General features: G+C 42.1%; 2 protein-coding genes and 2 long non-coding RNA genes across 10 annotated transcripts; 1 reads left to right on the top strand and 3 right to left on the bottom strand.

Moving 5' to 3' along the window:
• Window positions 1-5,458: 5,458 nt before the first annotated feature.
• Window positions 5,459-7,145, bottom strand: LOC134462422 (uncharacterized). Of its 2 annotated transcripts, none has more exons than XR_010037521.1 (3): window positions 7,115-7,145; window positions 6,454-6,570; window positions 5,459-5,893 (listed from the first exon to the last, which is right to left on the bottom strand). It is a non-coding gene; the product is annotated as an uncharacterized LOC134462422 (long non-coding RNA). The 2 variants fall into 2 exon arrangements; XR_010037520.1 differs by lacking the exon at window positions 7,115-7,145 and adding an exon at window positions 6,807-6,900.
• A 9,928-nt stretch (window positions 7,146-17,073) lies between these two features.
• LOC134438647 (corticotropin-releasing factor receptor 1) lies at window positions 17,074-60,730 on the top strand. 2 transcript variants are annotated; one of them, XM_063188262.1, is made up of 14 exons: window positions 17,074-17,615; window positions 25,559-25,637; window positions 27,570-27,614; window positions 30,087-30,227; window positions 31,131-31,216; window positions 32,537-32,643; window positions 34,897-35,017; window positions 36,416-36,569; window positions 37,446-37,506; window positions 38,528-38,600; window positions 40,137-40,222; window positions 40,487-40,622; window positions 58,920-58,961; window positions 59,155-60,730. In XM_063188262.1, the coding sequence occupies exons 1-14, from the start codon at window positions 17,565-17,567 to the stop codon at window positions 59,299-59,301; spliced, it is 1,329 nt and encodes a 442-aa protein (XP_063044332.1). In that variant the 5' UTR covers window positions 17,074-17,564; the 3' UTR covers window positions 59,302-60,730. The 2 variants fall into 2 exon arrangements, with proteins under 2 accessions (XP_063044332.1, XP_063044338.1); XM_063188268.1 differs by lacking the exons at window positions 17,074-17,615; window positions 25,559-25,637; window positions 27,570-27,614; window positions 30,087-30,227; window positions 32,537-32,643 and having other exon boundaries at window positions 31,189-31,216.
• On the bottom strand, window positions 44,638-49,348 carry LOC134438661 (ADP-ribosylation factor-like protein 6-interacting protein 4). Of its 5 annotated transcripts, XM_063188277.1 has the most exons (9): window positions 49,242-49,348; window positions 48,508-48,556; window positions 47,771-47,840; window positions 47,478-47,582; window positions 46,950-47,028; window positions 46,736-46,845; window positions 46,377-46,481; window positions 45,489-45,783; window positions 44,638-45,058 (listed from the first exon to the last, which is right to left on the bottom strand). In XM_063188277.1, the coding sequence occupies exons 6-9, from the start codon at window positions 46,737-46,739 to the stop codon at window positions 44,998-45,000; spliced, it is 465 nt and encodes a 154-aa protein (XP_063044347.1). In that variant the 5' UTR covers window positions 46,740-46,845; window positions 46,950-47,028; window positions 47,478-47,582; window positions 47,771-47,840; window positions 48,508-48,556; window positions 49,242-49,348; the 3' UTR covers window positions 44,638-44,997. The 5 variants fall into 5 exon arrangements, 4 of the variants coding, with proteins under 4 accessions (XP_063044347.1, XP_063044352.1, XP_063044360.1 ...); XR_010032633.1 differs by lacking the exon at window positions 45,489-45,783; XM_063188282.1 differs by lacking the exon at window positions 48,508-48,556.
• Window positions 50,460-52,508, bottom strand: LOC134462428 (uncharacterized). The gene is made up of 3 exons (XR_010037522.1): window positions 52,431-52,508; window positions 51,353-51,433; window positions 50,460-51,148 (listed from the first exon to the last, which is right to left on the bottom strand). It is a non-coding gene; the product is annotated as an uncharacterized LOC134462428 (long non-coding RNA).
• Window positions 60,731-71,027: the final 10,297 nt, after the last annotated feature.

Genomic DNA, 71,027 nt, shown 5'->3' on the forward strand with positions numbered 1-71,027 from the left:
ACAAAAAATTATAAAAAATCAGAAAAAATATAATGGTAAAAAACTCCATTGACACCCATTCATTTTGCACTGTCCCGTGGTTAGGGTTAGCCAATTGTGGCTAATAGGAAGTTCCGTGAGTGAACAGCCCCTGGAAGAACCCAGAAATGTTCTAAGCTATGAGATAGCCGTCTCTCATTGGCTCCCATTATAGCCCCGCTGGCGCACGCAGCCAAGTAAAAGATGAATGGGAGCCTATTGGGCTAAATGGCTCAGCAGGGATTTGTGACGATTCTGTTCTCTGGTTTGTAAAGATGTGTGCACATTCTGTACCTTATCATGGAAGTTGTATTAGAAGTGAAGTTAAAGGTTCCTGACATGGCTTTGTTCTCCCAAAGACGTGTTAGTTTTGTCCTGCAACACGCTAGCATTCGGCTAATACCTGCTGGCTGAGGAATCTCTGCGACTATTCGCGACCAGAGCTGACGAGAGACGTACTCTGACTGATCCTCCTAGCAGAGACATCTACGGTCACACACCTCAACCCCCACCACCGTCCAACATGTTAATTGAAGGTGCCCAAATTCTTAAGGATGAGCGCAGTCATTTCCTTTACCCCATGTACACATGCCGCTTTTCCACCACCTTAAATGCAATAAATAACAGGTGTCCGCAACAATCCTAACATAACTTTAAACACATCGACATCTGAAGTCAGACTTAAAACTACAAAACAAATGGCGTATGCCGTAAAGTCGATTGTCACGTGTTATGTCATTGCTATAGTTGAAATAAGGGTCATTTTCACGAATCTAACACTTGACAAGATGCAAACGTGTCGGCAAATGCTTTCACTTACTCATATCTATCGAACGCGACTTCATTGTTTCCAGGGAAAAAATCACACGGGCAGATAGTTCTAAGAGAAGCGTACAGCCCCATTGGCACCCATTCATTATTTACTTGGCTGCGATAACATAGCTGCAGTGCCACTCCTGGCCACACCAGCTAGTTGTCGTTCTTGTACAAGATTCCATTTTCTTTGAAGAACCCAATGTTTACATCCCACGGTCCGTCTTTAAAATCCTTCCCCCTTGTAAAGCAAATGTCCAACAATGATTTCTTCCCCCACGAATTCCAAGTCACCCCTGTGACATAATGGAATGTAATGTTAAAAATGGCGCCCCTTTGTGGTTGATGGCCTATATTACAGTTTAAACATGCAGTATGTGATCCATGTACAATATGTCATTTATTACATGGAGAAGATCCATGTACTCATGAAGCGTGTGAAAAGTTACATTTCCAAACCATAGTGCTTAGAAATTGATTATGGTGGAAAATATTCACCCAAGACAATAACATTTGTGAAATATAACTGCAAGCAGCAATGCGGGTCCAAGCAGTAAACTTGCCTAAGTCGCCACGGCAACAGAAAGTACTGACTAGGCAGATGGTCAGAGGCACGCATGGTATGTCTTTACAAGCAGAAATGTAGTACCAACTTTGATATGTGAGCTTTTTTTGCTTATTGCAGACACCCTATGCGAGAAATCTGCTGGTGGCATTAGAGCGTTGGGGGTGGGGAACTAAAGATTTTTTGTGAGTAGTCCTGATTATGTGTAGAAGGTGAGCGCCAAATTTAATCATTTTCCTACATTAGATTCTATGGGTTCAGTGGTTCCCAAAGTTTTTTCCTTGCGCACCCCCTTGTACATTTCAATGTGGTTCGCGCACCCCCTACGTGAATGTTTTGGAGTGCTGATGGCCACTCAAATATGGCTTCACGGCAAAAATCATTGCACACTATTTAGAGTAATTTGGGAAATCGTCATTTCCAATAGACTTGATGTTTATTCAAGCATACAATTCACCATAAAATGAAAAAGTAGGCCTACTTCATTTTCATTAAAGGAGAACTCCACTTTTTTTAACAGTAGCCTCTTACTGCAGCAGGGGTCACCGGCGACCCTATTCACTTGCTGAAAATGCTTAACTAGATCATAATAATATTGCTATGACATTACAGAGAGCCATAGTGCTGCGCTAAGGGGTTAAGGCCATTTTCTGAGTAGTCTGCAATGTTTTAGAGTCCCCCTCACCGTTTATTTCATGTTTGCTGCAGTCTCTGTTATTTGGCTGATTTGGATTGTATCTCAACCAGCTTTAGAATGGCCGTCTATGGGCACCTGCAACTCTGTTCTTAAAATCACCTTAAACATTTGTTTACATGCAGCAACATGATGGAGTGCAGTTGTCTTTTTTTTTGTTCCGAAGAGCTGTTGTCGTGTCCAAAAGGTTGGTTGTTTCGGGGCAAAAAAAGAACTCTGGGTTTGTAAGACTTGCCTTTTGGAATTTCGCAGACACAAATTTGCAAAACCTATTAATCTGAAGTCGGGTCCCGCCTCTTCTCCATTTTGCACAGTAGGCCTATTTCTTATTCAATCCATCATTGAAATGACTATTCCTCCACTGCCGGTTCCACGGAGACAACCCAACTCAGGGGCTGTTTCAGGGCTGAGTCTGTCACAACAGAACGCTGCTGGAAGGTAAACAGACTCATATGCCTACCCACTAACAATTCCTTGTTGACAAATGGATTTATGTACGGTAGTTATAATGGCAATAGCAGTCAATTAAATCTTCCCGTTTCACACCTATCCAAGATTTGAATGCAGGACTGAAGTGATGAACGCAGGCAGTATGAAAATGATATACTACACTGAAAGAAAAGTTATTTCAGATTTACATGATAATATCATGGACATCGGTTGCACATGTTATTTTCATGTTTCCTAAAAATAATGTATTCATGTCATTCAAACATGATATTGGCTTATAGAACAAACATGATATTTTCATGTTAATATTTTATGTATTATTTCAGTTCTTATTTCATGTATAATACATGTTTCTGCTTTGCAAGAAACATGTTTTTTTCATGTTTCATTTACATGATAATATCATGGACATCGGTTGCACATGTTATTATCCTGTTTCCTGAAAATAATGTTTTCATGTCATTTGAACATGATATCAGTTTACAGTATATGACAGTATATGAATGTCTGATAAGTAGCAATATATATGGCACATAAAAACATGATTTTATAAAATATATAAAACATTTACATAAAAACACAATTTCTGTGCTAACTTTACACAGAAATTGTTTTGATGTAAATATTTTATTTTATGTATAAAACCATGTTTTTATGTCCTATATATATTGCTACTTGATCAGACGCTCATATACGGTCATACACTGTAAACAGATATATCATGTTTATTGTTATATATTGCTACTTGGTCAACCAATATTTACATGCTTTTATACTTGAGAATGAAGAGACTTAAACTGACTTAAAACTTCAGTTTTTTTTATTATGATTATTTCATCAAATACACTTTCCAAAGGTACGCAACAGCTTAACTCATTCAGTTAAAAGTGACCGACACCCCCAATATGCCAAGTCATTTTGGAGAGAGAGAGAGAGAGAGAGAGAGAGAGAGAGAGAGAGAGAGAGAGAGAGAGAGAGAGAGAGAGAGAGAGAGCGCATTAAATGCACACACAAAACTACATCCAAGAAGATAAAAGGCACCTTCATTTCAAAACATTCATTATGATTGTACCAAAACATACAAGCACTTGCCAACAGCTTTGAGAGAACAAAAGGAAATGTCAATGGGGAGCTGCATAGATAGATAGATAGATAGATAGATAGATAGATAGATAGATAGATAGATAGATAGATAGATAGATAGATAGATAGATAGATAGATAGATAGATAGATACACAAATTCTGTAGACAATAGTAAAGTTTTAGTTCAGGGACATAACTTTAGGCTACTTCACAATGAAAACTCCAATGTATTTCCAATTCATTTTGAACAGCCAGATCATGAAAGACCCTTCAGGTACATTACGTAGACACATGTTGAAAATGAACTCTTGGCAAAGTATCTAAAAAGCAATGACCTCCTAAATGCACACAAATTCTGTAGACCTTAGTCAAATTTTAGTCCAGGGACATGACTTCAAGTGAGACCCAATATGCAAATTGAACTTTTCCAACAGAACACTTAGCCAAGTCATTCATTTCGTTCGGGCTTGCTCTGCTCTCTCAGTCTCTTCCAGTATGATTGTGTGTGTGTGTTTTGAATGCTTGCTCTGAGGCTCAGTCTCGTCCAGTGTGAGTGTGTGTGTGTGTGTGTGTGTTTTGAATGCTTGCTCTGAGCTGAGGCTCAGTCTCTTCCAGTACGAGTGTGTGTGTGTGTGTGTGTGTGTGTGTGTGTGTGTGTGTGTGTTTTGAATGCTTGCTCTGAGCTGAGGCTCAGTCTCTTCCAGTACGAGTGTGTGTGTGTGTGTTTTGAATGCTTGCTCCGAGGCTCAGTCTCTTCCAGTACGAGTGTGTGTGTGTGTGTGTGTGTGTGTGTGTGTGTGTGTGTGTGTGTGTGTGTGTGTGTGTTTTGAATGCTTGCTCCGAGGCTCAGTCTCTTCCAGTACGATTGTGTGTGTGTGTGTGTGTGTGTGTGTGTGTGTGTGTGTGTGTGTGTGTGTGGTGAATGAGTTGGTTTTTCAGTACCTGAACCTTTTTGGACAGCATGGTGCCTTCCACCTCCATGATAATTTTCTGCAGGACTTCAAAAGCGCGCTTGAGGCCGCGACAACAACAACGCGACAGCCAATGGCACATTATCCACATCCTGCAACACCTGCTGGCCTTCCAAAATGATGCCAATGTCATCTGCTTTGCTGGTGGCATCTGCTTTGACGATGTAGATCCCTACAGTCGTTTCCTCCATTCCCTCTTGCACTTGGATTTCGTCTTGTGCCTGCAGAGGGAACAGTCAAACGAAAAAGATGATCAAACAAAAGAACAGTTGTTCAGTTGGAGTTTGTTGGGAAAATGGGTTAGTGTTTGGAGTTGGTGGTTTATAGAAGGAACTCCCAACATCCCTTTCATGGAAAACTCTACTTCTACGCCGTACCCTGTTTTTGGGCAAAAGGGAACGTAGCCCCTGCGGATGGGGTAGGCTGCAGGCCTGCTCACTTTTTGCTGAAAGTACTCAACTACCATAACATTGCAATGACAGTAGCGAGAGCCATAAGTAACAGATTCAGACAGAACCATTACAATTTCAGTGACAGTAAGGTTAAAACATAGGCTCTGCACTATGGAGGTTAGAGAGAGAGAGGGCACAGAGAGAGACAGTGTGGCAGAAGAGAGACAGAAATAGTGAAGTGTGAGAGAGGGGAGAGAGAGTGAAAGAGCGAGAGAGAGGACAGAAAGACAGAGAAAGGGGAAAAAGACTGAGACGGAGAAGGGGCACAGAGAACATCATCACCTTGCGACATGCACAGCACACTGCTTGTACTCACCACAAACGCGCGAAGTAGACATTTGGGGTCTTCATTGAGGTACACACACAACGCCTTCAGGATGCATTCACGTCCTCCATCAACATCATCCTGCATCAAGGAAGGATAAATTATTTTATGGAATTTTAACAAAGAACACACACAATGCCTTCAGGATGCATTCACGTCCTCCATCAATGTCATCATCATCCTGCATGATGGAAGGATAAATTATTTTATGGAATTTTAACAAGGAACACATACAATGCCTTCAGGATGCATTCACATCCCCCATCAACATCATCATCCTGCATCAAGGAAGGATAAATTATTATTTCATGGAATTCTATGTCAACACTAATCAGCACTATCCCAAAATTCTCAAATTCTCTAATCTCAGTCATGCAAGCCAAAATGTTCTCTAGGCGTTTGTCAATCTGTCCTCCTCTGTTTTTGAACAGCTTCAGCAGCTTGTCAGACAATATGTCTAGCTGGGACAGGAATCTCGACTGCAAGGGCATTGTAGTTATTCTCTTGAATTCAGCATTTATCTGAAGACACAAAAGAGACAAATCACATACAACTTATAATGCCAAACTCTATGCTAACTTCATATAGGACAGTGGTTCTCAAGCTTTTTTTGAACAAACGCCCCCTTGACCTCATCATAAGCCTGACAACACCCCCCTTAGTATTAAAAAAGAATGCCCCCCTATAGAAACTAAGCACCTCTCCCTATCGGCTGTATCCTTCCCACCGCCCCCCTAGAGCTCCCTACCGCCCCCGTTGAGAAACACTAATATAGGGCATACCTCGTCTACTTCAAAAAGCGTGAGAGAGCGCGAGCGAGAGCGCGCGCGCGAGAGAGAGAGAGAGAGAGAGAGAGAGAGAAAGAAAGAAAGAAAGAAAGAAAGAGAGAGAGAGAGAGAGAGAGAGAGAGAGAGAGAGAGAGAGAGAGAGAGAGAGCAAGAGAGAGAGAGCAAGAGAGATAGATAAAAACAGTCAGTCAAGTCTCTGTTTTTGACCAACTGTTGCATGCGCACAGTGATGCAAAATTAAAGCATTCCATGTCTTAAATGTGCATGGACATTCTGAAAACATGCATGAATACCTTGCAGGGCGACCAAAGTCCCGAGTTTGCGCTTCTAATGGGTCAGCAAATCGCCTTGCTGTCAGCAAAATGCCTTGTTGGAACGACTATGAGCGCCCCTTACAACGCCACATTCACCTGAGAGAGAGAGAGAGAGACAGAGAGAGAGAGAGACAGAGAGCGACAGAGAGACACAGACAGAGAGAGGGAGAGAGAGACACAGACAGAGAGAGAGAGGGAGAGAGACACAGACAGAGAGATGAAAACAGTCAAATCTTTTTGTTTCTGACCAACTGTTGCATGCACTGTGATGCAAAATTAAAGCATTCCATGTCTTAAATGTGCATGGACATTCTGAAAACATGCATGAATACCTTGCAGGGCAACGGAAGTCCTGAGTTTGCGCTTATAATCGGTCAGCAAATCGTGTCTTGTTGGAACGACTATGAGCGCCCCTTACAACGCCACATTCACCTGAGAGAGAGAGAGAGAGAGAGAGAGAGAGAGAGAGAGAGAGAGAGAGAGAGAGAGAGAGAGAGAGAGAGAGAGAGAGAGAGAGAACAACAGTCAAGTTTTTCCGTTTTTTGAATTTTTTCACCAACTGTTTCATGCACCGTGATGCAAAATTAAAGCATTCCATGTCTTAAATGTGCATGAACATTCTGAAAACATGCATGAATACCTTGCAGGGCGACCAAAGTCCCGAGTTTGCGCTTATAATGGGTCAGCAAATCGTGTCTTGTTGGAACGACTATGAGCGCCCCTTACAACGCCACATTCACCTGAGAGAGAGAGAGAGAGAGAGAGAGAGAGAGAGAGAGAGAGAGAGAGAGAACAACAGTCAAGTTTTTCCGTTTTTTGAATTTTTTCACCAACTGTTTCATGCACCGTGATGCAAAATTAAAGCATTCCATGTCTTAAATGTGCATGAACATTCTGAAAACATGCATGAATACCTTGCAGGGCGACCAAAGTCCCGAGTTTGCGCTTATAATGGGTCAGCAAATCGTGCCTTGTTGGAACGACTATGAGCGCCCCTTACAACGCCACATTCACCTGAGAGAGAGAGAGAGAGAGAGAGAGAGAGAGAGAGAGAGAGAGAGAGACAGACAGACAGACAGAGAGAGAGAGAGAGACAGACAGACAGACAGACAGACAGACAGACAGAGAGAGAGAGAGAGAGAGAGAGAGAGAGAGAGAGAGAGAGATGAAAACAGTCAAATCTTTTTGTTTCTGACCAACTGTTGCATGCACTGTGATGCAAAATTAAAGCATTCCATGTCTTAAATGTGCATGGACATTCTGAAAACATGCATGAATACCTTGCAGGGCGACCGAAGTCCTGAGTTTGCGCTTATAATGGGTCAGCAAATCGTGTCTTGTTGGAACGACTATGAGCGCCCCTTACAACGCCACATTCACCTGAGAGAGAGAGAGAGAGAGAGAGAGAGAGAGAGAGAGAGAGAGAGAGAGACGAAAACAGTCATATCTTTTTTTTTCTGACCAACTGTTGCATGCGCACAGTGATGCAAAATTAAAGCATTACATGTGTTAAATGTGCATGGAACATTCTGAAAATGTGCATGAATACCATCTACTTGCTGCACCCCAGTACCATAATCAAGCAAGACTAACTTACCAAGCAAGACCAAGTTTAGTACATTCACACCATACATAAAAAATAACTGAAAGATAATGACATTAAGTAATGTGCATTTAGCTGCTACAAGACAGAACTACCGTTATGACATGCATGTCCTTGGCAATTACGCGCCATTTAGCTAGCCATGCTAACACTGGTGAATGTTAATTTTAGCCAGCCTTCGCTGCTAACACTGTATTACACAATATGGGGCACTGAACCTAATGTTCCCTCGAACTCAACATTTCGGAAAAAAATGTAACTTTACCTTGCAAATAAGTATTTCACTCGTCTTTTAATCTCCGAAGTGAAAAAAAGTTCTTCACGATGCTAACAGACATAACTACCGTGTACCGGTATGTCCTTGGCAATGATGAGCCAGATGAGTCTCAATGGCCAGTTAGCTAGCCACGCTAACACTGCGAACGTTATTTTTTAGCCAGCCTTCCTACTGACACCGTGTTACACAATATGGGGAACTGAACCTAATGTTCCATCGAACTCAACTCAAACTCAACATTTCGGAAAGATATTAGTAATTTTACCTTGCCAATAAATCCTTCCGTCGTCAAATAATCTCCGAAGTGTAAACGTTGTTCCCTCCACAGCCGATTCAGTAGTTCCTCTTGTCGAGGCAGATGAGAAAGGAAAGTTGGTGGGTGTGCACTCACGGGATAAGTGTGCTTAGAATCATCTTTTTTCTTCCAACTGTCAACATTCTTCCCACAAATGATCTCTTGTACAAGCAGGAGAGAAACAGAAAAATTGTGGATCTACTTCTCCTGATTGCCGACCACAGACTTATACAAGTCAGTGTTGCCGACCATAGCTGAGGCAAAAGCGTTGCGTGACGTCACCGCTAGAACAGGGCCCAGGCAGCATCTCAACCTCGTTTGAGTTTTTAATGACGTGTTTAGAATCAGATTGGGCGGAGATTAAAAAAAAACCTAACAATTTCATGTTTTCTCAGCATGAATTTATCTAACAAATTGTTCACCGTCCTGAATATAATAGTTCTACATGATTTATACATGTTTGGAGAAGGAACATGAAACAATCATTTTCAATATACTAAATAATTACTTAAACATTCAACAACCCCTGATTTCCATTCTTTTCAGTGTAGGCCTATAAGCAAATAGCCGTGCTATCGTGCAAATTAATTCATTCTATCATGGCTAGGCTAATGGGCAAAAGGAGGAACTGCAGTTTTATTTTCACACAAACAAGTTGGCCTGACGTTTCCACTTTATCTCTTCTAGAGGTCATCTAATATCTAAAAAGGAAGGATGTCTGCGCTTCAGCCCTTGTGGTGCTCACAGTCCAGAGTCAGACCGTAGAATGAAGACAGACTGGGCTACTTCTCAGTGACTAGACCCAGGGATGACCGGAGCACACAGCATACTATTCAAGGTTTTTTATTTTTTGGTGCACAAAGTGATTGACGTTTCGACGCACCTGCGTCTTCTTCAGAGTCAAACCATACTGGAGATACTACAGACATAATAAAGACATCATCCATCCCTTGTGCATAGTCATTGGTTGTTCATGGGGGGTGGGGATATGCAGTGATTAATCAGTGAGGGCACTTACATTTTTTGTTGTCAGTAAAAGACTTTTAAAGTGAAATAAAAGTGAAATACATTTTCAGAGCAAAAGACCCCAAAAAAAATCAAACAACCAGGGGGACAGTGTTTCAATAGACATAATTACAGAAAACATGATAAAGAAAGTTCCTCCTTTAGTCCATGGGTTTCCACTGTGTTCAGTGTGTGGATCCAAAAGGCTTCTTTATCATCTTTAGCATTTTTATCATGTCACCCCCGCGTTGTGGGGGTGAAATAGTTTCGATTCCCCAGAATTTTAGAGATGCACATGAACCATTGTTTTGTTTGCTGTGAGATAGTGGCGCGCTGGTGTGACATGACAAAAATGCTTTAGCGAAGAGAAGCCTTTTGGCGTGACCGGGGGGTCTTGGCTGGAATCGACAAGTATATGCCTCGTCATGGTCTGAGTTTGGGAACCCCTGGCTCAGGGAGCATAAGACGTCATTTTCAGAAATAGAATGTCCACCACAGAGTCCAGACCATAACCCCATGGACAGTCTTTACAATGCGCTGCACAGTGGCGTGCACAGACATTTTGGGGGGCAGGTGCTGAAGGGAGGTGAGGGGCGGCTGCCTTACTTGGCTATAAGCTACATATTATACCGGGGCATTACTGTCACATGCTTTTGATCATGAAGCATTTGTTGATTATCATGTCAACATGGACCAAAGTACATTGTGACAAAAAAAAACTTTCAAAAGAAAACTTTCAAAGGGCACTTTTGTCAAGTAGGGCAAAGGGGCAGGTGCTTTAGCACCACCTCGTCCCTATCTGTGCAAACTTATGGTGCTGCACAGTACTCAGACTCCACCATCATCAGTGCACCATCTTGGTGAAACATTAATGCAACACTGGATTGTAAGAACCCAAAACGTAGTAACTGCCCATATTGTAATAAATGTAAATGCTAAACTGGATGGACAACATTAAAGAAGCTGATCAAACCAATGCTACAGTGAGCATGTGCCGTTATCAAAGCTAAAGGTGCTCCAACGAAATATGAGTGTGTCTGACCTTTTTTGAAGTGGTGACTTTTTTTTGATCAGGCAGTGTTGCGTGTGGTGGATGACCATAACACACAACATCCTTTTATGACACTGCCATTGCTGCCGTTGGCAAAAAAAAGCACATTTACAACAGATCACGGCTTTTGATTTGTGTTGCTGCTTTGTCATGGCAGCTGTGGGTGATCATAAATAAACACCAGTCCTTTCAAGTCGCCTGTCATAATGGGCTGAATTTACAGCCTTGTTGTTATTCGCCACACAGACGCATTGTCAGGCCTCTATATAGGCTAGCTACCGGAGCACGATCAGCCCAGGCAGCAGCAATTCACATCACAACAATGGCGGAACAATTGCACAGGGCAAAACACTTATAGGGCCCCCACACAGCCTGCCAAGGTCCCAATAGGGCCCCCACCACCAATACAAGAGTGCCCTAGGCCCAGGGGCAAATGCCCTGCTTGCCCTCCATATAACTCCGCCACTGTATCGCAACACTAGAGCACAAAAGAAAAAAGAAACATACCCACCACACTAGCCCATAAATTCATACAAAAAAACAAACGTACTAGTGAGTCATACAGGCTATACAATCCTTACATGGCACATCCTTAAATGGATGTGGATTTTGGATGTGCGCACCCTATCCAAATCTACCCCATTCCTCATTTTCCTATGGCCGGTTTTACCAATAAGTGAATGAAGCAGTTTCCTAGGGCCCCATCCAATCTGCCCATTGTAGTGGGCCCCCAACAGTCAGCCCCGCCGAGTTAAATAGCAATAAAAGTAAGTCTAAAGGGCCCCGTGTCTATATTTTGCCAAGGGGCGGCTAACGGGTAGACTTACGCTGCTGTAGTAAGGCACATATACATATACAACATGTACCGGACAATACAGTATCCCTCTATTTACCGGTATTCAGTCCAGTCCAGCCGGCAACAAGTCACAAGAGCAGATCACCAAAAACAGACCGATGCCCACACTACACGAGCTCATAAACACTAACCAGGAAATGTTGTTGATCCAACACTGAACTTGAGGGAGGACAAGGGGTGGACAGGAAATCATGCGGAGAGACTTAGGCAGTCATGGGTAAGCGGTTAGGGCGTTAAGGACTTGTAGCCTAAAGGTTGCAGATTCGACTCCCGACCCACCGGGTGGGGGGAGTAATTAATCAGTGCTCTCCCCCATCCTCCTCCATGACTGAGGTACCCTGAGCATGGTACCTTCGCGCCGCACTGCTCCCTTGGGGCGCCATTGAGGGCTGCCCGCTTGCAGGGGCGAGGCATAAATACAATTTCGTTGTGTGCAGTGTTCACTTGTGTGCTGTTTAGTGCTGTGTCACAATGACAATGAGAGTTGGAGTTTGGAGTTTCCCCAATTGTTCTTTCACTTAATCTATCGAATGGGACCGTACAGTATGCTCTAAAATGAGCCCTACATTTGACACAGTGTTAAATTAACACTACAAAATCAAACTAATTAATGTCATAGTGCTAACGCAACAGCATTAGAGAGTACTAGAGTATACACTATTTACTAGAGTATACACTATTTGGTCCCATTGTTTCCATAAAGCGTTGAACACTACACTACACTAAGGTCAGGGACATGCTTGCTGTGTACCTAAAGCTACATGCAACCGAGTGCACATAATTGCAAAAACAAAGGAGATACGCACTCCGCGCTTCTAAATTGACAATCCGGTGCAACCAGAGCAGGACTAAATAATAAGTGCAAATGGGGAAAAAATCTGGTGCCACACGGATGTCTATTTTTTGTTATTTATTTTTTCAGTGCAGTAAGACTAACGTTTCGACATGCGTCTTCATCAGAGTCCTAGAACACTAGCACATACTTGCTTCAGGACAACTGGAGCACTTTGCACGATACTGGAGGTATCATCTATAGTGTTTCTCAACGGGGGCGGTGCAGCCCCCCAGGGGGGCGTTGAGGAGCCCTGGGGGGCGTTGAGAAGAATGCAGCTGAGTGGGGGCGGGGCTTCGTTCCCATCAGGGGGCATTAGTCTACTTCATATTTCATTACTAAGGGGGGGCGTTGGCAGGCAGGATTATGATGAGGTCTAGGGGGCGTTGGGAGGTATATGACGAGGTAAGGGGGCGTTTGTTCAAGAAAGGTTGCAAACTGCTGATCTAGCAGACAGATAGCCAGCTGGGCTTTCATTGGGTAATGTTTTCCACAACTTTTTGACTCTACTACGAACTAAACATGGAAGTTTGGAAGATTGCCCCTCACGGTTTTGTCAATATAATATATCATATGTGCGCATCTGCGTAGGCCTACATTGTGACAGGTGCTCTACCGTGCCCAGCATTGACATAAAATTCGCATGGCAACGCGTTCATGCAAAAAAGTGCATGCGCTCACGTATCCTGCAACAACAGAGATCATCATTGGTGTGTGTGTGTGTGTGTGTGTGTGTGTGTGTGTGTGTGTGTGTGTGTGTGTGTGTGTGTGTGTGTGTGTGTGTGTGTGTGTGTGTGTGTGTGTGTGTGTGTGTGTGTGTGTGTGTGTGTGTATGTGTTTGTGTGTATGTATGAGTAAGAGAGAGAGCGTGGGTGTGTCAACTGATAAGGCATTTTGCTATACTCAAATGTTTGCTGTATGTTTACTGCAATGTGCAATTATGTGTCTATTAGGTCTTTGTGTATGTCTTTGATCTATGCATCTATGTAAACAGTAAGACACCTTAATTCCCCTCGGGATTAATAAAAGTACTCTACTCCACAAGCATACCCCCGGCCTTACACAGCAAAATGTATGTGTGACTTGTGACACACCCAGCCTTTGACTGACCCGGGGCTGTTGAGAGGTCAATGGAGCTGAAGCTGTTATCCACCTCCCTTAAATTAATGCCAGAGAAGACAATAGACGGCAAGATTAGTCACAGAAGAAAACAAACGCAGCCCCAAGTACAAGGTCAGTTTATTTTTAGAGGGGGAAGAGTGTACGCTTTCCCAACACTTCCCTTGTCTTTGAAGTGTTGTTCAAACAAACAGCTCTATAACAAAGCATTGCATGGACTCAATACTACAGGGAGAAGTGTATTCCACAGAGCCCAATATCTAGGCCTATTTAAGTTTTAAGCACTCCAGGTTGTGTTTTTTTTCTAGTAGAGATACATAATGAACTCGTGTTTTATGTTTATATGTCTACACTGTCCCTGTATTAGGCCTATATATTTTTGTGTATAGCCTATAGGTACTCTTTAGATTCCATGTTTGTATGTGTCATATGTCTTGTACCCTATATGTAAGGACACCCATCTTTCTTTTAACCCCTTAGCGCAGCACTATGGCTCTCTGTAATGTCATAGCAATGTTGTTATGATGTTGTTGTTATGCATTTTCAGCAAGTGAATAGGGTCGCCGGCGACCCCTGCTGCAGTAAGAGGCTACACTGCAAAACTAGTTTACCTAGGTCCTAGGACAAGGGGTACGGGTACAAATAAAGTAAACTGAACTGAACTGATCTTGTAATTAAGTCCTCAAAGAATTTGTGTGGTCGAGGTGTCCTTGTTTCACACTTATTTCGTCCTGAATCATAGTTGTACTAATGCTTGAAACACTAATCAGAACAGAGGGGATGAGCTGGCCAAGTATGATTCAGACTTCAGACTTACATATACCAGTAAGCAAAAATAAGCACCATGCTGATCTGAAAAAGAAAAAAACAGCATCTAAGCTACATGGCACAAAATTGGAAAATGGCTTAAGAGATTGTTAATGTAATGTTAATCTTACCTCTCTTAAACACACACACACACACACACACACACACACACACACACACACACACACACACACACACACACACACACACACACACACACACACACACACACACACACACACACACACACACACACGCACGCACACGCACTCTCTCTCTCTCTCTCTCTCTCTCTCTCTCTCTCTCTCTCTCTCTCTCTCTCTCTCTCTCTCTCTCTGAGTATAAACCTGTGTTGCCTCTCTGTCTCTGTCTCTCCTGGCAAACCAAGCCATGTTGGTGATGGGACTTTACAGAAAACACACAACGGTTTGTTATTGTGAGATTTAAATGTTTGTATTTGATACTGTCTGCACACACAGGTAGGTCATGTAAATGAAACGTGCAGTGCTCAGAAAGGCACAATAGTGGTCGGAATGTGTCTGTGAAAGTCCTGCGTCTGTGCCTGTGTGCGTTTGTGAAATAGAAAGTAAATATTTTAACCATATAAGAAAATGTATAGGCCCTGTATAGGCCTACATATTTTTCAGATATTATCATATAGGCCTATTCAGATATACTACTTCATGTCATATTTTTTTCCTTTGGGTATGTTTCAGATAGATAGATAGATAGATAGATAGATAGATAGATAGATAGATAGATAGATAGATAGATAGATAGATAGATAGATAGATAGATAGATAGATAGATAGATAGATAGATAAATAGATAGATAGATAGATAGATTCTGGGTGAAAGGTCATCAATATTGAGCCCGTAAAATGATACTCGATGTTGTCCTCTCCAAATGTGTTTTCCAGCTGTGCTTGGATTTCAGACAGATTACACTAGTGTTTCTCAACGGGGGTGCTACTGCCCCCCTGGGGGCGTTGGGAAGGCCTGGGGGGGCATTGAGAAGGATACAGCTGAGTGGGGGCGTTTTTTAGTTCCCATTGGGGGGCATTAGTCTATTTTATTTTTCAATACTAAGTGGGCAGTGGCAGGTTTATGATTAGGTCAAGGGGGCGTTGGGAGGCTTATGATGAGGTCAAGGGGGCATTTGTTCAAAAAAGGTTGAGAAACACTGGATTACACAGACTGCGTGTGGAGGTTAAACTAGGTCAGTTGTTTCCCAACTTTCTTTCTGCTGGGACCTCCTTTTGGACTTCAAAATGTTTTCACATGATTGCCCATTGAAGTGAATATTACTAACAATGTAGTAACTAACTGTGTAGATGTACTGTAGTCCCTTCTGTCACCCCGCCACCCCTTCCCTTTGCAGCACCTCTGCGACCCCCTAAGGGGTCCCCGACCCCCAGTTTGGGAACCACTGCCCTAAAATTAGGTCAAGGGACAGTGTTAGTAAAAACATAATAAGACAGAACAGCAGACCACTACAGAACAGCTGCATCCATGTGATATCAGGCTTTAATAAACAATAATAAACTTGCAAAGTCTATAACAAAGTCTGCATTCTTCCATTTGAAAAACATGGCTAGAGTTGCTAACTTCATATCAGGGGTGCTGTGGAGCAGCGTGAAGAATGAAGAAAACAAAAAAGCAACACCACTTCAAAACTCGTTCCGGCGCCATTGACCCTGGCCTAGCCAGGCCGTGCCTGCCTATGACGCAACACCTCAGCAATACAAGTATCGTTTCTGAGCTCCCAAAAAATTGGGCACTCCTCCCATTTTGTCAGGAAGAAAACAACCATTAGCAAACCAAGGGAGGCGGGTCAACCATGCAGTTTGGGAAATTATCATTGTAATGCTGAATCATGATAATCAGGCTAACCCTGGTCTACTACACTATTTTGCAGTAGGCCTATAGCGCTGTCCATTTCTGCATCAACTGCTCACTGTAACTGAGCTGCTTATTGTCAAAGTTGCTCAAATTTGGCAGGGCTCTAAATTAACACCAGCCACCCAGCCAAAAGCTGGTGAAATTTCACTTTGGTAGAAAAGGCAAGTGAGTGTGTCTGGCTAGTGAGATTAACATCTTCTAGTCATTTTGGCTGGTGGTGAAAAAAGTTAATTTAGGGCCCTGTTTATTAGTATGACAAAAGTAGACTACAGTAGTCAAAGTAGGCCTATTGCTAAAAATGTCTATTTCTGGAAATTCTAAATGACAGACATGAGAAGAGAAGATCCTTTTCATGTGTGAAAAGTTAAAATTTGCCAGTCATAATGAATACTTAATGTGAATGTGGTTGTAAGTATTTGTGAAAAAGGTATATTTGTGAATGGGTAGTAGCCTATGAATTCTGGAAATAAAGTAGGGCCTACTAAACCTATTACACAGTTCACCTCTAATATGGCCAGCTTGTGACTGCAGCTCATAGTGCCACAGATTGTAGATCATTTCTGGATTAAAACAGCCTCTGACGCTGAGTATTCGACAACAAAACACATCCATCTCTCACACCGAACTGTGAGCAAGAAAGTGGACTTGAGTCTTGTGCTCTTGTCAAATACGGCGTGGAAAACGCTGATTTAAAACGCGGACTAAAATATTTTGATGTTTCTTTTCTTTTTTTTCTGGCTGTAGTACAGATAACTGCGTGCGTGCACCGTGCGTGCGCACAGCTCGAGCTCCATGACGCAACCTGCTAGTCGCAACTTTTCTTGATGCTTCCGCAGGACACGTTATTCCCACGCCACTGAGTACTGACAGCAGGAGACGAACAGCAGATGACCGCTGGATCTGACTTTGGACAGTTAGAAACAACACTCCGGCAAGTGGACATAGCCTATGTTGTGGCATGTATCCCGTCTGGACATGATGAACAATCGGGTACTTGGGTAGCCTAATACCTCACGCAGTATAATAACGAGGAGCATACAGGATAAGTTCCTTTCTGAAAAAAATGTGAGGCAAAGCTTAGCCTATACGTGCGCACTGCTGCCTAGTTTCGGGAAAAGGGGGGTGACGTGCCCGCGCAAATATAAGGCGGGGTTCAGTTGTCTATTAAGCTCTATATGTTTTATAAAGACTGAAGCAACTATAACCCTCTCCGAAGAGCAAGACGCCAACCCCACTGAGTAGGAGTAGGACTATGAGGAGCATGGAGTTAAACACGCGTTGATGGAAGGGTCGGAGTCACGCTGGTTTTTCACTCTAACAAATGTTCCACAGGAGTGGGGAGTATGTTACTCACTCATGACTCTACGAGGATGAGGTACATGTTAACCCTGCAGGTGAGATAAAAGCATATCTATCTATCTATCTATCTATCTATCTATCTATCTATCTATCTATCTATCTATCTATCTATCTATCTATCTATCTATCTATCTATCTATCTATCTATCTATCATATGTATATTATATGAATATGATTATGATTATGATGGTTATTATTATTATTATTATTATTATTATTATTATTATTATTATTGTTGTTGTTGTTATTAATAAAGCCCTGTTGTGCTGTTGTGGTTTGTTCTACTTCTTGGTCCATCTGTACCAGAATGTTAGAAACACAGTGCACTAAATATAGGACTACTGTTGGTAGTAATCCTGGGATTAATTTTTGCTGATGCTTCTTTGGGTAATTGTTTCTCCATTAATGTGTCACTATTTTTGGTCTGTATTTTTTTTCAGTGGTGGTGGGGGAATTTGCCTGTATTACGGCAGGATAGTTGAACAGGTGTACAGGGAATGATGGGGAGAGAGAAATGGCCTGTAGGGGTTGGAAAATGACCCAGGGCCAGACTTCAACGTCGGTCCCCATGGACATATGCAAGCCCGTTTGTGCACTGTGCCCCAACACGCTAGCCCAGGGGGGTTCCCAACTCTTTCCAAGTTGGGGCCCACTTGACATTTTCACAAATATTGATGGGAGGAGTGAACTCTGTTGAAGTCTGAAATGTGCAACTGATTTACCCAACCACTAACGTTTGAACGCGGCATGTAATCTGCTTGGGTGTAATGTGTCATCATCATTCACCCTCCATCATGTCCTTCCTGCATTTGCTGATTGGTCATGTTGTCTGGCGACTTGAGTAATCTCCTCCTAGAAGACTGGACCCTGACGTGGCGTGGGAGGAAATGGGTATCTGTTTACTGTAAAGGCAAATGGAATACAAATAAGGGCCTCCACACACCAGTTCCGACAAAGTGCGGAGCACTGCTTTCTTTCTTTCTTTTTTTTCCGGGCCAGAAACTAACCTGGTTTGCCTCGTTTGCTATCAAATACACCACTTTGCCTGATGAAGACCTGAAGGTCGAGACGTTGCTCTATTAAATACACAGTAGACAAGCAGTGTCGCGGACTTCTTTTTCACTTGGATTTACTCTCATTGTCCTGCACCTGGCCCATCGGGTGGGATGTGCACACATCTACTCCTCTGAACTTGCTATCAATACAACCCCGCACACTGGCGCTGATGTCCGCGGATGTCGGCCGCCCAAGTGCCGGCAGAGTTATATTCTGTTGGAGTTGCCCATTGACTATCCATGCTCTGCTGTGACGATGATATTGCCCATTCATTACACTATATAGCACGCCTGCGCCAGTGTACAGAGGAAACCGAAATGGTCAGAACTGATAATGCTTCACAGTGCTGTCCGAACTGGTGTGCGGAGGCCTTGACCCCTTAGCGCAGCGCCTATGTTATAAACTTACTGTCACCAAAATTGTAATGGCTGTCTGAATCTGTTACTTCAGGCTCTCGGTACTGTCATAGCAATGTTGTTATGATTTAGTTAAGTATTTTCAGTCAATAGTGAATAGGCCCGCCGGCGACCCCATCTGCAGTAAGATGCTACGAAGGGAGTGTCAATAATGGGCACACCCTATATAGACCTATAGTCTATCAAGACAAAATTACCTAAATCTATTCAGACATCAACACTGTTCTTGTGCTATACTGATATACGGTATGTTAGTCTGTGGCATGTTCACACACATATTTCTAGAATGGTAAAGAGAAAATCTAAACTGTTGGCAAGGATTCAGCAAAAGCCTACTTCAGGGATGGGCAACTTTTTAATGATAAGGAGGGCCACAGTTTTTCATTGCCACAATCGGAGGACCACATGGCCGGGGATCTGACGGCAACTCACAGACTTCGAGGTAGGGGTGGGCGATATGGCAAAAATGTTGTATCACGATTTTTTAACATGAAATCACGATTTCGATATTTTATCACGATCTTCCATCCAAAAAAATAAAAACAAAAAACAACTTTCATATACTTGCAATTTGTAATTTGCAGTCAATAAAATGTTAACACACTGATGATACTCTCATAAACTGTACAATTGGAATACAATAATGTAAAGAATAAAGTGAAGACAACAACACAAGTGAGAAAACGTCACTCTGAAACTGATAATAAACATCCTCACTGCAAGACGATCTATACGATTTCTCCACTTTGGCAGATTCGAGACGATATTTTACTCAATATCGCGATTCACGATATAATATCGTCATATCGCCCACCCCTACTTCGAGGTGCAGTTGGTTGTTCACTGACTGCCCATATTGTTTAGAAGAAATAGGAGTATTCTCTACTGGCCAGCAGTATAATTATAACGTCATTATTTTTTTTTTAGTTACCTTTTTATAAAAGGGCTGCATTGAGTGAGAAAGCGGGTCGCATGTGGCCCCCGGGCCTCCAGTTGCCCATCCCTGGCCTACTTGATGTGCGGTTAAATAACCCAAAGCCCAATTTTACAGAACATAGATTCAGAGTAACAGAGTTTAGGTGCATTGTCAATTGTTCGACATAAGAAATGAAGGACTACCAGATAATACAGAAAATGTGTCTGTCGACGCATTCAATGTACAGTCGACATAAAAAGTCACACACCCCGCTTCAAATGTCAGATTCTCATGATGTACAAAAATATGACAGCAATTAATTTCCCAACTTTTTCCACCATGAATGCAAATAACCAGTGCAATGAAATTGAAAAACAAACTAAAATCTTTTAAGTAAAAATATAAAATAAAAAACGTAGATGAACACACCCTTAAACTCTGTAAATCACCTCCCAGATGTGTCCTGGGATTCAGGTTTGGGCCATTCCTCAATCTTATTCTGATCCATTCCATTCGTTCCTTTGTTGGAAGTGCATGAAAGTCCTTGTGCACAACCCTTCAGCTGTCCAGGTGCAGGTGTAAGGCAGGAAAACGTGATCAATATGAAAAGTTCATTAAACATTGCACACTGGACATTGTTCTTTTTTTGTCTTTATTTTCCAAAAAATAAAGAGAAAAAAAGAACAGTATCCAGTGTGCGGTGTATAATGAACTTTTCATACCATTCCTTTGTTGATTTAGGCGTGTGCATAAAGATAAAGTTCCTCTTCATCTTCATCTTTCTAACAGGAGGCCAAAGGTCTCCTCATCTTTCCTCCCTCCTCCTCCCTGGCATAGGTCCCAGTTCTAGCTGAAGAAAAACAGCCCCAAAGCATTAGCCAGGCTGCGCCCTCCTAGTGACGCAACACCTTCAGCGGCGTTGCTTCTAATCACGATAGCAAGTCTATGATAATCAGGCAACCAAAGCATGATGCTGCTAGCCTGGCTTTACCAGGCCACGTTAATTACTACGTAATTCATTTTTTAGGTCTGGATGTTCGCTGCCCTGGATCACTTGGGTGGGTAGGAGTGAACTCAGCAATACAGACAGCTCTGGGGTGCATTTCTGGAAAGCGTAGTTGTTAGCAGATAGCAACTTCGGTAGTTGCCAATGGGAAATTGCATTGCAACCAACGAAGTAGCTAACATACTGTAGTTAGCAACTACGCTTTCCAGAAATTTGAAATGAGCTCTGACCAGTCGCTGACAGTTGACATTCATGAAGTATGTTATTATGCTACCAAATGTGTTCACTTGTTGGCCGATAACACAGGTCGTCTGAAAACCGACTGAAACCCCTCCCCAGAGAAGCGTAATCAGACCATTTGTGGGTTACGAAGTAATTCAAAAGGAATGGGCTGGCCTGTCAGGCTATGATGCCACACCATGCTTTTTAATGTATTTTTTGGGGCTTTTTGGCCTTTATTATATGACAGGACAGTATGAGAGGAGACAGGAAACGGTTGTGAGAGAGAGATGGGGTAGAGCTGACCCCGGCCGGACTCGAACCGGGATCCCAATGGGCAATGTAAGCCCAAATGTGGGGGGCTTAGCGTGTTGCGCCACAGCCCCCCCCCCACCATTCTCTAGGTCGTTCTCAGACGAGCCTTCCATCGTTGCTTCCAGTCATCCCGATTCTCCATGCCCACACCATGCTTTTATGTAGATGCAGTTATTTGGATGGTGTTCAGTCTTATGGTATGCTTATTATGTTGTATGCCATGGGGCTTTTTTTCTTCAGCTGGAACTGGGGCCTTAGCAAATCAAATTTACATACAACCTAGATAGTAACTCTAACCCTTGGCTGTATCTCTAAAATAGCATCCAAAGATGATGTCTGCAGTAGTGAGAAGAATTGGGTAAAATGACACAAAATGTACAAAATGTCTTAAATTAATTTACACTTGTGCTTGGCACTTGCCTATGTACATTATGCTCCATACACAATTTTGATGCCTTTAATGACAATGACATTAAACTCTTGATCTTGAACAAAGAACTTTCAAAACAGTCACTTTTTGTCCAGGAGGACAAATTGGCAGGTGCTTCAGCACCACCTCCTTCCTAGCCTATCTGTGCACACGCCTATGAAACCAATACAATATGCACTTTTAAAATCGGTACAGTACATTTACTGTTAACTTCCCTTGATGTCCTCTTGTGTTATAGGGTAGGGAATGAAACTGAGTCACTTATCATTTGCATACTGGACAGGCGGCAACTCTGGTTCTCCAGCATTCTCCAACACCGTCTTCGAGCTTGTCAAAGTTGCTTCCTAATGCTGCGATGCTGTCTCGCAAAGACTGCCATGACAATCAAGTTTTAGCTATGTATGCACATACTGTCAATCAGGCTCCTGCTTGTACTATATATATATATATATATATATATATATATATATATATATAGTACAAGCAGGAGCCTGATTGACAGTATGTATATATACAGTATATATATATATATATATATAGTACAAGCAGGAGCCTGATTGACAGTATGTATATATACAGTATATATATATATATATATATATATATATATATATAGTAGCCTATATACTGTACGTATGCACCAATGTACTCTACAGGGGTTTCAAAAAGGACCCACACAGTGTCTGATTTATGTAGGTAGATATATGGCTGGGGGTCCATTAGAGCTGATTGTACATAGGGCCCACAATTTGCCAATATGCCCCTGTGAGTATACACTGCTCAAACAATAAAGGGAGCATCAAAACAAAGAAATGCAACTCCAAGTCATCTTCTACATCCGTCCAGATAGGAAGCAACACTGATTGTGAATCAATTTTGCCTACTGTTGTGGAAATTTAAGAAGCAATGGGTAGAGTGTGTAGAGGTAGCCTAATAACGACCTAAAAAAAAGTTACTCTGCTGGCGGTGTCCATAGACCATTAATCTGATCCCATTTTAGCCTGAGGCACCTTCAAAAAATGCCTGCTAAATGCCTAATCCCTTTTTGGGAAAAGGTGCCCACAGCCTATAAAAACCTAAATATCTCTAATAGCCTCCGAAGCATATAAAACATTAAATGAGGTGCATTTAAAAGCTAAGACCCTCATCTTGCATTAGAATATGTTCATGCAGCTCTACCCACATATTTAATGAAAAAAAAATCACTCAAATCTCATGAGCCTGAATGCTGTGTACATGCAGACACCTGAGTTAATGCTGCTCTAGACACCTGAGTTAATACACAGCATCCCGTATGAATGGGTTATTTCATCATTTCAGTCTGATTCACGTCGTTATAAGTGACTTTTGACCTGGAGGTAGGCCTACCATGAAGTGGTGTTGCATTGTGTTGTTTTGGTGCTCGATATTTTTTTAAAGAAAAAAAGAGGGCCGCCCTCAATTGTATTGTCGTGAATGTAAAGGTTTCCATTCCACTGTACTTGCTGTCTGCACATTGGCAATGACCTAGATCAGGGGTTCCAACCTTTTCCAACTTGGGGCCCACTTGAAATGTTCACAATCTTTCGGGGCTCACCTGAGACACAATAAAGCATAAAACTCAAATATATCAGCCACGACACATCATAAAAATATGATTTTGATTTTTAGAAAATGATTTCAAGGCCCACTAGGAATACCTTCAGGGACCTCAGTTTGAGAATCACTGACCTAGATATCGCTGGAGTGCTGCGAGTAGTGCCACCACAATTCACTCAACAGTGGTTTCAATTACCAGGAAATACAGTAGGCTAGGTGGGCCAGCGGGGGTGTGCTGCCTACCGTCTTTCTTTTATTGGCATGAATAGGCCTAATAGAAGACTAGCCTGGGAACTCCCATACTGCCTTTAGTTCTACACAATCGTTTCGATCTGAAAGACAGTATGGCGAGGATGACTCATAACGTACAAGATCATGGGATCTGTGTCATAATGGCCAAGCATTCCGACCTTAACAGTTTCTCTGCCCAATCAGAGAGCAGGGCAGTGTGTCATAATAGCCAAGTATTCCGGCCCCATACGGAATTTACAATAGGCAACTCCCCAGACCTAATCTCACTTGTGATTAGGTCTGGTGTTAACCAGGCAACTAGAAGACAACAAATCCCACCATTTCTCATTTTACCGCTCCTACAGACAGAATGGTCCCATTCTTACATGTCTCTCGAAACAGTAGTACTACTGGTATATGTGAAAGACCGCATATGTGTCTAGCCACAAGGAAACAAGCCACACATAGGCCATTAGAAAACCTTTAGAAACCACCTCTCTAAATGTTTCTCTTGCCCATTGAAAAAAAGAAAACATGAAGTTAGCCCTTTTTAAGGACAACATGTTAGCTTTTTGGTAACTGTTTTCGGAAGCAGTGAGTGGATTCTTCAATTCCTCATGCACATTCTGCAAAAAAAAATGAAAATCACAACAAAAAAAGAAAAATATATTTCATGATGGCGACTTTCTCAGTTTCGCTCGACGTATCACTCTGGGTTTGAAACCCAGTCACATGTACCTAACAAAACACAACCAGGGAGGAGGATCATCTCTAACACAGATTTTCACACATTTTCTAGAATTCGGTGTCTAGTAGGCTTGTATAAACAAAACATAGTCATATGCAGTGACTCTATACAAGGCCCTATGATGGCCAGTCTGTCTGTATGTCATGAACTGGTTCGCTTCTTGGAGGGCGTGCAACATGACGTATAGGGGAAAAGAGTTAGTGAATCGTGCAGAGATATTGCAAAACTGTCATGTGTTTACATAACAGTAGATTAGTTGTGGACCATAAATAATAATAAAATGCGGGCAGAATGGTGAGGCACACAGTCAATAAAGGGTGTCCCAAAAACACATACAGACTTTAAGTCATTATACCATATACAATATGCAGTCCATATTAATTTTCAACAAAAAATAAATTCTAATTGGTGAATGGGTAGCATAAGTTTTTAAATACACTACTCGAATTATACACTGGACCTTTAATCCTCAATTTTCATGTTACATTACATTACATCACACTTAGCGGACACATTTATCCAAAGCGACTTACAGGTATTTTCAGTACAGGATATTGGTTACAGTCCCTGGAGCAGTGTGGGTGCCTTGCTCAAAGGCACTGCTGACATGGAGTGAGATAGGGAGTGGAAGGGTGGGATTTGAATCTGCAACCCTCTGATCTAAAGTCCATCTCTGTCCATCTCTCCAAACCACTAGGCACAGCTGCCCCTTCATGTATTATCTATGTCAGAGTTTCCCCCAGCACTTGTTTGCTAAGGCGGCCACTTTGACAAGAAACACCTACCACCTCGACTAGGTCCCCTGAAAAGATTTCATGTTGTAAATTACAGAAGATGCTTAGCCAAAAATATATATACTTTTAAGAGTTTTAAGATCACATTTCAAATGAAACTGCACAGCACAGCATGTCCACTGATGATGGTGACTTGTCTCCGATGCTGACTAATGCCCTTGTACCGTGACTTGACTAATGTACCTTGACTAACGACAATTCTGCGGGAAACACTGTATGTACTCATGTATTACGTAACTGCTCTGTTTCTTCTTGTCTACCTTCTCAGGTATCCACTGTGCTGTTTGTTTGCTCATCTGCAGAGAACGCCTGTGAAAACCTCACAGTGATGGCAGGGAATCTCACTTGTGAGTCATATGGACACACACACACACACACACACACACACACACACACACACACACACACACACACACACACACACACACACACACACACACACACACACACACACACACGCACACACACACACACTTGAGGAACATGGTTGTATCTGTGTGTATTGCCGCACAACAAGCACATTCTAGCTAAAAGCTGCATATCTGGTCTAAAAATTTTTTTAGGTCTGAGGTTGCGCCTTACAAGCTAGAATGCAACAAGTCACATTACGTTAATACCAAACAAGAACACAGTGTCTACATTTTTGTGTTGAAAAGATATATGAATGTTGTTGTTTATTTTATGTGGGCGTACATTTCCTAGCCAGGCCGTGCCCTCCTAGTGACGCAACACCTTTAGCGTTGCAAGATTTGAACGTCGACATTTCCATCCTGAAATATGAACGACATTTCCATCCTGAAAAAGTATTATAGGCTACAGAAGTGTCACCATACAACACAGTTGTCTGGCCAGAGAGGAAACTTTAAAGCCTTTTTCCTGTTTTCCAGGAAACGTAGTTACTGCGTTTTTGTTTAGTACGGCAGAATTAGCCTAACTCTTATTTCCATGGCTCTGCGGTTACTCACGTTGCCAGGCAACATGATCAATCAGAAGAACGGGGGTATGGTAAGACTAGGCTAGTGCTGTCATTTTCCCCAAAAATAGCACAATAACCAAGACTCAAGTGAACAGAACACCATGCCTGGTTTACGATAGCCTCTGGTGGAATATCGTGGAGTTACGTTAACTTGAGATCACATGACAACACATCTGTGTAGCCTACATCAGCTTGTTGAAACATGGGATGCGCTCTTGAATTTGATGCTCTGACAATAGTATATCACACCAGTTTTTAAGAAGAGCATCCCGTTGAACTAAATTAACGAGAAGTCCATACATGTGTGGACTTAACGAACAAATGAATCCGAGCTCCGAGCACTTGGAGGTGTTGTCACATAATCACCCCCAGTTAAACTGACTCCCAAGATGATCTGACACACCTACCTGATGGGCACTGCCTGTTTCTCTGAAGCTCACATCAGACCTCTCGATAATTTGACCCTTATCTCTTTGAAGCCTATTTGCTGGATCACTGATTCAATTCTTCTGGGCTTAATCCTAGTTCAAAGAGTGCCGTCAGTTTTGCACAGGACACTTGATGTCGCTTTCATTTAATGAGTGCCCTTTGATGAAATACATGGAAACGTGACCATAAATTACAAGTAAATCACATCACTGACAGCAATATGTCAGTGATGTGATTTACTTCTGATGTGATTTACAACTATTCACATAAAATTGGAATTGCCTCTGGCAACGATTGTGTATAAATGTTGCCTAGGCTGCTGTTTCAGCCTTAGAATTTGACCTAGATGAACAGTCATTTGGGGAGCTGTGGTGCTGCGTGCTGAGACTCCCATATATGGGCTTGCATGCCCATGTGGACTAAGGTTCGTTTTTTTAAATTGTGTTTTTTTGTGTCTTCAGCACACCTTTGAATTTTGAAACAGAGTCTTGTGATCGTACCAGGTGGCATGACATCCCATAGTTTAGGAGCAACATATGAGAAATATTGGCTCCCATTGGGGTCAGTAAGGTCTTTGGATGGACCAATAATCCTGAATTTGATGAGAGAGAGTGTGATGGTGTGTAACTCTGTAATAGGCCTGTGATGTATGCAGGGGCAAGGTCGTTGAGAGCTTTAAAAGTTTGATTGCAAAGTATAGAACTCCGGTCTTGCATAAACTAAAAAAAGGAGACTTCAACTTGTATGGTTTTCTCCTTCTCCCACCCTGTGTGTGTGTGTGTGTGTGTGTGTGTGTGTGTGTGTGTGTGTGTGTGTGTGTGTGTGTGTGTGTGTGTGTGTGTGTGTGTGTGTGTGTGTGTGTGTGTTTGTTCAGTGTATTCACAGTCCTATGGAAACCAGACTGATCACAATACCTCAGGTACAGAAACTCTCTTAAAACATCTATACTGTATAATAATAATAATAATAATAATAATAATAATAATAATAATAATAATAATAATAATAATAATAATAGTTATTATTATTAATAACAATAATAACTATTATTATTATTATTATTATTATTATTATTATTATTATTATTATTAGCCTATATACAATGTGTACAATGCAATAAAGTGGCTCCCATCGAAATGTTGATGCTTAGTTTTCTCAGCCTTCTGCAGAATGGCTACCAATTTAGAGATATCATTTGCATAATAATTTGGGACACAGTGTAATCCCTTGCCGCATAAGAAATGTTCTCTATCCCCGGCTTCACAGTATTCTATATAACCTAGGCGTGAAAAGTAAATAATTACATTTACTCAAGTGTACTTGAGTAGCTTTTATGAGTGCTTTTATGAGAAATTAGTACTTAAACTTGCACTTGAGTGCATTTTGACCAAAGTACTTTACTCAATTACACTGGAATCTGGCGTACACTGGAGTACTGAGCAAGAAAATAGACTGATTGGGACAAAATTACTTGCACAATAGTCAAAACAATCTGCCGAAAATGAATTATGCAGAATTACACACAACATCCACTATTTTATCTTGGATAAATGTATTGTAACAAAATATACTAATTTCCCACCTACCTCCCATCGAGTGCAATAATTGAGGTTTACCTCTCACCTGTACCTCAAAACTGATCCCACCCGGGTCAACAATGATACATGCTAACTTGTTAAGGTGCCATGTCATTTCTCCGAATCCCCGTTGGTCCGAAAATATTCAGAGTATTTCCCTTTGATCCTACAACCCAATAGTTTGACATCTCTTTCTTCTGACAGCTTAATGTTCCGACGAAATATTATTTATGTCACCTTCTGCAGGCTAAATGTCCGAATCAGCAATGACTGACTTTGTTTTTCTAATTCTTTTGAGCTCTTTGATTTTTATCACCTTTTTGAAAATGTATTTTCTCTTTTTCCTCTTTTTTCTATTTAATTCTATTTATTTATTGACTCAGAGGACCTGCACACGATTTCCTATGTGCTTGGACTACTTGTCCATGCACAAATGGCAAATAAAGAACTTTGAACTTTTGAACCATGACATTAAATTAAGCAGCAGGGTCACATTGTTGCCGCAAGTAATGTACCCGCTGCCGAATTTAATAAAGCATCTTCTTGTTGTTCTTGTCCCCCTTGTTATTATTAGTAGGCTACCATTATTAAAAATAGTACTGTAATAGTTCATGCAGAACTGAGCAACAAGTTATCCATATTTTAACAGAGCTGACTCACTTTTGTGGCTATTTTTGTCTGAAAAGACGTGTGTGTACACATTGGCATTAAGTAAAAAGGATACCTGACTTGCCGTTATATGCATCTCATGGTTTCGCAAGAGGTGAAGGAGATCTGGTAAAAGCCTTGGGTTGAAATATTGACCTATCGGAAGAATGGGTTTCATTTTATCGGAACAAAGAGATGTCGAACTAATGGCCTGAAGGATCAATGGAACATTTTCGGAATATTGATGGGTTGGACCTCAGAGAAACGGGCAGACCCCACTTGATCCTCGCGGTAATATCACCATGGGCGCGGTAGACCAATATGCTAAGACCCGGGTTCGATTCCGGTCCAGGGTTCCTTGCTGATCCTTCCCCTCTCTTGCTCTCACACTGTAAATGAAAGCACAAAAAATATAATAAAAAGGAGTAATAAACTAAATGGTGGCTTGAAGAAAGGTGAAACTCAATTATTTCACTGGAGGGAATATGGAACCCTTATAAAAATGAACCATGGTTATTCATGGTTTTCATGTTTTTTGGGCATGGTTCGTGACTGTGGTTCAACCAAGGTTTGACTGGTTCAACCAAGGTTTGTCTATCAAAGCTGACCATTGTTTTAGCTATTCATTACATTACACTTACTGTAGCTGACGCTTTTTTATCCAAAGCACCTTACACTTACAGATATTACCGAGTATTGGTGACCTTGGAGAAATGTGGGGTTAGGTGCCTTGCTTAAGAGCACTTCAGCCATGGATGGAGGTGTAGGGAGCGGTAAGGGTGAGATTCGACCCCGCAACTCTGATCTTCAGTCCAACTCACTAACCATTACACCATGACTGAACACAAGTAGCCTAGTTATTCATGGTTTCCATGTTTTTGGGGGGATGGTTCGTGACTAGTTTAAAACCATGGTTAGTTTTCATAGTAAAACGATGGTTGAACCATAGTCAGGAACCACGTTTTTCATGGTAATCCTAACAAAATAAGCCATAGTAATACTATGGTTGGTTCAGAGTACTTAGAGTAACCATAACATACCATGGTAGAACCATGGTTACTACTTAAAAAAACATGGTAGATTTTCATAAAGGAAATGAGCCTATTTCCAGAAATGTTGTAATTCCGTTTTTACTGAATAAAATGGAACCTTGGTTACCATTCCAGAGTCACTAGTTCTTTCAGCAGAACTGTTCTGCAAGGTCTCCATCGATGGAATAGGTACGTGTTGGCCAAGAAGTCGCGCAGGTCTGCTGGTGTCGCGACCTTGTCCTGAGTTTTTCCTCGGGGTCAGGTACAATACATCTGGTAAGTTCCTTAAAACTTAACACTCAACCTTTGATCTAAGATGACTTCTTTATATCACTAACAGTACAATGCAACACACTGCATCTTGCTATGACTGCCCCAATGGTGCTAGCAGTAATACTGATTTTTGTCAAATTTGACCTGTTTTTCATTTTTTTTCTGGAGAATGGCTGCTGGGAGACAGAAATATGGGGGCTTACGAAATATCCATCACCCTATCAGTTAAAATGCTGGTTTACTGCCAGCTATCCGATGGCTTATTGTCTCCAATTAAGGCAATGAGGCATAGAAATTGCCCCAATGGTTCCAATAGACAGGGTTAAGTCAACATGACATTTAGGGATGGACAGACAATCGGCGCCAGTGCTTGGTCATTATACTCATAGGCTACTTGTAAAATGGTAAATGGACTGCATTTACTGTATATAGCGCCTTTCCTCTCCATCGAGCAAGCGCTTGTACTTGTCAAATACTTGACGAGCACTGATACAGCACCGATACAGCTATTGCAAGAAACAATGCAACATCTCATCACATGCCATTGACTTGAAAGCAGCATGGGAAAAGGTGCCACTTCATACATTTACTAACATTTAGATCTACATGGAAATGGACAATAAAACAGATATCAAATGTGGGAAAAAAACAAGGCTGTGCAGTATTTTCATTGTATGTTGGGGTTAAAAGTATCGGTGTCTGTACTCTGTATCAGCAAGTACATACATTAACGTAGCCTACTTGTACTTGTACCGGTTTGCAAAAAAAGTGGTATCATGCATCCCTAATGACATCTATTGCTCAGAGCAGATCTATGGCTATGAATGTACCCTGCTGATGTGTACTTTGAAATTCTGAGCAGGAAATCCTGACGTCAATCTTCCTGTGCTTTATTTCCTTTCACAGACAATGTGTACAGAAAGTGCCTGGCTAACGGTACATGGGCCTTGAAGGGAAACTATTCGCAATGCCGTGCCATACTTAACACACAGGTGAGTCACATACAGTAACCACTCTGTAAAAGATATGGGTAACACTTTAGAATAACTACATATTCACAGCTTTATAAACACTTAATAAATAATGAACTAATTATCAACAAAATATTTACAAATGCTTATAAATGGGCAAGAAATACTATGTTAACACAGCAGACACAGCGCACACCGAACACAAAACACAGCTAGGCCTATATCAACAACAGCAGCAGAAGTAGTTGGTTACGTATAGAGGAGCGGGTGACCAAAGAGACAAAAGTAATGTGGGCGAGAGCAACATTAGCGACAGATTGTAGTTGAACCAAACGTTTTCTAGTAGAGGTAGATACCCCAAGATAGGCTACCTCAAACCCCATGTTATACAGCAGTGTAGTCTACTTTTTTGAAGTGGGTATACTGTATATTCAAGCATTTTTTGAAGTGGGTATACTGTATATATTTATGCTATTCTAAACAATGGATCAATCAATTTTAAGTGGGTATACTGAAGCCCCTAAAAATTAGAAGTGGGTATACTCCGTATACCTGCGTTCTACGTAGACTACACCACTGATGTTATACAAAGGAGTGTGCTCTGGGTTGGTCTCCTAAGGGGGCGTTCTCCCCTCCGTCTTTTTCTTTCTTCTTTCTGTTGCGTTTGGTGATGGCTTGCATAGATGTTTGCTACCACCATCTACAGCACTATGAGACCTACATTTATTGTCATCCTAAATCCTCCAAAGGTTTCCTAAAGGGGCCTTCACCTAATGTGACATGGATCCAGGAAAAGTATGGGCTTGATGTATCTAGAAGATGTCTAGTTGCACATCAGTGAATATTATGACAATGAGCTATGATGCTGATCAGCAGCCACAGAAATGGCGAACATTTTTAGCTTTTGTCTTTTTGGTGCGTCCGTGCAGTAAGGGAAAGACTTTCTCTTATCTACTCTCTTTGGTGGTACCTTAACTGTGCCGCCCATGCCAAATGGAATATGTAACTGAAATGTTGCGAGTTTGAGCCCCAAGTGGCGGACTGCGCAAGATGAGCTGGGTTACACATGGCATGCACCTGGAATGGAAAAAAAGAAGTGGTTCCTACATTAGCAGCCAAAGATGATTTCATGACACCTCAGTTCCTCTACTCAGTATACCTTTTATTGTACAACTTTAAATGGCTGAGTGCATCAAAAAAGCTTCTCTCTCTCTCTCTCTCTCTCTCTCTCTCTCTCTCTCTCTCTCTCTCTCTCTCTCTCTCTCTCTCTCTCTCTCTCTTTCTCTATCTCTCTCTCTCTCTCTCTCTCTCTCTCTCTCTCTCTCTCTCTCTCCTCTACAGAGGAAGAGTAAGCTACACTATCAGATAGCGGTGACCATAAAGTACATGGGCCATTGTCTCTCCCTATTGGCTCTCCTGTTTGCTTTCACCCTTTTCCTGTACCTAAGGTAAGAGGGCAATGTGTGTCTGTGTGTGTGTGTGTGTGTGTGTGTGTGTGTGTGTGTGTGTGTGTGTGTGTGTGTGTGTGTGTGTGTGTGTGTGTGTGTGTGTGTGTGTGTGTGTGTGTGTGTGTGTGTGTGTGTGTGTGCGTGCGTGCGTGCGTGCGAGGGCTGTGTTAAATTCCATTGCATGTACTAACCACTGCAACTCCACTTGGTAAATTATTAATAAAATCAACGAGGGGATTTAGTCAGTGAAAGATAGACATCATCTATTATGGCACCAAGATGTCTTAGCAGATGATTGTGCAGTTGGGTGGTCTACATAGCAAACAAAAGAGACCTCAGCACAGACCCTTTGGGCATCCCTTTGCCATTACCATGATAAGCTGGAGTAAGTAGTATGCTGTGATTGACCATGTTTAAGATTCAAGATTTCTTTTGTTACATCTCATTAAAAGTGTATAAGCGTAAAATTCTTTGTGTTTTGTCTCCTCAAAAGATAAATTAATGAAAGTGGTGTGTGTGTGCGTGTGCGTGTGCGTGTGCGTGTGCGCGTGTGTGTGCGTGTGTGTGTGAGTGAAAAAGAGAGAAAAAAGTGCCTTGGCTTTTAGCATGCGTTCAACACTAATCACCACTGGTGGAAGAAACTGCTTTAGAGTCTGGTGGTACGAGCTTTCAAACCTCTGTACTAGGGTTTCTCGATGGGGGTGGTACAGCCCCCCAGGGGGCGTTGAGGAGCTCTAGGGGGGCGTTGAGAAGGATACAGTTGAGAGGGGGCTGTGCTTAATTGTCTTTGGGGGCATTAGCCCATTATTTTTTTCTTAAATAGCCTACCGGGGGGGGGGGGGGTTGTTCAAAATAGGTTAAGAACCACTGCTCTTAACTGTTAAATAGTTAAATAGTTCATGGTTGGGGTGGCTAGGATCATTCAAGATTTTGAAGGCATTGTTGTAGGCATGTAGTAGGGGCGCAGACGGAGCATAATCCTTAAGCTCCGGCAGTCCTTTGGCCTTCGGTTACCGTCAGCAAAAGCAGTTTTTGTTCTGTTAAGCTGGACGGTTTTGGGTTAAGTAGGTTGCTTTCAGGAAATTGGAATTGGCTAGGAAATGGGTGACATTATAGCCAGGCCAGCCATGTGCTAGCAGGCATCAGAATGGCTACGGGTAACTAAAAGTGGTTGTTTGATTGGCAATATAGCGTTGTAAGCGTAGCCAAGGCAGTGCAGAGGCAAGTTGAACCATAACGGCAACAGTTACACTGTAGGCCTACCTAATACTTTCCTTTCTCTGTGAGAAGGAAACAGTCGTTTTGTGTATTCCACGTCAACAGTGCCCTGGACAATAGACTACAGTAGCCTACACTGGAAAGAGCATGTTGGTTAACAGGACTTGGAAAGAAACAGTCACAGTTTTTATACTTCCTGTGCATACCGGTGAGGGGTAGATTTAATGTTCTTTTTCTTTTGCGAATGGCCGCACAGGGGTTTGCTTGTCGGCATCATGGTCATTCATGCCCGGCCAACATGACGTTAACAGCAGGCTGAACAAGTCACCATTCATCCGTTAAAAACATATTAAAAGAGTCTTTTATTGGCATGGAGAGCATGCATAAACAACATGGCGTGTCTGACCTTACTCACTTCCTTATCCATGTCCAACAGTTACTGTTGTCCACAATTGCTGTTTTTGCTTTTGTTCTAATACCACAATTGACAGGGTTCTTAATGTGTTTTATCTTCTACACTAGTATTTCTCAACGGAGGCGCTACAGCCACCCAGGGGGCGTTGGGGAGCCCTAGGATCCAGCTGAGTGGGGGCGGAGCTTAGTTGCCATTGGGGGTTATTAGTCTATTTTATTTTTCATTACTAAGGGGGGCGTTGGCAGGCTTATGATAATGTCAAAGGGGCATTGGAAGGCTTGTGATGAGGTCAAGGGGGCATTTGTTCAAAAAAGGTTGAGAACCACTGTTCTACAGTCTCCTGTAGACCTGTGGCTAGTGGGTGGGTGGGTGTTTGAGGGGTGTTTACATTTCCTGTAAACTAGAAAATTACCTGAAATCAACATATATGGTTTTCTAGACCTTACTGCTATATTTGTGTCGTATGTGCTAATTACTAAGCAATAAAATACAATATAATACAAAATATATTAAATAAAAAAAAAAAAAATATAAACTATATATATAAACTTAAAATTCTCCATACATCCCTTTACATTTTTTTTTATATTGCCTCTCTCTTGTCTGGTGTGTCTTTACAGGAGCATCCGTTGTTTGAGGAACATCATCCACTGGAACCTCATCACAGCGTTCATTCTCAGGAACGGCACCTGGTTCGTGGTACAGCTCACCATGAGCCCATACATTCATGAGAGCAATGTGGTGAGTACAGGGCGGCCATGTGGGGACACTGTGTGACATTTTTAGTTGTTTATTTCCAGAATTCATGCTACCCATTCACTAATATTACCTTTTTCATGAATAATTACCACCACCATCAAATTCAAAGTATTCATTATGACAGGAAAAAATGCACTTTTCATACATGAAAAGGGGGATCTTCTCCATGGTCCGCCATATTGAATTTCCAGAAATAGCCATTTTCAGCTGCAAAACTATTACTTAATAAACTTTCATGAAAAGATCAAATTTGGCAATAGGTAACCCCCTTTCAATGAGCAGCATAGTTGCAGTACCTTCTTTGACCATTTCCTGCACAGTGTACCTTTAAGACACAGTGATAATAATTTGCTGTTACCAGAATGGCAATGACCAAGTCGTAGGTCATTACTAAAGGCCCTGTGTTATGTCATGGTAGTGTAGTACTATGGTATTCACGTTTTCAATGACTATTACAGTGTGTCACTGGCGTGCATTAATGGGCTACAACCAGAAACTGTGTATGATTATCCACAAGGGATAGCATGAATATAGCCAGGCCGCGCCCTCCTAGTGACGCAACACCTTCGGTGCTACTACGTAGTCAGGTTAAGTGCAATGCAATTCCTTAAGATCGATTTTCAAAGCTTGAGAATCGGAATCGAATCGATTCTTGGAATTTGAATCGATACCCAGCTCTAAGCCAAATTAAATAATAATAATCAGGCTATTAGTAACACTAACCCAAATCGAGTTCAGATAGGATTGGATCGAATCGTAAAGAATCAAATTGATAACGATTCTGAACCTTGACCATCAGTATCGAATTGATTCTTGGAATTTGAATGGATACCCAGCTTTAATACCAATGGTTATAATAATAATAATAATAATTGTATTTGTATAGCACTGTGTCATACAAGGCATGTAACTCAAAGTGCTTAACAAATGGGAAAAAACATTGTTAGAGATAGATTTAAAAGGAGAGGTATAGAGGAGAGGCAGAAAAAGCAGGAAGGCAGAGGAAGAAGAGATAGACAGAGAATGTAGAGTCATAAGGTCAACGTAGGTTAGGACCAGGATTCTTAGATGTGTAAGGTCCATAGTGGCTGGGCCTATCATAAGTCATAGATAGTCACACAGAGATTGGGCGCTCAGGTGCGGCCCCTGGTGGCATCAGGGGTGAGGAAAAACTCCCTTTCGCTTGATTCATAGTTAATCTTATATGAATGATTTGCCTATTGGTAAACCCATTACTAGGTGATATACATACATTGTATTGGTAAACCTTATGAAGAAAATAACATATGGGCCACTTTTATATAGCATGTGTCCATAGTACACATGACTCATTTTGCTTCATACAGTTTTCATATACTTAATTTTATGTTGTCTGCAAAGCTGTGGTGTCGCGCGGTGACGGCCGTGTACAACTATTTCCACGTGACAAACTTCTTCTGGATGTTTGGGGAGGGCTGTTACCTGCACACGGCCATCGTGCTCACCTACTCCACGGACAAACTCAGGAAGTGGATGTTCATATGCATTGGCTGGGGTGAGCTCATATGTTTGTATGTGACGTACTGTTGTGTGTGATTTGTTGCCTATACTACAAAGCTGGTTCAGGAATAAGCCATGTTAAGTTAAGAGGTAAATCATCTAATAGAAGAGCCTGGAGTCTTAATTTTTTTAAAAAAAATATTAGATGATTTACCTCTTAACTTAACCTGGATTACTCCTGAACCTGCTACATATAGTGTGGGTGCACTAGCGCACTGCGCCCACAGCACCAGTGGTGTAGTCTACATAGAACGCAGATATACACAGTATACCCACCTGAAAATGTCAGGGATTGCAGTATACCCATCTAAAATTGATTGATTCAATATTTAGAATAGCACAAATATACAGTATACCCACCACAAAAATGCCCAAATATACAGTATACCCACCACAAAAATGCTGAAATATACAGTATAATAACCACAAAAATGCTCAAATATACAGTATACCCACCACAAAAAAAGTAGACTACACCACTGTACAGCACTCTCCCTCTTCACAGATTTTGAAGGCATTTTGTTTGACCTGATGCATTTTCAAAGTCATGGAGGCCCACCCTACTCTATGTTCCAGCAGTGGCTGTTGTCATTATGACCAATATAGCATAGGATAGTATAACACAGCGTAACTCAGAATGTTTAAGGTGTGTGTGTGTGTCTTTGTGTGTGTCTCTGTGTGTCTCTGTGTGTGTGTGTGTGTGTGTGTGTGTGTGTGTGTGTGTGTGTGTGTGTGTGTGTGTGTGTGTGTGTGTGTGTGTGTGTGTGTGTGTGTGTGTGTGTGTGTGTGTGTGTGTGTGTGTGTGTGTGTGTGTGTGTGTGTGTGTGTGATCCTTCATGAACTACTAGGATCTCACTCTTTCTGTTTCCAGGTATTCCCTTTCCAATCATCATTGCTTGGGCACTTGGCAAGTTATATTATGACAATGAGAAGTAAGTTCATTTTCTTTGTTTCTTTCTTTCTTTCTTTACTTTTTTATGGTTTTATTGTTTTACTTTTTGGGCCCGTATTATGAGAGGACAGTGTGAGAGGACACAGAATATGAGCAGGAGAGAGATAGGGTAGGACAGAGCCATTGTTGTCTGAAACAATGTCATGTTTCACATATTTTTCCTCCTCCACTACGTTTACATTACTTTGACTGCATTACATCTCTGAAAGTACAGCTATCCTGATTGGTCTTGCTAAATGACGGTTCCGGAGCAGGGCGAACATGAAGATCCTCCAGACACTCGTTTAAGCTCATAAGCTTGAGCAGAAACACACTAGGGCAGAAGCCTGGTCCTGACCATCCCATAATACTACCATTTCATTTCGTATTGGAGCCAAGTCTCTTGGCGGAAGTACGTAGGATGGTGCGCGAGGCTACAAGGGCAGTGGTTCCCAAACTATACCAGCGGGGACCCCCTTTTGGACTTTGGACCCACCATGGCCTTAGCCTAGCAATGGATTTCTTAGCAGACAAACTACTCATGGAAAATCGAGCCATATTAATGCTGAATGTGTACCACTAGGGGTACGCGAGCACACTGCAGGGGGTATTTTGATTTTTTTTTATTATTATAACAAATGTATGGAGCAGTCACATCAGGACAGAGAAAGTGATATAGAACATAAATTAGGGGGTACTCATGGCACAACTAAGAGGCTTAGGGGGTACACAACAAAAAAGGTTGGGAAACACTGACCTAGGTAATTCATGTTGTCATGTTGTAATATTGCTAGATTTTCCATTAATAGTTTGTCCACTGATATTGGTAGAAAATCCACAGGACAGCAAATACATCTATTGACCATACAAATGAACACAACTCCCTTTTGTCCGTAACCCCCCTTCAGTACCTCTGCGACCCCCAGTTTGGGAATCACTGTATTAGGGTCATTCATTGGCGAGAGCCATTCAAGCTTTGCTTAGTTTATTAGACTAATGTGCCTCTACATTTCCCATCTCAGGTGCTGGTTTGGGAAACGAGACGGAGTGTACACAGACTACATCTATCAAGGGCCCATCATCCTTGTGCTCGTGGTGAGAAGTCTCACTTATTACATTAAAGGCACACTGTGTGAGATTTTTAGTTGTTTATTTCCAGAATTCATGCTGCCCATTCACTAATGTTACCTTTTTCATGAATACTTACCACCAGCATCGAATTCTAAGTATTCATTATGACTGGAAAAATTTGACTTTTCATACATGAAAAGGGGATCTTCTCCATGGTCCGCCATTTTGAATTTCCAAAAACAGCCATTTTTAGCTGCAAAAATGACTGTACTTGGACCATACTAGAAAATATTTGTTTAATACTTAGTAAACTTTCATGTAAAGATCAAATTTGGCAATAGGCAGCCCAGTTTCAATGAGCAGCATAGTTGCAGTACCTTTTTTGACCATTTCCAGCACAGTGTCCCTTTAAAGAGATTATGATTGGTGAGATAAATGGAGTTAAGTATTGATACGAACGAATTGGCGTGCAAAATGACAAGTGAGCAGTTTAATGATATTGTGAATTTCCCCCCAAATCATTCTTTTATCACACGGACACTTCAAAATGGTAAGGCAGAAACACAGCTTTTGAAATGCTCACTCATTCAATACACGATCTATCAAAAGACATTGTAAAATAGTTGGGTGATAAAACTTTTATTGTTTCCGCTCCACCTGTTCACAGCTGCTAAAGGTGGCATTTCTGTGTGTGTGTGTGTGTGTGTGTGTGTGTGTGTGTGTGTGTGTGTGTGTGTGTGTGTGTGTGTGTGTGTGTGTGTGTGTGTGTGTGTGTGTGTGTGAATTCTCCTTGCATTTCTGTCCATTAGTTTTCAGTGCTATCAATTCAGTGACTGTTGCAGGTCATTCGTAGACATCAGTTTGAGAACAGGCGGAGACATATACAGTATACAGGGCAGTCATGGATAAGAGGTTTGGGGCGTCAGACTTATAGCCCAAAGGTTGGCAGTTTGACTCCCGAACCGCCAGGTTGGTGGGGGTAATAATTAACCAGTGTTCTCCCCCATCCTCCTCCATGACTGAGGTACCCTGAGCATGGTACCGTCTCACCGCACTGCCCCCTTTCGGGCGCCATTGGAGGCTGCCCCCTTGCACCGGTGAAGCATACATGCAATTTAGTTGTGTGCAGTGTGCACTTGTTTGCTGTGGAGTGCTGTGTCACAAAAACAATAGTAGTTGGAGTTTCACACTTGGGCTTTCGCTTCACTTGTAGCATAAGAAATGGACCACTTTTATACAAGCACTCATACACAGTCTATGTACAATGTATCTAAAAGTGTGGGTGTGTGTGTTCTGCAGAATGGCTACTGGATGTAGTGTGCAATATGTTTAATCTGTTGTACAATTTATAATTTATTCTGTGTATTTGTGTATGCTGCTGGACACCTTGATTTCCTTTGGCTTCTCTACTCAAGTCCGCTCTACTCTCCTCGATCATTTTGTACTCCATTCTCGAGTCTTTTCTCACTATTCAATCTCTGGTCTCATCTGTAATGCCACAGTGATTTTCTTTTCATGGTGGTTGGAGCTTGTTATTGAGGGCTTCTATTTTTTTTCCAGATCAACTTTGTTTTCCTTTTCAACATAGTCAGGATTCTAATGACCAAACTCAGAGCCTCAACAACAACAGAAACTGTCCAGTACAGGTATGAGAGCACAGTCCCAGCTGATGAACACACACACACACACAGACACACAGACACAGACACACACACACACACACACACACACACACACACACACACACACACACACACACACACACACACACACACACACACGATTTGACACACTCAACATAGTAAGTCATTCTGCCTTTTTCTCTGTCATGCACACGCACACACACACACGGTTGATTGATCACTTCAGATTGGATTCCTATTTAACAACAAATCTATTTTGTCATGCAGGAAGGCTGTGAAAGCCACTTTGGTGCTGCTGCCTCTTCTGGGCCTCACCTACATGCTGTTCTTCGTGAATCCAGGAGAGGGCGACGTCTCCCAGGTTGTCTTCATCTACTTCAACTCCTTCCTTGAATCCTTCCAGGTACGCCACACCCCTTGCGATGCAGGCGCAAGACGCATCACCGTATTTGGATATATTTTATTTATCACTCTAGAATGATGGTGACATTAAGATCACATTGTTTTTGTTATGAAATCAAATTGAAAGGGTCCCATCATATCACTATTAAAGACGAGTAGAGAAGAGTAGAGTAGAGTAACTTTATTGATCCCTGGGGGGAAATTAAGGAACAATTAAAGACTAATGGAAGTGGAGATGTATTTTTTTAGTTTTTGGCATGGATACTTTCGATTTTATGTAGCCTATACATACAAGCCACGAGGTGGGCACTCTCAACTTGTAGCCTATCCATTGATTATTAAATAGGGTCATTTCACGTGAAATCAGACACTTTGGGACCTGACCAACACAGATTTCAATCATACTTTCTGTGCCTGTTTAGTAGCAAGGTAGCACCCCAGAACTGCATTTGTGTGAATCTGACACCAATATTAAGGGAGAAACAGACTAGCGAAGGTTTACATACACTACCGTTCAAAAGTTTGGGGTCACCTTCATTTTTCCAGTTATTTGTTTGCAACTCAAGTCGCAAACATATTTTAAATAGCTTGAAATGGAATAATGGAAAGTACTGAACAGCCACAGGTGAAAAAAGGATTGATTACCCATAAAATTGGTTAAACCGGACAGAAGAGTGAAATCTAACCAAGTTTTTTCACCCATTTATTACATAGAAATACGTGTTCTAGTCCATTTTTCTACAGACATGTCTTTGGTTTATCAGAGAATGTATGGAACTATTGGAAAGCTCAGTGTCTGCCCTTTCCAATGGTAGGTGTATGACATTTGTTGAGTTGCCACCTCGTCCACAAATTCAAGTCAAAGTAGCTGCATGATTTTCTAGCCATCAGAATTAACCTACTTATGAATGCACGATCCATTGTCTCAGCGATGGTTTAGTGTGCAAGCCAGTGCCATACATCGTTGGAAAGTGCAGATTCTCCTCTTTCAAATGATGTGTATATCATCCGGCATTGTATGGATTGACAAGAGCAGACATCAACTTTTGCATGCATGGGGCTCATAGAGCTCATGGGCAATTCTGGACCTCATCTCATCCCGGGAATTAATCTGTAGAACCGCAACTGGCTATTATTAATGCCAAAGGAGTCTACACTTTGATTAGTACACCAGACTAGACACTACCTTAGTAAAGGTACACTTTGATTAGTCAAAAGTTAGTGATACATTGTGGTCTATTCTATGCATTGTCTATACAAGTAAATCCACTTCACAGTTACTTTTTCCAATATCAAATTGCTTATTTGTTGCATGCATTAATTTCAGAGAACAATAACTCTATACACTGATTTTATACCAGAACTGAAATTGAAAAGGAATAAGCTTAACTGTCAGAAAGAAGCATTGTGGGAGGAAAGTGTGGTGACCCCAAACTTTTGACCGGTAGTGTATGAGGGTAGGACACTATGCATTCAGCCTTGATTATATCAGTCAGTGTAAGTCACAAAAATATGTCCGTGGTGTTATTTGAAAGCTCTTTTATTTGAAACCTGTTCTGGCTCTACAAATTACACAAACAGCATGGAACACAACAACCCTCAGAATATGAATCATCATAAATTGAAAAATTAAAAATTTGAAAATAATGAATTTGAAAAAAATGAATATCAAAAAAATGTATATTTTAAAATGGCCAGTTCCTTGCCTAAACATAGCATGCAATGTCATGAACAACACCTGAAATGTTGGTGTATGGTTCTTTATTCATTTCAGAGACAATGGAACTCAAAAATATGGCATCATACAAATCACCTAGTGATAATATGGTGATACCATAGTAATATCACATGACAGCATGTCTATCGGAATATGTGAAGGATAGAGATGGTCCATGAGGATGCAGGAAGTTCAGTTTCACCTCTCCAGTGCTCGGCATACATTCCTCAACACATACTAGCCACTAGTTGCCATCATACAGCTCCAGGCCTTTTTATTAGAATACCATGAAAAAGTTGATTTATTTCCATAATTCCATCGATAATGTTAAACTGTCATGGATTGTAGATTCATGGCCCAGTTTTTTAACTATTCCAATCATTATTTTTTTTCTTTTTATATACGTTGGCCTTCCAGCTCAAAAAACCCATGAATTGGGGAATTCGCATTATTAGAATATTGGGTAACACTTTACAATAATGGTGCATGAATTATAACGGAATAATGTTGGAAGTAATGTATGATTTATGGTGAATTAACACATGATTTATGTACATAGTGATATTTAATCTATCATTAGTTAATAAGGAGTCATGACATGAGTGATGAGGACTTACCATTAAGTAAATGTGGTAGATCAAAGGGAAATTCGTGGTGTGAATTACAAGGTTAACATATCATGTATTAACATGACTGATGAAAATCCTGTCAGATCAACCCAGTCATACATGAATCCAACCTTAGTTAATGTTGCCTCTCCAGCAATAATGGAATAATGTTGTAGTCATTAAATGACACTCAGGATAAAGGTGGTAGCCTAGGCCAGCGGTTCCCAAACTTCCCCGCGCACCCCCTTGTACATTTCATTGTGGCTCGCGCACCCCCTTAGCGAATATTTTGGTGTGCTGATGGCCACGCAAGTATGGATTCACTGTACATTCACTGCACATTATGCACAGTTTTGAATAATCCTCTTTTCCAAGTCTTGGAGTTAAACTGCACTTCAAATGGACCCTTCCAGCATACAATTCACCGTACAATTAAAAACTACTTAAAGTTCATTGATGCTGTATAAAAACTCTCACCATTGCTCTATTCAGCTCGCGCACCACCTTATGGCAGGCTGCGCAACCCCAGGGGTGCACGGACCACAGTTTGGAAAACCCTGGCCTAGCCTACATTTAGGCTACTAGTGTGGATTTCTATGATGACCAGCCGAAATAATCAGCCCATTGCCAATGTGCATAACAATCCTCGCCGTGTGGAGCCAGTCATCTCAACCAGACCTTATGGCAATGGGCAACTTCAGAGAAGCTACAGAGCATTGTCAGGAACAGCGGCTGTGGCGTTCGTAGCTGGGGGTTCGACACTTCCTTCGTCACCTGCGGACTTGAAGCAACCTCTCCAGGCCATCATAGTAGCCTACACCCCCTTCCCGCAAACACAGGGAGTCACGTTTCATTCTTATTACCTGCTCCCGTCTTAATGTAACGTTTCGTTTCCCACTATCTGCATTCTTTTAGCGGCTTATTTAGGGTGTCTCTCGTTCCGATGTGTGGTCATTAGCCAGCCATCACCAACGCCCTGAAGGGAGCCAGCCGAAGGAGTTTCTGTGGCGCTGCAGCGACGACTTCCACATTTAGTCAGTTTTTTTTCACGATTTCAATGACCTTAGCCTACTTCTTTATAATGTATAAACGTATTTCAGTTCAAACCATAACCAAATATAGGCTAGGCTATTATATTAATAGGCCCTTGTGGTAGGCCAAACGCCAAGTCACCACTTCTCAAAACTGATAGGCCTAATCATACTTCGACTACCCAGTGACGTGATTGTGCCCACACATGCATCTGATACCTTCTGGTTATATCAGCCAGTGACCAGCCTAATGTTTAGCCCAATATATTACATATCATTGACATCGTAGTATACTATGAATTCATGTTGTCTTTGCCACCCCAAGTAAAGTCATTACATGATCATGTGTGCTCATGATTACTACAATATTCATTCACGTTTTCTTGGCCACCTTAAGTAAAGCCATGACATTATGATAGGTTAACACACTTGTTTTCAGTATAGTAATCATGTGTTAACTTAACACATGATTACTATACTGAAAACAAGTGTGTAATCAACCATTTCTATACAGTCAACTAATCAATCATTAACAACCTTCCCAATCATTAACTCCCCCGCCAAGTGAAGTCACAGCATTATAACACATAACTCATTACATAGGCCTATTTTGATGTAGTGTATTTTCTGAACTTTTAAATACAATCAAAGCACCAGACAGAGAGCAATAACTTTTTATTATTATGAAAGCAAGTCATAGGCCTTCACATATTGTAACACACACACACACACACACACACACACACACACACACACACACACACACACAATAAGTGTGGCAGTAACCCCTCTCAAGGTGCTGTGTATGGGCCCCACTGTTTGGATCAACAAACCATCTTGAATGGTTAACAGTGAAGTGAGTGTAGCCAATGGCAGCTAATGCGCCTCTGTATGCTCGCCACTCATCACTGATCAGGGTGGCTCCTGGACGCACATGCTTGACCACAATTGGGATAAGATTCTCCCGTCCTCTTCTCCTCACCAGCCACAGGATGGGACACCTCCGCTCGTTTCTTATCCCTAAAATGCCAAAGACCTATTTTTTTCTTCGCCATGTAGCAGAGGCCCTTCCGCGGTGATACTGTAAAATATACAAACAAAATACAGATATTTTACAGACAGCTCCCGCTAGCCCCCCGCTATATGGAGGTGGTCAGGCTGGTGAGAAAGGGTTTAAGCAAGACGGCGGCGTACGAAAAAATTCCGATCGACAGAAATACCATCTGCAACCAAGCCCCTATTGCGGAGCTTGCAACGGTCAGCCCTGATGATTACATGGAAATTAGGGAGACATATCTTCCTGGTGATAGTTTATTTAACTTCACCAAGGACTGTGCCACACAGTGTGAATCAGGTGGGCACATGCAGGAGATACAGCAACTGAAAAGAAAGGGGGACCTGCTAGATATTTCAAAAAGATGAAAAAAAAAAAAGGTAAGCAGGCAGTCCTTGTTCAGGTTCTAAAAATCGTTGTTAATCATTAAGCTGTTCAATTTTCTGCATGTGCCCACCTGAAGGCGAGCTCCGCAATAGGGTGCAAGTGTTCGCAAGTTCTCTCCTTCTGTCTGTCTGTGCTTGTGTCCTTCTTCCTCTTCTTCTTCTGCTTCTTCTCCATCCTCTTCTTCTCTCTCTTTTTCCTGTCTCTCTTGTTCCTCTTCTTTCTCTTCCTCTCTGGCTCCGAGTCACTTGAAGAGGAGGTGGAGGAGCTGGAGGTGGAGGAATCGGAGGGTCGAGCTTGTTGGGCAGCTGCTGCGCTGGTGGCGGTTGCAGCCGCTCCCTCCATAGCGGTGGCCTTAAGTTTTAAAGCTGCAAAAAGAGAGGAGCTACTAAATACACAATCCTGAGACATGACCTGACAGCTGATACAGTCGTCAATTCCAATCTCATTTTTTGTCAATTACAGACAGAACATGACACAATACTTTCAATAGCTTTGATATAGCCCCCAACGCAATGTTGCGTAAAATAGGGCGATATTGCCCCCGCCTGCGTTTCTCATCTCCAATTGGCCAATCAGAACTGAGCCATATGGGAGCTGCTGTGGCCAACTGGAGACGAGAAACGCTATACTATACTGTTAAACTAGATAATGAAAACACAGACCAAAATGAAATGCACATTCATGCATGTAAATACTCCATATATGTGAAAAATGGTGGACTGTTCCTTTAACATTAACACTCAACACTTACATATTAACAATTCAGGGAAGCTGAAGAAGGTGGTGTTTGTTTAAATGTGGCTGCCTTCAATATAGGTCTAAAGTGAAGGGGAAAATCCTGGTTTGTGTTCATAGTACGGCCCTTGGAGAACTTTTACGGCCCCTCGGATGAATTTGAATTGGCCCTTCGAATGAGAAAGGTTCCCCACCACTGACGTAGGCTATAGGTTAAGCTTACCCTCTTTCACTCTTCTGTGGTGAGACTGTGCCCATTTTGGGTTGACCTCCACACGCGTCTGTAGCACAGCACACAGGATTGCAGGACACAGCATCCTGCAGGACACTACAAAAAAAAACAAAAAAACAAACAAGGGGAATGAATAAATTACCTGACCAGTTATTAAACAAATGAAAATTGATGTGCCAGAGCTGTGGTAAAAGTAACCTTGGGTCCAAATCATCTAGGCCTAGGGTGTGTGTGTGTGTGTGTGTGTGTGTGTGTGTGTGTGTGTGTGTGTGGTAAATCCAGTGTTCACATTATTCAGATATGAGAATTAATTCATTCATTCATTCATTTTAACTGACATTAGTACATACCCATATCAGTGCCATTTCACCCTGCCAAGACACTGGACCTGGGTCTATTGGAGCTCTCTGCTCAGGGTGTCCTCATTATACTGCAGCAGGCACTGTTGTTTCTATAGTTCCTAGAAGCGAGACAAATAAATAAATACTTAACCATGCACCTCATATTGACATAGCAAATATGTCAATAAGCAAGACCTATTGAGCCCAACAGGGATAATCTTACACTATATCAGTTTTCTGTGGTCTCTTGTAAGATTGGCCCATCACCATTCTGCAGGACACTACCGTCTCCCTGCCAGGATCTGTAGGATGTAAGAAAATAAATCAAAACATAGCAATGCACAGCATTGATTACTTATCTATAAAGTAGCACAAGTCATATTGACAATGTAGGCCAGGGGTGGGGAACCTATGTCTCTAGGGCCGTTTGCGACCCTTGAGGCAGTTTTATCTGGCCCCCCGATATAATTTTAATGCTATTCAGCTTCACATGAAATATGACATATTTTGTAATGGAATCTTAGAAAATACATTTGCAATACAATTAAGTTATATTCAGGGAACCTGAAGAAGGTGGTGTTTGTTTAAATGTGGCTGCCTTCAATATAGGCCTAAAGTGAAAGGGAAAATCCTGGTTTGTGTTCATAGTACGGCCCTTGGAGGACTTTTACGGCCCCTCGGATGAATTTGAAGCGGCCCTTCGAATGAGAAACGTTCCCCGACCCTGACGTAGGCTATAGGTTAAGCTTACCCTCTTTCACTCTTCTGCGGTGAGACTGTGCCCATTTTGGGTTGACCTCCACATGCGTCTGTAGCACAGTACACAGGATTGCAGGACACAGCATCCTGCAGGACACTTCAAAAACAAGGATAACGAATAAATGACCTGTCCAGTTCTATAAAAAAGAATACCCTGAAAAAGAACACCCTGTTGTTTCTACAGCTCCTAGAAGCGAGACAAATAAATTAAATACTTTGCCATGCACCTCATATTGACATGTATCAATGAGCAAGTCATATTGGTCACAAAGAAGTTAATCTTACATTCTTTCAGTCTTCTATGGCGAGTTAGGCCTTCAGGTGACTCGTCTTCGCCATATTATGAGACAGCAGCCTGTGAAAACATGGTAAATAGAATAACCCATTAACCTTGGGTCCTAATATAATACATGGACATAAACTAGCCTACATTATTTAGACAAGGTCAGTAGACCTCCACGTGAAACAATAAGAAAAAGTGACCATACATAATTTCAATTTCTTGAAGAGGCCATCTACACATATTTGTGCAACAAGTGCTGTTTTGAGGACCCATACTTTTTAAGGACAGGTTGCCTACTGTTTGCAAATGGCAGGGTATTTCACATTGATTTCGGGGTGGCGTGCTCAACTTGACCACTCTGGTCGACATTGAGCTCGCGCTGATACATTGGGCTCGCGTTACTGAGAACGATTCCCTGATTGACGCTCCCAACGCAGGACGCTCCCCTGTCGGCTCGCTCCCACTAGCCAGACTATCGGTCCCACCGCCATATAACGGAGCTAGTTATCTTTTTGATGTTAGTTTTTTTGTTTCTAACCCTAACCCTAACCTTGACCCTAAACCTAACCCTAAATTGCTTGTATGTGGCAGTGTATGATAATACGTGAAATATAATCGGGTGGGACTACACGTCCGGGAGTGATAGAAACACCTGGGACTGCACGTCCGGGAGCGATCTCAGTTGGGAGTGTCCATCTACCACCGTTTCAAAGTAGCATGGAACTAAATTATATCCCACCTTTGACTTGATTTTACGCCGGTGGGTCTTGGAACCCCTGTGTGACTGCCTAGGTTTCAGGATAGAGAAAGTAAAACAAAAATCATTGAGTAAAATCGATGGGGGACAAAAACGTCGCTACTTGAGGAAAAATAGCATTACTACAGGGATGTTAGCTACTCGATACATAGTAGTGACGCTACGACCAAGCTACTAGAGAATGTAATTAAATTAGTCGCTTCGCTACTGCCCAGCACTGAAAACCAACATACCCAGACGGCACACCAGTCTTTCCAACGTCGCCTATGCATTTTTGCCGCTGTAAAATACATTGGCAAGGCGTCTAAGCGTTAGTTCATCAGCGAAATACCGGGCAGACGTGAAAAATGAGCAGTGCCCAGAATCTAGTTGATGAGCTAACGCAATAGCATGCTAACGGTAGCCTTTGTCTATCTTTAGGCAGGGGGAAGGCAACTGAGAACGAGCAATGTCAAACAATTTACCATCAACAAGTATACTTAACATATTCACCGTTTCACCACAGCATTTTGTCATTACGATGCTCGCAAGTCATCAGAATTTACTAGCGTACAGCAGCAACTAGTGTAGTCACATTGAGGGGACTTGAGCTACCAGCTATGTAAAACGGCTGTGCCATAACTTAGCAATGGCGGATCTGTGTTCAGAGGAGCTATTCAATCGCTCTTGAGTAGCCTACTGAAACTTTAAACCACAGTTGAGTAAAATGTACTTACATGTATATGACGCCCATTTTCCGTTGGTATGTGAGGAACTTTTCCCCCATATCGCCAAGAAACTTGTAAACCACACAGACAACGCGTGGTTCTGTTCAATCAGGAAGGTGATGTTCATAGAAATAATACAATGTATTAGTTCTATGGGTGATGTTGACCGCGGCTGATGGCTTCTTTGTGGCTTGTGTGTGGAATTCGCATTGTGCCAATTAGTTTTACTGCCACCTAAAGGCTTGGTGTAGAACTAATTTAACCAGAGACGGTCTATTTTCAACTAACTTGAACAATCCTTGCTTTAGTTCAGAATACCATTAAAAAAAAAAAACAGAGTGGCCAAGCACATTGATGTTTTTCCTCAAAAGCAGCAGAGGAACCTTTTTAATTCGAAGGGTCACTTCAAAATGTAGGCCTATGTCCAAGAAAGATCATTCAGATGATTCTATTTTGATAGCCTATTCTGTAGGTTCATTTAAATGTTTATAGCACAGATCGAATTGTTTGATCAACTTAATTTCTGAGCTTATAGTATCATAATAAAATGTACTGACAGCAAAGCTGTGGCTAGTAGAAAGGTTTATGCAGGGGTGGGGAACCTTTTTCATTCGAGGGGCCACTTCAAATTCCTACCATGGTCATAAAATCCTCCGGGGGCCGTACTATGAACACAAATCAGGATTTCCCCATAAAATTTAGGCCTATATAGACACCTTTAGGCCTATATAGACATATAGACATCTTTAAAGGTAGACACCTTTAAAACAGTCCCCACCTTTTCTAGGTCCCCTGAATATAACTTAATTGCATTGGAAATGTAATTTCTAAGATTCCTTTAGGCCTGCAAAATATGTCATAGGCCTATTTCATGTGAAGTTGCAAAACATTATAATGATATCAGGGGCCGGATAAAACCGCCTCAAGGGCCCTCGAGACATAGGTTCCCTACCCCTGGTTTAATGGTTAGTGATTCTGAAAAACACCACTGGGCAGCGTGAAAAAACATACACACACACAGACACACACATTTTAGTAAAAGGCCAAAAAATGCCCTTGGGCCCCCAACAATCCCGTTGCCTAGGGACCCCAAAATCCTAGAAAAAGGCCTGCCGACCCCCCACTCCCTCCCACCCACCTGACCTCACCCCACCCCACCCCACTTGAAATTGACTGGGGCAGCTCCCGACCTGATCACTGGCATTTACATAGGCTATTAAAGGCTCTTCTAAGAAAGGGATGGGAGGGGGGCATGGGGGAGCCGCAAATGCTGTGGCTTGAGGTATGAGGCAATTTAAGGTGCAAAACTCATCCACAAATTCCTCTTTTCATGCAGTGTCCCATATCAGCCAAAAAGTTAATCATAATTTACATAGTTACTCATAAATTGAACAGAATAACTATGCAGTTGTTATTTATTTAGTAAGGTGCCATTTCCACGTAGCAGGATAATTTTACATGTGGATATTTTGTTCTCCTTTTTAAGCGGAAACACGACAAAATAGTTTTTTTTTTTGAGGCAGGTTTTTTGATATGGCTACATGGAGATAGAAGGCCAATACCAATGCTTTTTCAGAAATAGTACAATACGTGGAAGCGGTTTCTAAATTCCTTTTTAAGCGGAAACACGACAAAATTGATTTTTTTTTAGGCAGGTTTTTTGATATGGCTACGTGGAGATAGAAGGCCAATACCAATGCTTTTTCAGAAATAGTACAATACGTGGAAGCGGTTTCTAAATTCATCCTCACTGTTGTCCTAGTTTTCTAGGCTCATTGGTGGTGTTAATGTGCATAGGCATGGTGTGATGTGACGGTGGAAAAAGGAATGGATTGGGGGGGGGAATCAGTTTATTTTCTCGTTGAGGACCCAGTGGCAGCAGAGGGGTTGAAGTACAGGGGTAGTAATGTCAGCATCTGAAACAGCACAGAAACAAGAGACAAACAGTACATAAAATGTAAAAAAACAAAAACAAAACAAAAAACAGCGACACTGCATACCAACCATTGACACACAGCTGCACATATATTATAAAAGTATCCAGTGAGGCTCATGAACTGACCTGTGGTGAGAGTGAGTGTCAAATGTTTATGTTAAAAAGCATCATGAGATTAACTTACAGTTTGAGGATCTCTTCTGACCCCTGTAACGGTAGATTCTTCTCAGGCCCATGACCTGAAGACGTGGGCTCATGGACTGACCTGTGACAAGAGCTAGAAAGTCAAATGTCTGAAGTGTCACCGTCTACAGGCTCTTCCTACAGCAGGGGTGGGGAACCTATGTCTCAAGGGCCGTTTCACCGGGCCCCCCGACATAATTTCAATGTTATGCAGCTTCACATGAAATAAAACACATTTTGTAAATGAATCTTAGGAATGACATTTGCAATACAATTAAGTTATATTCAGGTGACAAAGAGAAGGTGGGGTCTGTTTTGAAGCTGGCTGCCTTCAATATAGGCCTTACCTGCCTGTGGATGAAAAGTCTATCATCTATATTGACCCTTTTAATTTAAAAGTGTACTCGCTACTCTGTGGTATTTTTTATACAGTCAAGGATAAGTGGGGCAGTCATTGGTAAGCGGTTAGGGTGTCCTGTAGCCCAGGGCTGAACAACCCAAAGGTTGCTGGTTCATCTCCCAGCCCGCCAGGTTGGTGGAGGGAGTAATTAACCAGTGCTCTCTCCACCATCCTCCATGACTGAGGTACCCCAAGTATGGTACCTTCCCGCCACACTGCAACATACTGCTCCCTTGGGATGCCAATGTAGGCTGCACCCTTGCACAGGTGAGGCATAAAATGCAATTTCGTTGTGTGCAGTGTATACTTGTGTGCTGTGTCACAATGGCAAAGGTGGGCTTTCACTTATATACACCTAGAGATTTTTTCCCCTGAGTCCAATGTTTTTTAAACAGTTGAAACATGAACATTTCCAGTCAATATTTACAATGGAATAGTAGACCTCTGTGTCATATTCCCAAGGAATGGTAGCATCGCATCTGCTGTGCTGTGCTGAGTCAAAGTAATTCATAAGCCTACTGGTTGTGTTTTCCCTGCCCATTCACAACTTTGATGGCCTGCAATTTATTCAGATGTGTTCTACAACTTTTTGATGAAACTTCCATTTTACATTTGATACCACAAACTAGGCTTACTTGTTGTGCTGTGTGGATTTTTGTTGAGCAGGGATCTCACTTACCAATTAGCATGTTTTCCTCTTGTTACCAGCATCAGTCTGAACCTGACTGGACACCTGTGCACTTCACTATATGTGAACTCTGAGGGCAAGTGTAGAAGCCTGGCAAATAAAGACAGGAATAAATCGGTCTCAGTATCACTGTGCAACTACATTCACAATGTAATATGTTGGTTGAATTATGTCCATCACAATTTAATATTATGGTTTACATTTCGGCATACAACTTTCACAATGCCATATTAGTTACATTTAGCTAGCTAGTGTCCTATTTGGTAAGGACATGTACAAGTGATGTAGGCTGTACAGCAGGGGTGGGCAACTTTCATTATAAGGTGGGCCAACATTTTTAATTACCACAATCAGTGGGCCACATCACCACGCACTTGAATTTACAAAAGGATACTTCACTTTTTCTTTATTTATACCTGAATGCTTACACTATTGATTTATAGGGGGTTAAAAACTGTCCTGCGCCCGAGCCTCCAGTTGCCCATCCCTGCTGTACAGTATCCTAACAGCAAGGCTCTCGTAGTATTTCAAATAATGGTCTATATAAAAACTGGTTATAATAGGTACAGTGCAGCATAAACAGGGTTGAGGGGGTGGTTTCTTTTATTTCGTTGTACCTACCGATAGCTATAGTTAACCTATAGTTTAGCCAATGTCTGTGTGACACGTTCATGCTGCCACCTCCACAGCATCCTCTTCACAACCGCAGGGGCAAAGCATCCTTTTTCAGTCCAAGATATAGACTAGAAAATGAGTGACAGCATCACAATCAGGTATGCAAGTGTAGTGGACCCCCCATTTTTGTCTTTTTGTTATTCCCTTATTCTCACTCCCTGTCTTTTTGTTGTCCTGTCAGAAGTTGTCTTTTAGTTTAATTATGCTGTTGCACGTTTTCGCCAATAGATGGCATCATAGGACCAGCAATGAGTGCAGAGACCCTCTCTGGTGCAGTAGCCAGTGACTTCGGTCACATAAGAAGAACGAAACGTGGAAGTGACAGGCTTTGTTATGATACAGAAGGCAGTGGTGTCAGCTGTACAGTTATGCTGAGGAAAATGTAAATAAATAACGAACTCTACACACTTGAGGATCTTATTTATTAAGTGTTCAACATAAGCATTCACGCAATAATGCCACCAGGTCACATTTAAGATTTAACTAGGAGTATTTTGTTATGGATCTTATGTAGTGATAGACTTACCATTTCTTGTTCTGGCATATCTGGCCTATTCCCAAGAGAAGGCTGATGTCCCTGTCTGTTGATCTGATTTTGACGTCGGCAAGATGCTTCGTGCTGTCTGGGTTACAGTGGTGAAATGACAAGGGATTTTATGTAAACAAAATGCGTATTTCTGTACATACAGTAAACAGATCTAAGAAGTTCCCAGAGCACCCTACGATAGCTGGCATGGTTGGCACAAAGACCCAAAGAGCAAAATTGTCCCAAGATTGTCTTCCAAACAATTCCACTCCAAACATTTTCCTTCTGAAATAAACAATGTCCATATCCAATCAAACCTCAGTAGGCAGCTATCTCGTCAGGTCGGCCTTACCATAGACACATCTAAGCTTATGGGCCTTACGAGTGGCCCGTAAATTTACAATCTCAAACGTCATCACCGTATAAGCCATGGCACAACACAAGCGTTTTTTTGAGAATACAATATATCTTGGCACGTTTGCGCTAGTTATCTGAACACTGATCGTTAACGAATGGCCGAAATAGTGTAGAGCTAGCTGTCATTTATGTTGTGCTAGCTAGGGTCAAGTCGTCTCATCCAAACTAGCCACAGTAGGGGGGGGATTACGCTTCAAATGAACGTGAATGACTCAAAACTTAAGAAATATGTTGTTAGAATGTACCGTATACAAGGTTAGTCTATGAGGTTAAATAGTTTTCTAACATATACATATTTTATATCCCAGTTACGTACCTTATCTTCTGCACGAATCGAGGCCTCCTGTTTCATTGGGCACAATCACGTCACTGGGTAGTCTAAGTATGATTATCAGTTTTGAGAAGTGGTGACTTGGCGTTTGGCCTACCACAAGGGTCGTATCATTCTCTAATTGTAAGCTAGCCTGTTAATATAATAGCCTATATTTGGTTACGGTTTGAACTGAAATACGTTTATACATTATAAAGAAGTAAGGTCATTGAAATCGTGGAAAAAAAAACTGACTAAATGTGGAAGTCGTCGCTGCAGCGCCACAGAAACTCCTTCGGCTGGCTCCCTTCAGGGCGTTGGTGATGGCTGGCTAATGACCACACATCGGAACGAGAGACACCTTAAATAAGCCGCTAAAAGAATGCTATGGTGGGAAACGAAACGTTACATTAAGACGGGAGCAGGTAATAAGAATGAAACGTGACTCCCTGTGTTTGCGGGGAGGGGGTGTAGGCTACTATGATGGCCTGGGGAGGTTGCTTCAAGGCGCAGTCTGCAGGTGTCGAACGCCACAGCCGTGGTTCCTGACAATGCTCTGTAGCTTCTCTGAAGTTGCCCATTGCCTGGTTGAGATGACTGGCTCCACGAGGATTGTTATGCACATTGGCAATGGGCTGATTATTTCGGCTGGTCATAGAAATCCACACTAGTAGCCTAAACATAGGCTAGGCCAGGGTTTCCCAAACTGTGGTCCGTGCACCCCTGGGGTTGCGCAGCCTGCCATAAGGGGGTGCGCGAGCTGAATAGAGCAATGGTGAGAGTTTTTTTATACAGCATCAATGAACTTTAAGTAGTTTTTAATTGTATGCTGGAAGGGTCCATTTGAAGTGCAGTTTAACTCCAGAACTTGGAAAAGAGGATTATTCAAAACTGTGCATAATGTGCATGAATGCACAGTGAATCCATACTTGCGTGGCCATCAGCACACCAAAATATTCGCTAAGGGGGTGCGCGAGCCACAATGAAATGTACAAGGGGGTGCGCGGGGAAAAAGTTTGGGAACCGCTTAGCCTGAGTGTCATTTAATGACTACAACATTATTCCATTATTGCTGGAAAGGCAACATTAACTAAGGTTGGATTCATGTATGACTGGGTTGATCTGACAGGATTTTCATCAGCCATGTTAATACATGATATGTTAACCTTGTAATTCACACCACGAATTTCCCTCTGATATACCACATTTACTTAATGGTGAGTCCTCATCACTCATGTCATGACTCCTTATTAACTAATGATAGATTAAATATCACTATGTACATAAATCATGTGTTAATTCACCATAAATCATACATTACTTCCAACATTATTCCGTTATAATTCATGCACCATTATTGTAAAGTGTTACCGAATATTGTTATAAAATCAAATTTTTCTTCATCAAAATTCGGGTGACATTAAATCAGTTGAAATTTGGTACTTTCTACATAACATGCAATGGTCAATACTTGGTTAGGACATTCTCTGTCTTCATAATGGCCATGATGCGTTTAACATTGAAGTCAATGGCAAAAACAGTGCATGGGAGTTATGGAAGCCCAGATATCCTTGATGCTTTGCTGTCAGCTGTTCTTGTTTGCTGACCTGATACCCCACACTTCACTCTTCAATATACCCTGTAGATTTCCATGCCACGTTTTGGCGCTTACTCACCAGTTTAATTCTAAATAACCAGAAATGAAACCCCATTGAAAATGAATGGGGTTTAATTTCTGTTGAGTTAGAATTAAACTGGTGAGTTAACACCAAAACGTGGCATGGAAATCTTCGGGTATATTGAAGAGGGAAGTGTGGGGAACCAGGTCAACAAACAAGAACAGCTGACAGCAAAGCATCAAGGATATCTGGGCTTCCATAACTCCCATGCACTGTTTTTGCCATTGACTTCAATGTTAAACGCATCATGGCCATTATGAAGACAGAGAATGTCCTAACCAAGTATTGACCATTGCATGTTATGTAGAAAGTACCAAATTTCAACTGATTTAATGTGACCTGAATTTTGATGAAGAAAAATGTGATTTTATAACAATATTCTAATAATGTGAATTCCCCAATTCATGGGTTTTTTGAGCTGGAAGGCCAACGTATATAAAAAGAAAAAAAATAATGATTGGAATAGTTAAAAACTGGGCCATGAATCTACAATCCATGACAGTTTAACATTATCGATGGAATTATGGAAATAAATCAACTTTTTCATGGTATTCTAATAAAAAGGCCTGGAGCTGTATATATACAGCTACAACATACCCTTTGATACTTGAACATTTAAAAAAATCCTTTACTGAGCTTATTCTTTCAACCCTGCCTTCTCTGAATGCTTAAAATGGTCTATCTTCCACTGTGTCCATTGACAATGGTCAGAAGCGGTGTAGTTTTTGAGTACCTGGAATGGGGACCGACGCGGGTGCAGGGCCCACTGGGAAAATGCCCGTTATGCCAGATGGCAGTCCAGCCCTGTCCCTGACACTACTCTATTACTACTTCATTACAACTCATTTCAACCTTTATGTCCCATTATCTCTGAAATGAATAAAGAACCAAAGACCCCATTTTCAGGTGTTGTTTATGACCTTACAGGCTATGTTAAGACAACAAATCAACCATTTTAAAATATACGATTTTTTGATATTCAATGTTTCATTTTTCAATGTATCATAATTCATATTCTGAAGGTTGTTATATTCCATGGTGTTTGAGTAATTTGTAGAGCCAGAAAAGAGCTTTCAAACAATACCTCAGACATCCTTTTGTGACTTACACTGACTGATATAATCAAGGATGAATGCATAGTGTCCTACCCTCACATGTAAACCTTTGCTAGTCTGTTTCTCCCTTAATATTGGTGTCAGATTCACAAAAATGCAGTTCTGGGGTGCTACCTTGCTACTAAACAGGCACAGCAAGTCTGATTGAAATCCGTGTCGGTCGGGTCCCAAAGTGTCTGATTTCACGTGAAATGACCCAATACCTTAATAGTCCAGCATGGAATTTTGGCAAAATCTGTGAAACTGCCACAGATTTTGCATCCCAAGGGTCTGAGTTAATTTTACAGAATTCGGCCTGTATCTAACACCCTTCCAAAAAATATATAGCCTATATATTTCACATATTCCATCCACACGACTGGGACGTTCAAAGACAGTTACTTTCTGTTAACTGACTCAATTCCTGAAATTCAGAAGCGAGCCAGCAGAGGCAAAACTGAGCAAAAATATTCAGGCAAGTTTAACATTATGAAAATGAGGACTGAATTTTACAAGTGACGGGCAATCAAAACTGCAGCATAAATGTATCAATTGATTTGATTCGCCGCTACGACCTGTTGACCATTGAGCTGCTTGAATGGAATACTGAATTTTGCCTGTCGTCGCTTCGCTCGTTTTGCCTGCAACTGTTTTTTTTGTTTTTTTTCACATTGGACCCTTGAATTCACGTTATAACCTCTTGTTCTACTCAATCCTGTATGTTGAGCCCTATCGCACGAGATGCGTCCTCTGTCCACGAAATTAAAATAATCTATAACGGTAGTGGTGCCGTCACGATAAAGCCCCGTTTTTCGTGGTTGGGCCACACTTCCGCGACCAATGCATTTGAATGGGCTGTCCGACTTGTTGATTTACGATTGATGGACCTGTCAAGCTTCCAGGAAAATGTGAGGAAGAAGTGGAGTGTAGAGAAGCAAACATTGCATTGGAAAACACCCTATCCAACTTAATTTGTTTTAGCCTACTTCACAGTGTGATGGGGCATACTGTACGCTAAAATGTATCCCTTCACTAATAATCTTTCCCCAATCAGTTTTCTGTCGGAATTGGGCCATCAATCGTAAATCTACCACGAGTCGGACAGCCAATTCAAATGCATTGGCCGCGGAAGTGTGGCCCAACCTCGAAAAATGGGGCTTTATCGTGACGGCACGACGAACATTATAGGTTATTGATCGGCAATTCGTGGCCACGTGACGACATAGCGTGCGCACTTGCGTAACGCAAGTACTTCAGGCCCCCCTGCAAGCTACCAAGAATGGGCCCCCAAATGAAAAAAGAGGGCCTAATATCATGTGGAGGGGCCCTGTTTCTTCAAGTCAAGGGCCCATGTGGGCCCCCCTGCCTCGCAGGGGCTGCGGGGGTATACTTTACGCTCCTGAGCGTGCGATACAGTTGGTATGTTGCGTGTCATTTGGCCATGAAACATCTTCCTATGGGCAGTTTTTTGCAAGCACAAACTATGCCGTTTTTAATTTATTCGTTACGGTACGCTGCCACTCATGACAGGTGGATTGCTTGTTTGGAAACTTTATGGTTCCGCTGGTAATATATTTTTGTAGAACATGATGTTATAATGTGAAATTAAGGGTCCAATGTAAAAAAATAGTTTTATCCTTTAATGAGGTGGACTATATGACACATTAAATGCATTATATCTTTGTACGGGGAGAACGCACACGTCATAGCATGAGCCAAATATTGCTGGACATGGTAGCCTTATCTGTCAGTAATCCGCTTGTTCTCATGTTGTCACAGGGATTCTTCGTATCTGTGTTTTACTGTTTCCTCAACACTGAGGTAGGTACTGCCGTCTATGTAGGCTATGTGTGTGTTTGTGTATGATCATTGTCAACGTCTTATTTATGTTTAATTCATCTGCACATTGGAGACTGGTCAAACACAATTTCAAACTTCTGTGCTAACTCTGTTACATAGTTTTTTTTTTGACAATTGAGTACAGTTTGGCTTGACTTTGACTTTACCTTTCCAGGTGCGTTCAGCTGCAAGGAAGCGGTGGCACAGGTGGCAAGACAAACATTCCATCAGAATGAGAGTCGCCAGGGCGACCGCCACGTCCATTCCAAGCTCCCAGTCACGCCTGAGTTTCCACAGTATCAAACTGTCAACATCAGTATGAGGACTTGGACTTTTCCTGACAGCTTTTTGCAGGGCCCAGGACAAAGTAATCCGATAGGGTCCCCCTCCCTATACAGTACATACAACGTAATGAGAACCCAATTCTGGGCCCCCCTCTGCCCCTGGGCCTGGGACAACTGACCCCTTTGGGCTGCTTTACTACTGTATGTAGGGATCACATCAAAGTCATTCTCACCCTGTATAAGTGAATGAGTGAAAATGTCAGAAGTATCGCTGTGTACTCTTTGCCAACCTTTGCAGGGAGATGGGGGGGGAAAAAACAGGAAAAGGAGAAAAGGAAGAGAACACAGGGTCGAGCAATATTGTTTTTGAGGAAATAAGAACAAAAAATGAAAAGAGAAAAGGGGGGGATGTTTTTTTGCACAATGGAATTATCTCCTAATGTACAGTCATCCCTTCAGTTGGTCTTGTACTGCTCCATGAAACATCACCCAGCCTGAGACACTGAAAGACCAGCGAACAAACAGACCAGCGACCGATACCAAGTTATGGGTCATCTCTAACCAATTATGTGTGTTATGTGTACTGATGGACGGCATTCTATACACTCAAAGTGAAGCAACGGCTGGAGGCAGGATATGGAGCAATTGAGGCGGAAATATTCTCGCAAACCAGTCGCAGTTGCATCATACACGTTGAATGGTGTTCATAGAACCACAGCGTCTCTATATACAGGTCAGTATCTCTAACGCACCTGCCAGGTGAGGTGTGCAAATAAAATAAAAAAAACACCAGAAGTGTATTCCTTTCCCGTATGAAAGATACGTACGGTACATAAAAAACATGGCTACAACAATTTTAAGTGTGGAAAAAAAGGAAATGGGCCACTAGTACTGTGTATAGAGCTCGAAAGTGACGTCACTTCCCCCGATTTCATGGGACCTCAACGGCGTTTTTAGCCGAAAATCGTAGCATGTAATCCAATGGCGGTATTAAAATGGCATTTCGATCCCTTTCGAGTTGTGCCACGAGCTCCATATATGTTGTTTCTGATATTTTTGCTTAATTTTTCGTACGAACCCCCACATTTTTTAAAAAGCTGTGTTTCTTCACATTTTTCATGCCGACGGCCTCGGAACAAAACATTGATACTTCTGCATGAATAATCTTTATCTATCATCTTAAACAGCATATTTGTAGCCCAGCGCATATCATGACTGAGATCAGAAGATATTTACTCGCTACCACGTTGTTAGATGGTCAGCTTAGGTCCCGTGAAACGCGGAACTAAGGGGCGGGACTTTCGAGCTCTATGTGCCGTATATAGTACCTTAAGCCCCCCTAGGAAATTGCCATTGATCATGGCATTGATCATATCATTGTGACACAGCACTCCACAGCAGTGTACACTGCACACAACAAAATTGCATTTATGCCTCAGTCATGGAGGAGGATGCTGGGGAGAAGCACTGGTTAAAGCGATGGTTCGGAGTAGAATCACCCTAATGCCATTTGAACCGTGACACCCATCCACCTTTACACCCGAAGTGTTTTCTGCCGCAGGCTTACATCAACAGAGTTGCCGTGTTATTCGATGTTTATTCCGGTTAGCTTGACTCAAGCGCATATGGATACTGGGCACCGTCTCCAAACTTTCCCCACAAAAATAACATGTCATGACACCAAACTTCTGCAGTAGCACAAATATGGTCTGTACTCACGAAACGAAGCATTTGGAAGTTTGGAAATAGTCCAGGAGTTTATTATTATCAACACAAGCCGAATAGCTTCTCTGCTGCTAAAGCTGCGCCAACGTTACTTCCGTCATCTAAGACAAGCATGTAAGAGTCCTCAACGAAGCTCATAATATGCACAATGAAAAGTGAATTCAGCATCAGTGTAAAGAACCCAGTAGCCCTGGTTCTATAATTGTTTTGTTCTATTGTTTTTGTTCTATAATTCTATTGTTATGTTGGTTGCCGCTGTTGTGATTTGAGCATTCTAACAGCAGTAAGAGCCTAATGCACCCGTAAAAGGCAACCAATTCCTTACGGTGGTACTGATCTATGTATGAAGACAAATAAACTACATGAACTCGGACCAGCAGTTGTCGGAAGGCCATTATTTACGGGACATTACAGTAAGGAATTGGTCCACACCTGCCCGACTGGATGATCGCAACAAAGTCACAGAGGAAAGAAGCAGCGAGCACCAGATCGACGCAAGTGTAATGGTCATCGGAGAAATTCAAACAAACATCACATCGGACAAGTGTCAAGTCAACTCGCACGGAAAGGGGAAGGAGATCGCAATCCCAACACGAGATGGACACAGAAAAGGCAGCGAAAAGGCAAGAACTTAACACTTTTCTTTGCAATGAAACAATTGTCGATAGGCCTGTGCCAAAGGATGATGATGATGTAGTCTCAGTTAGACGCTCTGAACGCGAACGCATTCCTACGGAAAAAATGTTACTATACAGTAAAGAAGAGCAAAACAAAAGAGAAAAGAAACTGTGTAGTCTTTATGAACAGTGGAAAGTGTCAGCGCGTACAACCAGACAAGAACTCAAGTGTGAGATAACAGGAAAACGTAATGGAGCTCTCGTAGACGAACTAGCAAAAGGAAAAGCTGATGTTCTGAAAATGTTTGATGAATTAAGATCGCATTATGCGCCTGATCCAGAGATAAGACGAAAAGTTGATGCATGTGTAGCAGTAACTGGTGACCTCACACAAATGCTTAATGACAGACTGGTTTTTGAGTACGATGCAGAATGTGTAGGACAACGCGTGCGTGAATTACGCGAACCAGAATATGCCAGGTCAGTGTATGGATCCGTTTCAGAAATCAGCTGTCTTTCAAAACATTCCAGTGTCGCCGAAAAACGAGCGGAAGCAGCGGCAGATCTAGCAGCAAAAGAAGCTGAATACGAGAGTTTAATAGAGAAAGAACAGCAGGAGAAGAAAATGAGAGAGGTAGAAGAGGAGTGTAGAAAAGAGGCAGCAAAAATGGAACAATGGAAAGCAATGAATGACTTAAAGGTCGCTCGAGCGAGATTCGAAGTGTATGACAGAGAAGTAAGAGAGGAGTATGACGCACAGATCTTCCAGCCCTCTCGTGAACACCAACCACTTAACCAAAGTACTCCTCGCGCCCTGACGCAATCTAACCATGACATTCCATCTTCAAACACCCAAACGCCTTCACTCGATGTCTCCTGTTTAGCAAAAGCAATTCAAGATAGCATAGCCACACAGAGACTTCCAGTACCAACACCTACTGTGTTCAGTGGCGACCCAATTCACTACATTGAATGGAAAGCTTCGTTTCAGTCACTCATAGATAAAAAGAACATCTCCCCTGCAGATAAACTGTATTACTTGAAGAAATATGTCAGCGGCGCAGCCCAAAAATGTATCGAAGGGACATTCTTTAGAAGTGATGATGATGCTTACAGAGATGCCTGGAAAAGGCTTAATCAAAGATATGGGCAGCCCTTTGCCATACAAAGAGCTTTCAGAGATAAGCTATCCAACTGGCCAAAAATATCATCTAAAGACGCTGAAGGGCTAAGATCATTCTCTGACTTTTTAAACGCATGTCTACAAGCAATTCCACATGTAAAAGGCTTGGATATTCTAAATGACTGCGAAGAGAACCAAAAGCTGATTCTTAAAGTGCCCGATTGGCTGGCAGCTCGCTGGAACCGTCAAGTTACAAAAACCCTTGTAGAAGGAGGAACATTTCCCACCTTCAAAGAATTCGCCGACTTTGTGTCTCTGGAGGCAGAAATAGCATGCAACCCTGTAACTTCTCTTCACGCTCTTCATTCATCTCACGACAAGAGAGAGGCGAAGGAATTCAAAGGGAACAAAGTTAATGTCTTTACTACCCAAGCAGCTGCAAATGAAAATGATATAGGCCTAACAACAAAGGAAAAAGTCAAAAGCCCATGCATGTTTTGCCAAGACAACTACCATCAGCTCCCCAAATGCCCAGAATTCTTAAATCAAACGTTACAATATAGGCAGACCTATGTCAAAGACAACAGACTGTGTTACAGCTGTCTAAAAGCTGGTCATGGAACAAAGAACTGCAGATATCGTCACAAGTGCACCCTGTGCAAAGGACAACATCCCACCTGCCTTCACAACAGCAACAGAACAGATGAACATAGAGTGAGGCAAGTCAACTCAGTGCAATTCAATGAGGTGGAATCAACATCTGTCACTTCTCTTAACGTCACCAGCCAAGGTCAGTCAGTTAATACTTCTATGATAGTACCAGTGTGGGTCTCAAATGAAAAAAATCCATCAAATGAGAAACTTGTATATGCCTTACTAGACACTCAAAGTGACTCCACTTTCATTGACCAAGAAGTATGCAAAGAGCTACAGCTTACCACTTACCCAGTAAAACTGAAACTTACTACCATGATAGGAGAGAATATGATTCTGAATAGTGAAAGAGCATCCGGCTTGCGAGTGAGAGCCTTCAATTCCACTGTGCACATTGATCTACCACCCGCCTACACCAAAAACTGTATTCCTGTCAACAGAGAGCATATTCCAACTCATGAAACAGCCAGCAGATGGAGCCATCTCACCACAATAGCAGATCAGATACCGCCATTGCTTAATTGTGAGGTAGGACTACTGGTAGGCTACAATTGTCCAAGGACACTCGTACCCAGACAAGTCATTACAGGAAAGGATGAAGAACCCTTTGCCATACGCACAGACCTAGGATGGGCTATTGTTGGATGTTCATTTTCAAACTCTGATCCATTGTCAACCAGTCATTGCCACAGGGTGACTGTGAATGAGCTACCAGCCATAACTCCCTTTGATGCTCTTAAAATTCTAGAGACTGATTTCAGAGACACGCAAGACAATGACAAAACAGTTTCTCAAGAAGATTTAATGTTTCTCGACAAACTAAAAAACAACATAAAGAAAAATTCCCAAGGACATTATGAAATGCCCCTCCCATTCAAGGAAAGACCATGCTTACCTGACAACAAGCAGCTTGCCATTGTGAGGCTCAATCACCTGAAAAGAAAGTTAAATGCAAATGAAAGTTACAAAAGGGACTATGTAAAATACATGGCTGACATAATTGAAAGAGGTGATGTAGAAAAGGCATATTTCGAAGGCACAGATGGAGAGAAGTGGTTTATACCTCACCATGGTGTTTATCATCCCAAAAAACCTGACAAGCTTAGAGTAGTCTTCGATTGCTCAGCAAAGTACAAGGGCAGCAGTCTCAATCAACACCTTCTCTCAGGTCCGGACATGACTAATAGTCTGACAGGTGTGCTCATCCGTTTTCGACAGCACCACATTGCCCTGATGTGTGATGTGGAAAAAATGTTCCATCAATTCCATGTATCTGAGAATGATCGAGACTATCTACGCTTCCTATGGTGGGAGAATGGAGACACCACTTCAGCTGTCCAAGAGTTTAGAATGAAAGTTCATCTCTTTGGAGCCGTCTCTTCACCAGGGTGTGCAAATTATGGTTTAAAGCAACTGGCCAAAGAACACAGAGACTCACATCCACTGGGATCACACTTCGTTGCCAGAGAATTCTACGTGGACGATGGGGTGACCAGTGTGGACAGTGAAGACAAGGCCATCTGTCTAGCAAAAGAGGCTCGTGAGCTGTGTGCAAAGGGAGGTCTGCGCTTACACAAATTTGTGTCAAACAACCACGCTGTTCTGCAAAGCATCCCGGCAACTGAACTTGCCACAGACATCAAAGCCAAGAGTCTCACATTCAATGATGGAGCATTAGAGAGAGCTCTAGGAATAAACTGGAACGTCGACAATGATTGCTTCACTTTCAAAGTTACACCAAAGAATCAACCAGCAACAAGACGGGGTGTCCTCTCATCTCTTGCCTCTGTGTACGACCCACTGGGTTTCATTGCACCTTATCTCCTCAATGGAAAAAGAGTTCTTCAAGAAATGTGCCATGAAGGAACAAAGTGGGATGAGCCAATTCCAGAAAGTTTAAAGCCACGGTGGGAGAGATGGCGAGATGACCTCGTTAAACTGGAGAAAATCCACATAACCCGTTGCTATCAGCCGGCAGGCTTTGGAAAGGTCACCAAAACACAGCTACATCACTTCTCAGACGCCAGCACTGCAGGCTATGGACAATGCACTTACCTGAGACTGATCAATGAAAAGGGAGATGTCCACTGTTGTCTTCTCCTGGGAAAAGCACGTGTCTCACCACTGAAAGTTGCAACTATACCCAGATTGGAGCTCACCGCAGCCGTTGTGTCAGTCACAGTAAGCAACATGCTCAAAGAAGAATTAGGCTATTCAGAAGTGGAGGAGTTTTACTGGACCGATTCAAAGGTCGTCCTAGGCTACATTAACAATGATGCCCGTCGCTTCCACACCTTTGTTGCAAACAGAGTACAGAAAATCCGTCATGCCTCAGACCCCAAACAGTGGTTTTATGTACCAACTGACAGAAATCCAGCAGACTATGCTTCCAGAGGAACAACCGTAGACGAGTTACTGGCATCAGACTGGTTCACTGGACCAAGCTTCTTATGGGAAAAAGACATAGAAATGCCATCTGAAGAGCCCTCAGAGCTACCGGTCGGTGATCCTGAAGTCAGAAAGGCTCAAGTGTTCCAGACAGAAACAGCTGAGCAAGTAAATCTCATCGACAGACTAACCAAATTTTCCTCGTGGTCTAGTGCCGTACGAGCAATTGCTCGCCTCATGCGACGCGCAAGAAAGAACAAAGCATCCACCCTTTCAACAGTCTGTGAAAGACAAAGCGCAGAACAATTCATAATCAAGCAACTGCAGGCACAAGCATACAAGGAAGAGATAAAACTACTGAGCAATGGACAACACCTTCCAAAGACCAGCAAATTGTATGATCTCGATGTGTTCCTGGACGCAGACAAAGTGCTCAAGGTGGGAGGGAGACTCAGCCGGTCTTCTCTTCCTACTCCATTCAAACATCCCACAGTCATACCACAGGGACAACACATAGCAAAGCTCATCATTGCTCTTTGTCATGAAAAAGTGAAACATCAAGGGAAAAACTTCACTATCAACGAAATAAGGTATAATGGATATTGGATCTGTGGTTTGAGCAGAGCAGTTGCAACTTACATCCGACACTGTGTTACATGCCGGCGTCTAAGAAGGCCCATCGAAGGTCAAAGAATGAGCGACCTTCCAGTGGAACGCACAGAACCCTCACCACCATTCACCTACTGCGGCATGGACTGCTTTGGCCCCTTCTGGACTAAACAAGGAAGAAAAGAACAGAAGAGGTACGGCCTACTATTCACCTGTTTCTGCTCCAGAGCAATTCACATTGAGATGCTGGAAGATTTGTCTACAGATACCTTCATAAATGGACTCAGATGTTTCATTGCCTTAAGAGGTGCTGTGAGACAGATCAAATGTGATCAAGGCACTAACTTTATGGGTGCAAAAAATGAACTGAATGCTGCTCTGAAAGAACTGGACATGGAGAGACTCAACACATTTCTTACAGAGAAACAGTGTGAGTTTGTGATGAATGCACCACATGCCAGCCATGCAGGGGGTGTATGGGAACGTCAAATAAGAACAGTACGAAGTGTCCTTGACGCCACTCTTCTGCTGTCTCCTGGTAGACTGAATGATGCATCTCTGCGAACTTTCTTCTACGAAACAATGGCCATAGTTAACAGTCGCCCACTCACTGTTGACACGCTTAACACTCCAAATAGCTTAGAGCCCCTCACTCCGAATCATCTTGTAACCATGAAATCTACAGCTGCCTTACCCCCTCCTGGCACCTTTGACAGGACAGACCTGTATGGAACAAAAAGATGGCGTCAGGTGCAGTACCTAACCGAACAGTTCTGGAGTAGGTGGAAAAGAGAGTACCTTAACAGTGTCAGAAACAGACAATGCTGGCGCAACACCAAGAGAAACCTTCAAGTTGGAGACATAGTCATGGATTGCGAGGACTCCCTACCCAGGAGTCAGTGGAGACTTGGGAGAGTCTCTGAAATAACCAAAGGCCAAGATGGACTCGTGAGACGAGCCAAGATATTCCTAAAAGACAAACACCTGAACGATAAGAGAGAGACCACAAAACTTTCTCTTGTGGAGCGTCCTGTGCAAAAGTTGGTGTTGTTGTTGGAAGCTGAAAACACTGACAACTCACACTGAAAAGCATACACCTAACATTACACAGCACAAAGACTCCAGGAAACTGTTACCTACCACACACACACAAGAGAAAGCAAGTCCAGAACTGTACTGGACTTGCGAATCGACAAGGGTGAGGCGGATCGCTGCCCTTTTAAAACACACACACCGACATGAAAGAAGAACACAAACTACACACACAAGAGAAAGCAAGTTCAGAACTGTACTGGACTTGCGAATCGACAAGGGTGAAGGCGGATCGCTGCCCTTAAAACATATACACTGATATGAAAGAAGAACTCACTTTGAAGACTTTGATCATTGCTTATGTATATATATGTATAAAAAAATAAAATAAAATAAAAACACGAAGCCAGCAAAAAAAAAGAAAGGCTTCCCAAAAAAAAAAAAACCAGTGAAGCCAGCAAAAAAGAAAGAAAGGCCTCCAAAAAAAAAAAAAAAATGTTACTGTTATATCTTTGTATTTTTGTCATTGAAATTATGTTTTAAAGTTTGTCTCTCACCCTTTAAAACGTATAATTTGGTGGGAGTGTAAAGAACCCAGTAGCCCTGGTTCTATAATTGTTTTGTTCTATTGTTTTTGTTCTATAATTCTATTGTTATGTTGGTTGCCGCTGTTGTGATTTGAGCATTCTAACAGCAGTAAGAGCCTAATGCACCCGTAAAAGGCAACCAATTCCTTACTGTAATGTCCCCGTAAATAATGGCCTTCCAACAACTGCTGGTCCGAGTTCATGTAGTTTATTTCTCTTCATACATAGATCTGGTACCACCGTAAGGAATTGGTTGCCTTTTACGGGTGCATTAGGCTCTTACTGCTGTTAGAATGCTCAAATCACAACAGCGGCAACCAACATAACAATAGAATTATAGAACAAAAACAATAGAACAAAACAATTATAGAACCAATCAGTATTGATAACGAAAATCCTTGTCTAATTGATAGTAGGTAAGATTTGAAATATATTTTAAGTATTGCCTTGAAAATATAAGCCTTAATCACAATTCAGTGAAAACTTTTTTAACACTCTCGTCTGGAAGTTTGTTGAAGACTTTTACGGGCTTGTCTCATATGACGGAAGTAACGTTGGCACAGCTTTAGCAGCAGAGAAGCTATTCAGCTTGTGTTGATAATACTAAACTCCTGGACTATTTCCAAACTTCCAAATGCTTCGTTTCGTGAGTACAGACCATATTTGTGCTACTGCAGAAGTTTGGTGTAATGACATGTTATTTTTGTGGGGAAAGTTTGGAGACGGTGCCCAGTATCCATATGCGCTTGAGTCAAGCTAACCGGAATAAACATCGAATAACACGGCAACTCTGTTGATGTAAGTCTGCGGCAGAAAACACTTCGGGTGTAAAGGTGGATGGGTGTCACGGTTCAAATGGCATTAGGGTGATTCTACTCCGAACCATCGCTTTAATTACTCCCCCAACCAACCCGCTTTGAACTGGGGGAGAAATAAGACGAGGGCACTTTTGGCTTAAAGGGGGCCCTCAATTAACAACGCAGAACTGACTCACCAGTGGGCCCCGCACCTTCGTTTAAAAAATATATATATATATTTTCCATTTCTGAAAATAGGGGCCCACGAGGGTGCAGGGCCCACTGGGAAATGCCCGCTTTGCCAGATGGCCAGTCCAACGCTGACGTTTAGATTTCCTGTCAAACTTCAACATTTCGGTGATGTTGCGTTGACGAGGTGACATGTCACATGGTGTCAAACTATCGCGTGATGTATGCGACTGCAGTCAGATCTTGCAACCTCTGCAGCTGCTTATCTCCTTCAACGATCGTCTGCAGACCGCCTCCGAGGTCACGCGCCCATGAACTGGTTGGTCAACAACTCACTCACGTGTGTAGGCTATATGAGTCTTGTCTCACACCTCTACACAAGTTTGCGCAGGTCCCCACTTCAGCTCCTCCTCACTGCCTGTCCCCCCACTCCTCACACGTGGTGTGTTAGTAGAGCAAACTGGTGCGAGCTCATCGTCTCGTTCATATTTGTGGTCGACTTTAAATGCGCTGTATTTAATAACACCCACATCGTGACAACAAGTTCTCGCTCACGTACTTCGTCAATGCTGGTAGACAGCAACAAAGTCGTATGGGGCTATTGTCTTCACTCCATCCGTAGAAGGCATGTAGCATTTACAAACAGCTCTGCTACCTCTGCAGCAAAGAAACTCAACAGAAGAACAATCTCTCGGGGGGGAAATGCATTGGCCACGGTCTAGTACGGGGGCGTTGCCTGAGGACACGAGTGGATGGAAAATTAACTCCCTTGCGCATGGTCATTGGTCAGTGGGTGCGATGGATACAATTTTCGTACTCCCTTGCACATGGTCAGTGCGGGCGACACCATGATGGATAATTTGTGGCCAATTAACGGCAGCTGTTGGTCAGCAGTAATTGCTGGGGGTAATTAAGGACAGCTGACAGACATTCATGCTGTCCTATGACCTGTTCCATAGTGAATAACATTTCCGTACTCCCCTCGCCATCATTTCGTACTACGCTGTTATGACGTGAGTAAGCCCTCTTGTCTCAAGCATCTTTGCTCTACAGTAGCCTACTGCTTGAGCAAAGCAGGTATCACTGGCGCAAAATGCTAGGTTGGTCACAAAAAGTGCATCTCCCTGCGCAGGAATTTTTAAAATATACATATTTTTTATGGGCTTTTTGGGCTTTTCTTTCTGATAGGAGTGTGCAGAGAGATGGGTTAGGAAATGACCCAGGCCGGACTCCAACCTGGTTCCCCATGGGCATGCAAGCCCAAGTGTGGGGGCTTAGTACACTGCGCCACAGCACCCACGTGCAGGAATTTTTTAATGCTCTTTGACACAAAAATGTTGGAAAAAAAACGAATGGTAAAGTAAATCAAAAGCCTCTCAGAGTATCATATCAAAACCAACTTAAGAAAAGCTATATTCTCCGTGTTGCAAATTACATTTTATACTGATTTTCCTAGTCAATGTAAATGATGACAGTCATCATATTTTTCAAGTCATCAGCCATTAGAGTTCAAATCAAATATCTTTGAATTAACCCTTCAGTGAGTTTTTAAAAATGCTTACATTTTTGTCAAAAATTGGTCATAAAACAATGTCTGAACTTCCCAGAAATCACAGGAAAGAGCAATTAGCATCTGCTTTAACCAATTCCACCCAAACATTTACATGTTAGCATATTTTTATTGGTCACAAGATGTATACATTCACAGGACAGTTAGCTAGGCATAAGTAAGTACACCCTTGCGTTCAATAGGTTTTAACCCTCAGTTTGTCGCAATAACCTTAGCCAGACGTTTCCTGTAGTTGCAGATCAGATTAACATAACAATTTGGATGTATGTGGTTTCCCTCCTCTTTACAAAACCGCCCCATTGCAGCAAGGTTTATTGGATGTCTGGAGTGAATAGCTTTCTTGTGTTCATGCCATATCATCTCAATTGTTTTTTGGTCAGGGCTTTGACTGGGTTATTCCAGAATGTGTATTTCATTATTATGAAGACATTCTAAAGTCGATTTGCTTCTAAAATATGGGTTGAAGTCCCATT

Source organism: Engraulis encrasicolus, chromosome 2, assembly GCF_034702125.1.
Source record: "Engraulis encrasicolus isolate BLACKSEA-1 chromosome 2, IST_EnEncr_1.0, whole genome shotgun sequence".
Taxonomy (NCBI): Eukaryota; Metazoa; Chordata; class Actinopteri; order Clupeiformes; family Engraulidae; genus Engraulis; species Engraulis encrasicolus.

Coding starts and splice junctions, on each gene's coding strand:
- LOC134438647 (XM_063188262.1), top strand. CDS start 17,565: ATGTTACTCACTCATGACTCTACGAGGATGAGGTACATGTTAACCCTG. Junction 40,223..40,486: donor ACAGAAACTGTCCAGTACAG/GTATGAGAGCAC, acceptor TTTGTCATGCAG/GAAGGCTGTGAAAGCCACTT. Junction 40,623..58,919: donor CCTTCCTTGAATCCTTCCAG/GTACGCCACACC, acceptor ATGTTGTCACAG/GGATTCTTCGTATCTGTGTT.
- LOC134438661 (XM_063188282.1), bottom strand. Junction 45,784..46,376: donor CCACAGAAGAGTGAAAGAGG/GTAAGCTTAACC, acceptor CTCTTTTTGCAG/CTTTAAAACTTAAGGCCACC. Junction 45,059..45,488: donor ATTGCGGAGCTCGCCTTCAG/GTGGGCACATGC, acceptor TATATTTTACAG/TATCACCGCGGAAGGGCCTC.